Genomic DNA, 72,089 nt, shown 5'->3' with positions numbered 1-72,089 from the left:
GAAGTTTCTGCCCCTCACAGGCTGAGGACTCGGAACCAGTCCCAATACTGGCCAATGGGATCGTCGTGTCGGCCGTGTCTCTGGACCTTCTGGAGGAGATCCGTAGATCCTCAGAACAAGTCCCGGACACGACGCCCCCCCAGAAATTGTTTGTTCCGGCCCCGTTGCGTCTACAAGTTATGAAAGAGTCGCATGACTCTGTCATGGCAGGCCATCCTGGTGTTAATAATACAGCCAGACTAGTGACCAGGAATTTTTGGTGGTTAAGGACTGCAAGGATTACGTACTGGCTTGCGAAACTTGTGCTCGTGCTAAGTCCCCCCATAATCGGCCTGCCGGCTGGCTCCAGTCCTTGCCTGCCCCAGAGAGTCCATGGACCCACATCTCCATGGACTTCATTACTGACCTGCCACCCTCAGAAGGGAAGACATGTATCTGGGTGGTGGTAGACAGGTTCAGTAAGCAGTGCCATTTTGTTCCCCTGTCTGGACTACCTAATGCAGAAACGCTGAGTAAATTGTTCGTTATTCATGTAATACGACTGCATGGCGCCCCGGTGAATATCGTGTCCGACCGAGGAACCCAGTTCGTTTCTAAATTCTGGAGGGCGTTCTGCAAACGGATTTGCGTTGAATTGTCCTTCTCCTCCGCTTAACACCCTGAGACCAATGGTCAAACTGAGCGCACTAACCAGGGCCTAGAGCAGTATCGCCGCTGTTATGTTTCGGAACATCAATCTGATTGGGTGGAACATTTCCCGTTAGCCGAATTCGCCCTAAATAACCAATACCAAGAATCCATCAAAACCACCCCCTTCTTCTGTAATCTTGGTTTACACCCACGTTTTGGTTCATTTTCGGCTAAGATGTCGGACCTCCCGGGGGTAGAGAAATCCATACATCACTTAAGGACCATCTGGTCAGAGGTGAACTCAAACTTGAAAGGCTCCCAAGTCAGACAGGCTTCGGCGGCAAATAAACGGCGGTCCAAGGGGCCGCACCTGGGAGTTGGGGACAAAGTTTGGCTGTCTACCAAGAACATTAAACTTAAGGTACCGTCTGCCAAACTGGGCCCCAGATTTATTGGTCCCTATGAGATTTTGGAGGTAATTAACCCGGTAGCCTTTCGCTTAAAGCTCCCTCAGTCCTTCAAAATACCCAACGTTTTCCACAAATCCCTCCTAAAAACGTACCGCTCCCCAATTCAACCTGTCCAGTCCCCTCCTCCTCCAGTTTTGGTCAAGGGTACCTTGGAGTACGAAGTCCAAGGTATCCTTGATTCCCGTTTAGTGAGAGGGTCCGTGCAATACTTAGTGCATTGGAAGGGCTACGGCCCAGAGGAGAGGTCCTGGGTCCCCGCTGGTGACATCCATGCCAAGGGGTTAATTAGAAGATTTCACCTCCTTCACCCGGACAAACCGGGTTTTGAGGGTCCGGAGGCCCCTCTTAGAAGAGGGGGTACTGTAACGTCGCAGCCAGACTCAGGGCCTACTGTTCCGGCGTCGGCCACTAGGAGGCGCCGGACGTCACTGCGAGACTCAGGGCCTGCAGTTCCGGTCTCGGCCACTCGGGGGCGCCGGACCGTCACGTCGCCGTCGGACTCAGGGCCTGCTGTTCCGGCGTCGGCCACTAGGAGGCGCCGGACGTCACTGCCAGACTCAGGGCCTGCAGTTCCGGTCTCGGCCACTCGGGGGCGCCGGACCGTCACATCGCCGTCGGACTCAGGGACGGCTATTCCTGCCTCAGCCACTGGGAGGCGCCGTGGTTCGCTCCAGGGTGAGGGTGGTGGCAGAGAGGGGGCTCCTGCACAGGCATCTGGTGGGCGCAGGCTCCGCCCCTCTGTCAGTCATGTAGGGCTTACTGCATGTCCATCTGGCCTGGTCCGGGGGCGGTCCTGGTTACATCATCGGGCCGGGAACCTGTGAGGGAGGACCTGATCCCTCAAATACCTGGGGACTGGTCTTGCAAGCCGCCGGATATATTCTTGGTTCCCCTGCGTGTTACTGTGTGAATTTCTATAGTGTATACTCTGACCTCAGCCTGGATTCTTGACCATTCTATTGCCTGCCGTTTTTGTACCTCCGCCTCTCTTCCGACTTTTTGACGCTGACCTTTGCTTGGATTCCTGACTCTCCTTCTGCCTGCTGATTCTGTACCTCGCTGCCCTCCTGGTTTTACTGACCCTGGCCTGGACTTTTGACTCTCCTTCTGTCTGCTAATTTTGTGCCTCTGCGGCGCCCTGGTCTCAGACTCCTGCATCCTGACCTTGATTACGGGTTTTAGTTTTGACCCCTTGGTGGCCGTCCTGCTCTGGTCCACTGCTAATCTAGACAGCTACCTCCTGGGCCTTGCTACAATTCCAGATCCCTGTATAGGGGTTAAGGGTCTTGGGGTTACTCGGGGTGCTGTCCCCACTGCAGCCCAGATTTGCAGACGGCCGTCACACAGGCATATCAGAGATAAAAATCCATTGAAATATGGGTCCATGGCCTCCTGGGCACCGGCAAAGGCATCAGCAACCCACTAGAGCGAGAACAAGGTTTAGACCGGGAGCAAGTCCCACAGGACTGCACAAAACTCCTGACATCACGAGACAAGGAGGGCCACCAAAAAACCGACTCACCAAATCTCTAGTACCAAAAATACCTGGATGACCAGCCAATGCAGAGCAATGAACTTCAGACATCACTCTCTTCCTCCACTGGTCAGGAACATACAATTTTCCAATGGGACAACGCTCAGGTGTGTCCTCCTGAAACTCTTCCAGAGCACGTCTCAAATCGGGCGAGATGGCAGAAAGAACTACCCCCTCACCTAAGATGGTAGCAGGCTTGGTCACAACAGGAGAATCAGCAAGAGAAGAGGGCGTCTGCCTTGACTTTCTTAGTGCCCGGAAGAAAAGAGACCACAAAATCAAAACGTGTGAAAAACAAGGCCCACCTAGCCTGTCTAGGATTCAAGCGTTTGGCCGACTCCATGTAAATCAAATTCTTGTGGTCAGTAAGGACCACGACTTGATGTTTAGCTCCCTCCAACCAATGTCTCCACTCCTCAAATGCCCATTTCATGGCTAACAGTTCCCGATTAACCACATCATAGTTACGTTCGGAAGGGGAGAACTTTCGGGAAAAGAAAGCACAGGGATTCATCTTAGATGTTACCGGATCTTTTTGGGACAAAACAGCTCCTGCACCAATCTCAGAAGCGTCCACCTCTACCTGAAACGGGAGTGAGACATCAGGTTGCCGCAAAACCGGAGCAGAAGTGAACCTTCGCTTCAGCTCCTGAAAGGAAGAAACAGCCTCTGGAGACCAATTCAGCACATCAGCACCCTTCCTAGTCAAATCAGTCAATGGTTTGGCAATACCAGAAAAATTAGCTATAAATTTACGATAAAAATTAGCAAAACCCAAAAACTTCTGGAGGGCCTTCAAAGAAGTGGGCTGAACCCAATCATAAATGGCCTGTACCTTGGCCGGGTCCATTTCAATAGTTGACGGAGACAAAATAAATCCTAAAAATGAAATCCTCTGTACCCCAAAAAGGCATTTCGATCCTTTGACATACAGGGAATTCTCCCTCAAAATCCGGAACACAGTCCGAACATGTTCCACATGAGAGTCCCAATCCTTGGAGAAGATCAAAATATCATCCAGATAGATGATCAAAAATGTATCCACAAAGTCTCGGAAAATGTCTTTCATGAAGCACTGGAAGACAGAAGGGGCATTAGTGAGCCCAAAAGGCATCACCAGGTACTCAAAATGTCCCTCCGGAGTATTAAACGCCGTCTTCCATTCAACCCCATGCTTAATGCGAATAAGATTATACGCCCCCCTGAGGTCAAGCTTGGTAAACCAGCAAGCACCTTTAACTCTAGAGAATAGATCAGAAATCAGGGGTAACGGATACTGATATTTAACCCCTTCCTGACATCCGACGTACTATCCCGTCCATCGGACCCGGGCCCCTATGCCCATGGACGGGATAGTACGTCTACCGCGAACAGCGGCGCCCACGTGGTGAGCGCCGCTGATCGCGGCCGGGTGTCAGCTGATTATCACAGCTGACACCCAGCACAATGTGTCAGGGGCGGTCACGGACCGCCCCCGACACGTTAACCCCTTGCACACCGCGATCAAACATGAGTTAAAGGGAAGCATCGGCAGGGAGGGGGCTCCCTCCGTGCTTCCCTGAGCCCCCCACGGCAGCGCAATGTGCAGCGCTGCTGCGGGGGGCTCCTTTCCTCCAGGCCCCCGAATCCAAGATGGCGACGGGGGCCTTCGGGGGCCTGGAGGAAGCTGGCTTTCTCAGTGCCTGCAAAGCGCAGGCAAGAGGAAGTCTTCTTCAATGCCTGTGACAGATTGCTGATCTGTCACAGTGATCTGTGATGTGACAGATCAGCGATCTGTCACAGGACAGTGATGTCCCACCTGGGACTATGTAATAAAGTAAAAAAAAAATAAAAAAAAAGTGTAAAAATAATTTTAAAAAAATTGCCAAGTAAATTAGTAAAAAAAAAAAAAAAAAAATATTCCCCAATAAATTCATTTTTTGAAAATAAAAAAAACCCAAAACAATAAAATTACACATATTAGGTATCGCCGCGTCCGTAACGACCCACCATATAAAACTGTCCCATTAGTTAACCCCTTTAGCGAACCCCTTAAAAAATAAAAATAAAAAACGAAGCAAAAAATAATGATTTATTATCATACCGCCAAACAAAAAGTGCAATAACGCGCGATCAAAAAGACGCATATAAATATCCATGGCACCGCTGAAAACATCATTTTGTCCCGCAAAAAACGAGCCACCACACAGCATCATCCGCGAAAAAATAAAAAAGTTATAGCTCGCAGAATAAAGCGATGCAAAAATAATTATTTTTTATATAAAATAGTTTTCATTGCATAAAACCGACAAAACATAAAAAAAGACCTAAATGAGGTATCGCTGTAACCGTACCGACCCGAAGAATAAAACCGCTTTATCAATTTTACCGCACGCGGAACGGTGTAAACGCACTCCCCCAAAAGAAATTCATGAAACGCTGGTTTTTGTTCATTCTGCGTCCCAAAAATCGGAATAAAAAGCGATCAAAAAATGTCACGTGCCCGAAAATGGTACCAATAAAAACGTCAACTCGTCCCGCAAAAAATAAGACCTCACATGACTCGGTGGGTCAAAATACGGAAAAATTATAGCTCTCAATATGTGGTGATGCAAAAACTATTTTTACAATAAAAAGCGTCTTTTAGCGTGCGACAGCCGCCAAACATAAAAACCGCCATAAATAGTAAATCAAACCCCCCGTTATCACCCCCTTAGTTAGGGAAAATAATAAAATTAAAAAAATGTATTTATTTCCATTTTTCCATTAGGGTTCGGGCTAGGGTTAGGGCTAGGGTTAGGGTTAGGGCTAGGGTTAGGGCTAGGGTTAGGGCTGAGATTAGGGTTAGGGGTGTGTTGGGGTTTGGGTTGGAGTTAGAATTGGGGAGTTTCCACTGTTTGGGCACATCAGGGGCTCTCCAAATGCAATATTGCGTCTGATCTCAATTCCAGCCAATTCTGAGTTGAAAAAGTCATATGGTGCTCCTTCCCTTCCAAGCTCTGCCATGCGCCCAAACTGTTTTACCCCCACATGTAGGGTATCAGCCTACTCAGGACAAATTGCAAAACAATTTTTGGGGTCCAATTTCTCCTGTTACCCTTAGGAAAATAAAAAATTGGGGGCAAAAATATCATTTTTGTGGAAAAAAATGATTTTTTTATTTTCACGTCCAAGCGTTATAAACTTCTGTGAAGCATTTGGGGGTTCAAAGTGCTCACCACACATCTAGATAAGTTCTGTGGGGGGGTCTAGTGTCCAAAATGGGGTCACTTGTTGGGAGTTTCAATAGTTTAGGTACATCAGGGGCTCTCCAAACGCACATGACACCCGCAGACCATTCCATCAAAGTCTGCATTCCAAAATGGCACTGCTTCCCTTCCGAGCCCCTACGTGTGTCCATACAGTAGTTTTCTCCCACATATGGGGTGTCAGCGTACTCATGACAAATTGGACAACAACTTTTGCGGTCCAATTTCTCCTGTTACCCTTGGGAAAATGAAAAAATTGGGGACTAATTGATCATGTTTGTGGAAAAAATACAATTTTTTTATTTTCATGCCCTGGCATTATAAACTTCTGTGAAGCCCTTGGGGGTTCAAAGTGCTCACCTCACATCTAGATAAGTTCCTTAGGGGGTCTAGTTTTCAAAATGGTGTCATTTGTGGGGGGTTTCCACTGTTTAGGTACATTAGGGGCTCTCCAAAGGCAACATGACACCCGTAGACCATTCCATCAATGTCTGCATTCCAAAACGTCACTGCTTCCCTTCCGAGCCCCGACGTGTGCCCATACAGTAGTTTTCTCCCACATATAGGGTGTCAGCTTACTCAGGACAAATTGGACAACAACTTTTGGGGTCCAATTTCTCCTGTTACCCTTGGGAAAATAAAAAAAAATGGTGACTAAAAGATCATGTTTGTGGAAAAAATACAAATTTTTTATTTTCATGCCCGGGCGTTATAAACTTCTGTGAAGCACTGGGGGGTTCAAAGTGCTCACCACACATCTAGATAAGTTCCTTGGGGGGTCTAGTTTACAAAATGGTGTCATTTGTGGGGGATTTCCACTGTTTAGGTACATCAGGGGTTTTCCAATCGCGACATGGTGTCCGATCTCAATTCCAGCCAAAAACGTCAAATGGCGCTGCTTCCCTTCCGAGCTCTGCCATGCGCCCAAATAGTGGTTTACCCCCACATGTGGGGTATCAGCGTACTCAGGACAAATTGCACAATAACTTCTAGGGTGCTGTTACCCTTGGAAAAATAAGAATTGAGGGTGAAAAGATCATTTTTGTGGAAAAAATATGATTTTTTAATTGTACGGCTTTATGTTATAAACTTCTGTGAAGCCCTTGGGGGTTCAAAGTTCTCACCACATATCTAGATAAGTTCCTTAGGGGATCTAATTTCCAAAATGGTGTCATTTGTGGGGGGTTTCCACTGTTTTGGTACATCAGGGGTTTTCCAATCGTGACATGATGTCCGATCTCAATTCCAGCCAAAAGTCAAATGGCCCTGCTTCCCTTCCGAGCTCTGCCATGCGCCCAAATAGTGGTTTACCCCCACATGTGGGGTATCAGCATACTCAGGACAAATTGCACAATAACTTTTAGGGTCCTGTTACCCTTGGGAAAATAAAAATTGGGGTGAAAAGATCATTTTTGTGGAAAAAATATGATTTTTTAATTGTACCGCTGTACGTTATAAACGTCTGTAAAGCCCTTGTGGGTTCAAAGTTCTCACCACATATCTAGATAAGTTCCTTGGGGGGTCTAGTTTCCAAAATGGGGTCACTTGTAGGGGGTTTCCACTGTTTAGGTACATCAGGGACTCTCGAAACGTGACATGGCGTCCGATCTGAATTCCAGCCAATTTTGCATTGAAAAAGTCAAACGGCGCTCCTTCCATTCTGAGCTCTGCCATGCGCCGAAACAGTCGTTCCCCCCCACAAATCAGGTATCAGCGTACTCAGGACAAATTGCACAATAACTTTTGCAGTCCAATTTCTCCTGTTACCCTTGGTAAAATAAAAAAAATTGAACCTGAAGTATTTTTTTTGTGAAAAAAAGTTAATGTTCATTTTTTTTTTAAATATTCAAAAAAATTCCTGTGACGCACCTAAAGGGTTAATAAACTTCTTGAATGTGGTTTTGAGCACCTTGAGGGGTGCAGTTTTAAGAATGGTGTCACTTTTGGGTATTTTCTATCATATAGACCCCTCAAAGTGACCTCAAATGTGATGTGGTCCTAAAAATAAAATGGTGTTGTAAAAATGAGAAATCGCTGGTCAACTTTTAACTTCCTAACAAAAAAAAAATTTTGGTTCCAAAATTGTGCTGATGTAAAGTAAACATGTGGGAAATGTTAGTTATCAAGTTTTTGGTGTGCCGTATCTCTGTGATTTAAAGGCATAAAAATTCAAAGTTGGAAAATTGCGAAATTTTCAAAATTTTTGCCAAATTTCCGTTTTTTTCACAAATAAACGCAAGTTATTTGAATTAAATTTTACCACTAACATGAAGTACAATATGTCACGAGAAAACATTGTCAGAATCACCGGGATCCATAGAAGCGTTCCAGAGTTATGACCTCATAAAGGGACAGTGGTCAGAATTGTAAAAATTGGCCCGGTCATGAACGTGCAAACCACCCTTGGGGGTGAAGGGGTTAACAGTAATTTTGTTGAGGGAACGATAGTCAATACAAGGCCTTAATGAACCATCCTTCTTGGCCAGGAAAAAAAACCAGCACCTAAGGGTGAAGAGGATGGTCTAATATGACCCTTCTCCAACGACTCCTTAATATAGGATCACATAGCCTCGTGCTCGGGTAGATAAATTGAAAAGCCGACCCTTGGGAAATTTACACCCCGGGCTCAGCTCAATTGCACAGTCATAACTCCTATGAGGAGGCAGAGACGCAGACTCATTCTCACTAAATACATCATAAAAATCAGCCAAATAATCAGGAACATCATGCGACTGAGGAGAGGTGGAGAAAACAGGAGTGTCACTAAGGGCACACCGACAACCCCAACTCACCACAGACACAGATTTCCAATACAAAACTGGATTATGGATTTGTAACCAGGGAAACCCCAGAACAATGGTATCATGCAGATTATGCAACACCAAAAATCTGCAATTTTCTTGATGATCTGGGGCGACCCGCATTACCACCTGGGTCCAAAACAGAGGTTTATTCTTCGCCAAAGGAGTAGCATCAATACCCCTCAAAGGGATAGGCATCCGCAGAGGTGTCATAGGAAATCCACAACGTTTAGCAAAATCCAAGTCCATCAGGTTCAGAGCTGCTCCCGAATCCACGAAAGCCTTAGCGGAAAATGTGGACAAGGAGCAGATCAGAGTAATTGCCAGAAGAAACTTAGGTTGAACACCGCCCACAGCAAATGTGTGTGCAAAACATTTCTCTCGTTTAAGGCAGACAGAAATAATATGCGAGGCATCTCCACAGAAAAAACACCGCTTATTACGCCTTCTGAACTCCTGACGTTGCGCCCTAGACAAAACTCTATCACATTGCATAGGTTCAGACATTTGTTCAACAGGTGGCAACACCTCTCGTGCAGTTTTGCGTTCACGCAAACGCCGATCAACCTGAATGGCTAATGACATAGAATCGTCAAGACCAGAGGGAACAGGAAATCCCACCATAGTATCTTTTACGGTTTCTGACAAACCCTTCCGAAAGAGAGCTGCCAAGGCACCATCATTGTAAGTAGTAAGGACCGCCCACTTTCGGAATTTTTGACAGTACAACTCTGCAGAATGCCGACCCTGGCTCAATGCCAACAGGGCCTTTTCAGCCTGATCAATAGCATTAGGTTCATCATACAACAACCCCAAGGCTTGAAAAAATGCATTCACATTAGCTAGCATAGGATCATCAGGTTTCAAAGAAAACGCCCAATCCTGAGGATCGCCGCGCAGCAAAGAGATGACAATTTTAACCTGCTGCGTGGAGCTCCCTGATGAGTTAGGCTTCAAGGCAAAAAATAATTTACAATTATTCTTAAAGTTCAAAAATTTAGACCGATCCCCAAAAAACACATCAGGAGTAGGGATCTTTGGTTCAGCAACATGTGAATGAGCAAGGTAGGCGGAAATTCCCCACAACTTCAGCAGTGAGCTGCTCCACACGATCAGACAATTGCTTCATCTCCATTGAGAAGAAAAAAAAATTCCCCCTACGGCCTCAAAGACATAGAGGAAAAAATATACAAAAAAAAAAAAAATTCTGACACTTTTTTTTACAATTCTTTCCTGCTATTGAGTACCCTAGAATCTGCGGTATGGCTGGTGATTCTGTTATGAATGAGTCACCGAAGGAGAAACAAACAAAAATACAAGCTAAGTCCAGAAAACCGGAGAGGTTGGTAGCTATCGGACTGCAGACCCCTGATCCTAATCACACAACTAACAGCAGCCGTTGGGGTGTTCCTACAGTGCCCTAGACCCCTCGTTCACAGCCGGAGAACTAAATAAGCCTAAAGAAAGAAAGGGGAAATCTAAACTGCCCCAGAGCAGACCCCAAAGCAATAGACAGCCCCCAACATGTATTGTCGGTGAAAAGCAGATGAAAACACAAACACAGACAGAAAGACAGGTTGAGCAAACGATGGGGCCCAACTAACTAAATAGGAAAGGACAGAAAAGATGCTGGCTGCAATCCGCAAAAATTCTGCCAAAATAATGTCCAACATGTCTGATAAGAAAAAGGCCCTGAAGTCACTAGACTTCAAAAATCACTATATCAGCACTCAGGTATATTCTGAAGACTGAGCAAAAGATCAACTTGACCAGAGACAAAAATGGAGCTCAGCCTGTACCAACAAGGGCGGGCAGAACCAAACACTAAGTAAACAGACAATATCTCATGGAAAAATAAGAGAGCAAATACTTAGCTTTCAGAAGACAGGTACTGAACTGGTTTGCAAGAGCTCAGAGCAGAAAGGATCACCAGCACCCCTGTAGGGCGTCGGCTGCCTTATATCCACTCAGTGATTCCGGGTGTCCAATCAGGCTCCACCTGTTCAGATGACAGGTTCTTCCCAACCCAATCAATTTCACTACCTCTCTTCACCAGCAGAGGGAGTTCATCAGACATCAACGGTGAAGGGGAAAATGAACTCACAACAGCTGCCCCATGATCCTGCCCCATCTGTCTTCATCCCGCACCATGTCTCCAATCATGCCCCTTGTGTCTCCAATCATGACCCACATCTCCAATCATGCCACTTGTGCCTCCAATCATGCCCACTGTGTCTCCAATCATGCCCCTTGAGTCTGCAATCCTGCCCCCATGTCTTTCATACTGCTCCCCATGTCTCTAATCCTGCCCCAAGTGTCTCCAATCCTCCCCCATGTCTCCTGTCATGCCCCTGTGTCTTTCATCCTGCCCCGTGTCTCCAATCATGCTCCCTGTGTCTCCAATCAAGCCCCGTGTCTCCAATCATGGCCCTTGTGCCTCCAATCATGCCCCCAGTGTCTCTAATCATGCCCCCAGTGTCTCCAATCATGCCCCCAGTGTCTCAAATCATGCGTCCTGTGCCTCCAATCATGCCCCCTGTGTGTCCATCCCGCACCATGTCTCCAAGTCTTCCCCAGTGTCTCCAATCCTGCCCCCGGTGTCACCAATCATGCCACCTGTGTCTCCAGTCATGCCCCCTGTATCTCCGATCCTGCCCCTGTGTTTCCAAATATGCCCTGTCTCCATTTTGCCCCGTGTGTCTAATCCTGCCCCTTGTGTCTGCAATCCTACCCCCATGTCTTTCATTCTGTCCCGTGTCTCCAATCATGCCCCTTGTGCCTCCAACCATGCCCCCTGTGTCTCCAATCATACCCCAGTGTCTCCAATCATACCCCCAGTGTCTCCAATCATACCCCCAGTATCTCCAATCCTGCCCCCTGTGTCTCCAATCATGCCCCCTGTGTCTCCAATCATGCCCCCTGTGTCTCCAATCATACCCCCAGTGTCTCCAATCATGCCCCCAGTATCTCCAATCCTGCCACCCGTGTCTCCAATCATGCCTCCAGTGTCTCCAATCATGCCCCCAGTATCTCCAATCCTGCCCCCTGTGTCTCCAATCATGTCTCCAGTGTCTCCAATCATGCCCCCAGTGTCTCCAATCATGCCCCTGCATTTCCAATCATGCCCCGTCTCCATCCTGCCCCCAGTGTCTCCAATCCTGACTGTCTCCATCCTGCCACCAGTGTCTCCATCCTGCCCACAATCCTGCCACATTTCCACATCCTGCCCCGTCTCCATCCTGCCGTGCCCGGCTTGCCGCTTTCAATACTAATTTAAAAAAAAAAAATTTCCTCTTACCTTGCCGCGCTCCAGTGGCGAGCGATCTTCACCCACGGCAATAGAGTAACTGAACCTGCATCCTGGACACAGGTTCAGTTACTTGATTGGCAGAATCCTGCCGCTGGGGACAGGGCAGTAGGCCCGATGGATAGAGGTGACGGGGCCTGATACGGGCCCCCTCTGCTGACTGGGCCCCATACGCCAGTCAGGGCAGTAATGTCCTGATGGCGGCCCTGCCAGGCTCCCTGTCTGATTCCTGCAGCCCTGCGGCCTGCTCGGTGCTGCGTCCAGTGTCCTCCTCGGTCATGCAGCTCTGCCGGCTCCCAACTAGCGCTGTCCTGCAGTGCTGGACAGTGCCGGCCCGGTTGTGTGGTGGTGGTGTTATGTGCTCTCTGCCGGACTCCCTGTTTGACTCCTGCAGCCCTGAGGCCTGCCCAATGCCGCGTCCAGTGGCCTCCTCCTCGGTCATGCAGCTCTGCCGGCTCCCGACTAGCGCTGTCCTGCAGTGCTGGACAGTGCCGGCCCGGTTGTGTGGTGGTGGTGTTATGTGCTCTCTGCCGGACTCCCTGTTTGACTCCTGCAGCCCTGTGGCCTGCCCAGTGCCGCGTCCAGTGTCCTCCTCCTCGGTCATGCAGCTCTTCCGGCTCCCGACTACCGCTGTCCTGCAGTGCCGGACCGGTTGTGTGGTGGTGGTGTTGTGTGCTCTCTGCCGGACTCCCTGTCTTACTCCTGCAGCCCTGCGGCCTGCTCAGTGTATCCTGTGTCCTCCTCCTCGGTCATGCAGCTCTGCCGGCTCCCAACTACCGCTGTCCTGCAGTGCTGGACAGTGCCGGCCCGGCTTTGTGGTGGTGGTGGTGTTGTGTGCTCTCTGCCGGGCTCCCTGTCTTACTCCTGCAGCCCTGCGGCCTGCTCAGTGCGTCCAGTGTCCTCCTCCTCGGTCATGCAGCTCTGACGGCTCCCAACTACCGCTGTCCTGCAGTGCTGGACAATGCCGGCCTGGCTGTGTGGTGGTGGTGTTGTGTGCTGCCGGGCTCCCTGTCTGACTCCTGCAGCCCTACAGCCTGCCCAGTGCGTCCAGTGTCCTCCTCCTCGGAGTCATGCAGCTCTGCCGGCTCTCGACTACCGCTGTCCTACAGTGCTGGCCCGGCTGTGTGTGCTCTCCGCCGGGCTCCCTGTCTGACTCCCTCCCTGATAGGGCCCCAATGAGAGGAAAAATAGGTTTCTGGGGCCCCATCAGGTAGCCGTCACTGCTTCCAGGGAGGGTGGTGAAATATACTTGTCACGCTCACGCCTTGGCTGAATGGCGTGAGCCAGGGGGTTGTGGCCCCACTGTGCCACAAACCAGGCTACCCTGGAAGGGGCGTGACTGCGACAGCTACCTCGGTCTTCACTGGAGCCTCTGATGGTGAGGTCAGGCTTGTGCGGCAGATAGCTGTCGGGTGTCACTCCAGGGTGGTGTCTGGCTGTGGCTGCTGGTCCCACTCGGGGACAAGTCACTTGGACAGGTGTGACTAACAGGCAGGTTGAGACACTGGGCAAGCAGGCACGGGTTGGTACATTGGCAGGCAGGCACGGCTTGGAGACACGGCTTGGAGACACTGGGCAAGCGGGCACGGCTTGGAGACACTGGGCAAGCAGGAGTGGTATATGAGGGAACAGGTTTGGACCTGTTCACACAGGAGGTGCAGGTATGGATACAGGCAGGAAGGAGTGGAATATGAAGGAACAGGTTTGGACCTGTTCACACAGGAGGTGCAGGTAGGCGGAGCAGCAGGAGTGCGGAGTAGGCAGAGCCGCAGGAGTGCGGAGTAGGCAGAGCCGCAGGAGTGCGGAGTAGGCAGAGCCGCAGGAGTGCGGAGTAGGCAGAGCCGCAGGAGTGCGGAGTAGGCAGAGCCGCAGGAGTGCGGAGTAGGCAGAGCCGCAGGAGTGCGGAGTAGGCAGAGCCACAGGAGTGCGGAGTAGGCAGAGCCACAGGAGTGCGGAGAAGGCTGGGCTCCAAGGGAGCCGAGCAGACAGAGTGGCTAGGGAGCCGAGCAGGCAGAGCGGCTAGGGAGCCGTGCAGATAGAGCTGCAAGGGTGCAGATTCACAGACAGAGCTGCAAGGGTGCAGATGAACAGATAGAGGTGCAAGGGTGCAGTTTCACAGACAGAGCTGCAAGGGTGCAGATGAACAGATAGAGCTGCAAGGGTGCAGATTCACAGACAGAGCTGCAAGGGTGCAGATTCACAGACAGAGCTGCAAGGGTGCAGATTCACAGACAGAGCTGCAAGGGTGCAGATTCACAGACAGAGCTGCAAGGGTGCAGATTCACAGACAGAACTGCAATGGTGCAGATGAACAGATAGAGCTGCAAGGGTTCAGATGAACAGACAGAGCTGCAAGGGTTAAGATGAACAGACAGAGCTGCAAGGGTGCAGATGAACAGATAGAGCTGCAAGGGTGCAGATTCACAGACAGAGCTGCAAGGGTGCAGATTCACAGACAGAGCTGCAAGGGTGCAGATTCACAGACAGAACTGCAATGGTGCAGATGAACAGATAGAGCTGCAAGGGTTCAGATGAACAGACAGAGCTGCAAGGGTTCAGATGAACAGACAGAGCTGCAAGGGTTCAGATGAACAGACAGAGCTGCAAGGGTGCAGATGAACAGATAGAGCTGCAAGGGTGCAGATGAACAGATAGAGCTGCAAGGGTGCAGATGAACAGATAGAGCTGCAAGGGTGCAGATTCACAGACAGAGCTGCAAGGGTGCAGATGAACAGATAGAGCTGCAAGGGTGCAGATGAACAGATAGAGCTGCAAGGGTGCAGATTCACAGACAGAGCTGCAAGGGTGCAGATGAACAGATAGAGCTGCAAGGGTGCAGATTCACAGACAGAGCTGCAAGTGAGCAGATGCACAGACAGGGAGGACACAAGGAAAGATACAGCAAGGAAGGAAGCCAAGGACAAGGAGAAAGGGAGACTAAGGTAGGACAGAGTACAGACAGGGTTCTGGAACCAAGACTCAAGGGCCAGGATATTCAGCCTCCTGGCAGGCAGACAAGGTACAAGGCAAGACAAGAAGTATTCCTCCAGAGAAGGAGGAAATACACAGAACAGGGCCTGGCTTCCTCAGCAGCAAGATACTAACTGAGATTAGACATTGCTCAGGCAATGTTCCAGTGGGTGTGGCGAAACTAAATAGTCAAGGGCTCAAGGTGATTGGTAAGGGACATATTACACAGGTGCACCCTGACTGCATGAGAACCAGAGAGTTCTGGCGCCGCCCCCCTATACACACAGTCAGGAAACATGGAGAGCAGAGGCACAGAGCTGGCAACAGACAGAATTCACAGCATGGCTTGAAGCAGAAAGTAAGTTGGTTGCTGGGGATGGGAGGCCATGCAGTGATGCCAGCAGGGTTGTTACAATACTATTACACTGCGTAGGTGACCACTGTGGGGGCCCACAGTCTGGGGGCCCCCACAGTGGTCACCTACGCAGTGTGTAATAGTATATATAATCTCAGCACCCTCCCTGGAAGCTGTGCCGCCTACCTGATGGGGCCCCAATTAGAGGAAAAATAGGTTTCTGGGGTTGTCGCCTATGCAGTTTAATAGTATATCATTCTCGTCACCATGCTCCCTGGAAGCTGTGCCGGAGCAGAGAAGGCCATAGTATGCTGCATGGAGGAGCAGGGGGGCCATAATGTGCTGCATGGAGGAGCAGGGGGGCCATAATGTGCTGCATGGAGGAGCAGGGGGGCCATAATGTGCTGCATGGAGGAGCAGGGGGGCCATAATGTGCTGCATGGAGGAGCAGGGGGGCCATAATGTGCTGCATGGAGGAGCAGGGGGGCCATAATGTGCTGCATGGAGGAGCAGGGGGGCCATAATGTGCTGCAGGGAGGAGCAGGGGAGGCCATAATGTGCTGCAATGAGGAGCAGGGGGGCCATAATGTGCTGCATGGAGGAGCAGGTGCCCCATAATACTGTATGGAGGAGCATTATATGGGGCCCATAATACTGTATGGCGGACTATGAGGTGCCCATAATACTGAATGGCAGACTATGTGGTTACCCTTAATACTGTATGGCAGACTATGTGGTTGCCCTTAATACTGTATGGCGGACTATGTGGCTGCCCATAATACTGTATGGCGGACTATATGGTGCCCATAATACTGTATGGCGGACTATGAGGTGCCCATAATACTGTATGGTGGACTATGAGGTGCCCATAATACTGTATGGCATACTATGTTGGTGCTCATAATACTGTATGGAAGACTATGTGGTTTCCCATAATACTGTATGGAGGATTATGTGGTGCCCATAATACTGTATGGCGTACTATGTGGGTGCTCATAATACTGTATGGAGGACTATGTGGGTGATCATAATACTGTATGGAAGACTATGTGGTTTCCCATAATACTGTATGGTGGACTATGAGGTGCCCATAATACTGTATGGCGTACTATGTGGGTGCTCATAATACTGTGGCCCACACGATAGCTATAGCGATGTGGTGCAAGGACTCTGGACCCGCTGTGACCAGTGGATCCTTGGGCTGTCAGTTGCTTCCTTTGAGCTGCTGCGGGACCTGATGATCAAAGACCAGTTCCTGCATCTCTGCCCAGCTGAGGTCCGACAGTTCATCCTGGACCGCGAACCAACGAATGCGGACAAAGCGGAGCAGATCGCCGACAACTATGAGGCCAACCGGAAGCCAAAGACTCGGAGGCCAGTCACCACCAGCTGGAGAGGGGGTAAGCCTGCAACCAAGCCCAGTGCCCCAGCTAGCCATCACTCTGGAGGCCCTGTCCCTGTTGCCAACACCAGGCCTACTACTGACAGTCGCAAGTGTTACAACTGCGATCGGACTGGTCACCTTCGTTTCACCTGTCCGGAAAAGCCGATGAACCCCCCAGCCAAGACATCTGGGCCCAACGCCTCTGGTCTTTTGGTGGGAGGTGTGGTTGGGAGGATTAACGACAACATTCAACCCGTCCAGGTGGGGGCCCGTCTTGCTACAGGCCTCAAGGACACCGGGGCTGAACGAACCCTCATCCATTCTGGACTGGCGGCCCCTGAAGAGTTTGTTGAGGGGAAAACCCTGTCACCGGGATCGAGGGTACCCGCTGTCGCTTGCCAGTGGCCCGGGTATTCCTTGATTGGGGTGCTGGGAGCGGGGTGAGGGAAGTGGGAGTGTCTGAAAACCTGCCCACTGATGTTTTATTGGGGACTGACTTGGGGAGGATGGTTGCATACTATGTCCCTGACACCCCTCCCCAATCTGATAATAAGGGTAACGTTGACCCTGATGATGATGATGATGATGATGATGATGATGACGGGAAACTGAATGTGTTACCTGCTAATGACTTGATGAGTAATGATGCAACTAACAACCATTCTTTCCCCAGGAATGATGGTGATGTAAATATACCAAAGAAACCTGATAACCATTCTTTTCCTAGGAATGATGATGATGATGATGATGTTGTATCTGTGCCGACTGAACCTGTTAACCATTTCTTCGAAATGGTAGATGTGTCCACAGGTACCGAAGTGCTCAGTCCCATCACTCTGCGGAGTGAGACGGCTGAGGAACCCCTGGCAGGAGCAAGCAACAGTGCTCAAGGAAATGGGGAGGTGCATGGGGACCATGAGGAAGGTAATGCCATGCAGCTGACCAGTGCCACCGAGGAAGGTAACTGGCCCATAAGTAGCACTGCTCCTGAAGTGTTGGGGGTGGATGGGGAGGTAGAGCCCAGGGCAGCACCAGCTGGTGGGTCTGTAGAAATCCACAGGGAGACAGCATACGTAGCAGCTGTCACACGCAGTCAGAGTGCCCAGATCGCAGGTAGCGCCCTGTCTTCTGGACCCTCTTCTGCTACAGGAGAGACTGAACCAGAGGTGAACCCAGAGCAGGTTCCAGAGGGTCTCAGTGAGGAAGGGACCCTGACATCACTTCTGGCTGCCTCCAGCAAGGAGTTCCAGGCTGTTCTGCACTCAGATGCCAGCCTGGATAAATTGAGACATCTTGCCGAAACGCCCACCTCCGAGTCTGATAAGGAGAGGGTGTTCTGGGAACGAGGAAGGTTGTACCGGGAGACAGTACCCGGAGATCCCCAAAAGGAGTGGTTGAGGGTAAGACAGCTGGTCGTCCCCCATCAGTTCAGAACTGAGTTGTTGCGGATTGCTCATGAGATTCCACTCGCTGGACACTTGGGGATCAGCAAAACAAAGGCACGGCTGTCTCAACACTTCTATTGGCCCAAGATGGGGACAGATGTAACACAATACTGCCGCTCTTGTGCCACCTGTCAAAAAGTGGGTAAGGCGGGGCCTGCTCTTAAGGCTCCCCTTATTCCTTTGCCGGTGATAGAGGAGCCTTTCTAGAGAATCATGGTGGACATTGTGGGCCCGCTGGCCGTCCCCAGCAGCTCCGGAAAGCAATACATCCTCACCGTGGTAGACGACGCTACTCGGTACCCAGAGGCAGTAGCTCTGTCTTCAACCAGGGTGGATAAGGTGGCTGACGCACTGGTGACCATCTTTTCAAGGGTAGGATTACCCAGGGAGATGCTTACCGATCAAGGGACCCAATTCATGTCTCGCCTAATGGAGTCTCTATGTAAGAAAATTCAGGTGAAGCACCTGGTATCGAGTACGTATCACCCACAGACCAGTGGTTTGTGTGAACGCTTCAACGGTACCCTCAAACAGATGCTCCGCATGCTGGTTGAGACCCAAGGGCGCGACTGGGAGCGGTACTTCCCACACCTGCTGTTCGCTTACAGAGAAGTTCCGCAGGCCTCGACGGGGCTCTCCCCCTTTAAGCTCCTGTATGGCAGGCGAGTCCGGGGACCCCTTGGGTTGATAAGAGAATCCTGGGAAGACGAGCCAAACCCCACAGAAGTGTCCATCCTGGATTATGTCATGCGCTTCCGTGACAAGATGCAGACATTGACGCAGTTGGTGCATGACAACATGACGCAGACTCAGGCTGACCAGAAGCATTGGTACGACCAGAACGCCCAGGAGCGGACCTACCAGGTGGGTCAAAAGGTGTGGGTGCTGGTCCCTGTACCATCGGATAAGCTTCAGTCAGCCTGGGAAGGCCCATACGTCGTCCACCAACAGTTCAACCCGGTCACCTACGTGGTCACGCTTGACCATGCTCGGGGTAGGCGCAAAGCCTTTCACATCAACATGCTGAAGGCTCACCACGAACACGAAGCTTGCGTCCTACTGGTCTGCAACCTGCCCGAGGATGGGGAGGAAGGTCCCCTCCTGGACATGCTGGCCCAAGCCAAGGCCAATGGGTCCATTCAGGACATGGCGATAAGTGATTTGTTAACCGTAACCCAGCGGTCGCAGTTGTTGGCCACCCTGGAACCCTTCCGGGCCGTGTTCACCAACCGACCTGGGAGGATTGAGTTAGTGGTTCATGAGGTGGACACCGGGAAACACGCCCCACTATGGCGAACACCTTATCGGATCTCTGAGGAGGTGCAACAGGTCATGCGCCAAGAGAGCGATGAGATTTTAAGGCTGGGGGTGATTCGACGGTCAAAAAGCGCGTGGGCCTCGCCTGTAGTTCTCGTACCTAAAAAGGATAGGACCTCCCGGTTCTGCGTGGACTACAGGGGGCTCAACGCCATCACAACCTCTGATGCACACCCGATGCCGCGCATCGAGGATCTGCTTGAGCGGTTGGCGAAAGCAAAGTACATATCCATCATGGATTTGAGTCGGGGATACTGGCAGATCCCCCTGAGCCCTGAGGCGCAGGAGATATCCGCCTTTATCACCCCCTTTGGACTGTACGAGTCCACAGTCATGCCCTTCGGCATGAAAAATGCCCCTGCCACTTGCCAGCGGATGGTCAACCACCTGCTCCGGGGACTGGAGGAATCTTTAGTTCCACCTGGGAGGAACACCTTCAGCATCTCCAGGAGGTGCTCAAGTGTCTTCACCAGGCAGGCCTGACTATCAAGCCGGGAAAGTGCCAGATGGGCATGAGCGAGGTCCACTACCTGGGGCACCGGGTAGGCGGGGGTTCCATGAGTCTGGAGCCAGAAAAGGTGGATGCAATCGTGTCCTGGCCCACCCCCAGGACCAAGAAACAGGTGAAGTCCTTCTTTGGCACTGCAGGATACTATAGGCGGTTCGTGCTGGACTATAGCGCCCTTGCAAAACCCTTGACCGACCTCACCAAGCAGAGGCTACCCCAGACAGTCAACTGGACAGATGACTGTGAGGCGGCCTTCCAAGCATTGAAAACAGCCCTGTGCAACTCTCCAGTGTTGAAAGCAGTCGACAGCAGTCACCCGTTTTTGGTACAGACCGACGCCAGCGAGTTTAGCCTCGGTGCTGTGCTCAGCCAGGTCGACTTGGGGAACTAGGAGCACCCCATGTTGTACCTGAGCCGGAAACTTTTGCCGAGGGAAGTGGCCTACTCCACCATCGAGAAGGAGTGCCTGGCCATGGTGTGGGCACTGCAACATTTGCAGCCCTACCTGTACGGGTGCACCTTCACGGTGGTAACCAATCACAACCCTCTGAGCTGGTTGCACACAGGGTCCAGAACCAATGGAAGGTTGCTCTGCTGGAGCCTTGCCCTTAAACAGTACAACTTTACTGTACAACACAAAAAGGGCAGCGAACATGGTAATGCCAACGGGTTGTCCCGCCAGGGCGAGCCCGCTGAGGTGCGCATGGTGGATTACCGTCAGGTAATGCCTCTGTAGCGCCCTCTAAAAGGGGGAGGTGTAATGTTAAGTAACATTTGATTTTGATGCAACCTTCCAGAATCCTCCATTCTATGAGAAAATCTCCTTGTCACATAGCTGCAGCATCCCCCTTGCCTTCCCTCCTCTGCCTGCTAGTAATAGGACATTTCCTGTTACAAGCATTTGGCCCCTCTCCACAGAAAGGAATGTTGATTAGTTAAGGGAAAGCATTTCTGTGTTTGAGACATGCGGCTGAAATAACACAATGAAAGATATTAAAGAAGCTCTAGCGGGCACCTCCCTCACGGCAGAGATATAATTATTACATTTCTGCAAAGGGCACGAAACCAGCTTTCTAACCCCTAATTTTCACGGTTCTAACCCCTCCAAAAACTGAGATATGGATTGCTCCCAAATGGAGTGTCTTAATTATGGCATGCTTGGTTTTGTTTTATTGTAATCGATAAACTGAGAAACATGATACCATCGGCGTGTTTATACGAGCTTCCCTCGTTAAGATATAGTTGTTATAAGTTTTACAGTGAAATTGCAACTTGGAGAAATGGGGGCTGAACTTCCCCAGACTGCCCCTTTCATGATGTAACCGACCCTAGGCTATAAGCAGCGTCGGACTGGCCCACCGGGGAACCGGAGGATTCTCCGGTGGGCCCTGGCATCTGGTGGGCCCTGGCACCTGCTGGCATACAGGGCCAGCAGTTGCCTAGGGCCCCCGCTGCTCCAGGGGCCCCCAGCCAGTGGTGTGTCGCACACCATGCAGCTGCTATGGGGGCCCCTGCCAGCGGAGTAGCAGCGGGTGTCAGGAGGCAGGAGCCCCTGTCCCCGCTGCTAAAGAGAAATGAATATTCACTGCGAAGCAGTGAATATCATTTCAGGTCTCCACCCCCAGAGGCCCCGCCCCCAGAGGCCCCGCCCCCAGCCCAGTAAGCTGCTCTGCATCAGGGCCGGCGCCGCCCTCAGTCCTCTCTGCTCCTGGCTCACAGCCAGTGGGCGATGACGTCACTACATCGCGCACCCGCTGTGTGTCTGGCAGAGGGGGCAGCTCCTGACACTGAAGCCGGGATCAGCGTGGGAGCGAGGAGAGGTGAGTATTGTGTTTTGTTTTTTTTTTTAATATCTCTCTCACTCTCTCTATCTGTCTCTATCTATCTCTCTCTCTATCTCTCTTATATCTATCTATCTCTATCTATTATCTATATCTATCTCTATCTATCGCTCTATCTTTATATCTATCTTTCTATCTCTACATCTATCTCTATATCTATTATCTCTATATTTATTATCTATCTAGCTACCATCTATATCTATCTATCTTTATCTATATATATCTCTATCTAATATCTATATCTATCTATCTCTATACCTATCTATCTATTTATCTATCCGTTATCTATCTCTATATCTTTTCTCTGTATCTATCTATCTCTATATCTATATCTCTCGCTATCTATCGCTCTATCTCTATATCTCTCTATAGCTATCTATCTATATATCTATCTCTCTGTATATCTATCTATCGCTCTATCTCTATATCTTTCTATCTCTATATCTATATATCTATCTATCTTTATCTATTTATCTCTATATCTTTTCTCTGTATCTCTCTCTCTCTATATCTATCTATCTCTATATATATCTATTATCTCTATATCTATATCTATTTCTCTCTATATCTATCTATCTCTATATCTATCTCTCTGTATATCTATCTTTCTATCTCTATATCTATCTCTATATCTATCTTTCTCTATCTATTTATCTCTATCTATTATCTATCTCTATCTATCTATCGCTCTCTCTATATCTATCTTTCTATCTCTACATCTATCTCTATATCTATCTTGCTATCTATCTCTATATCTATCTATATCTATCTATTATGTCTATCTATCTAGCTATCTCTATTATCTATATCTACCTATCTCTATATCTTTCTATCTTACTCTATCTGTTATCTCTATATTTATTATCTATCTTTATCTATCTCTATCTATTATCTATATCTATCTCTCTATCTATTTATCGATCTCTGTATCTATCTCTCTCTCTATCTACCGCTCTCTCTATCTCTATCTATCTTTATATCTATATCTATCTATCTCTATATCTATCTATTATCTCTATATCTATCTACCTATCTATCTCTATATCTATCTCTATATCTCTCTCTATAGCTATCTATATATTATCTCTATATCTATCTATCTATCTATATATTATCTCTATATCTATCTATCTCTATATCTATCTATCTATCTCTATATCCATATCTATCTCTATATCTATCTATCTCTATATCTATCTTTCTATCTAACACTATATCTCTGTATCTATCTCTATATCTCATTATCTATCTATCTCTATCTCTCTCTCTTTATCTATCTATCTATTGATCTATCCATCTATCTCTATATCTATCTATTATCTATATCTATCTATCCATCTATCTATCTAGCTATCTCTATCTATCTCTATATATCTCTCTATATCTGTCTATCTTTCTAACTCTATATCTATCTATCTCTATACATATCTCTATATCTAGCTATTATCTCTATCTATCTTTCTATATCTATCTGTCTCTATATCTATCTCTATATCTATATCTATTATCTCTATATCTATCTATCTCTATATATATATCTCTATATCTATTTTTATTTATAGCCATCTATCTATATATATTTATCTCTATATCTATCTATATATGTCTATAATATTATTATTATTATTATTATATCTGTATATCTCTATCTATTATCTATCTCTATCTATATATCTATCTCTATATCTTTCTATCTATAGCTATCTATCTCTATATCTATCTATCCATTATCTATTTTCTATCTATCTCTATATCTATCTACCTATCGATCTATCTATATTTCTTTCTATATCTATCTTTATATCTATCTCTATCTATCTCTATCTATCTCTATGAATCTTTCTATCTATATCTATCCATTATCTACTTTCTATCCATTATCTACTATCTATCTCTATATCTATCTATTTCTACATCTATCTTTCTATCTATATCTATCTAACTCTATATCTATATATCTATATAGCATTATACCCTATGAGGGGGTGCATTATTCCCTATGAGGGGGGCAGCATTATACCCTATGAGGGGGAAGCATTATACCCTATGAGGAGGCAGCATTATACCCTATGAGGAGGCAGTATTATACCCTATGAGGAGGCAGCATTATTCCCTATGAGGAGGGCAGCATTATTCCCTATGAGGGGGGCAGTATTATACCCTATGAGGGGGGCAGTATTATACCCTATGAGGGGGGCAGTATTATACCCTATGAGGGGGTGCATTATTCCCTATGAGGGGGGCAGTATTATACCCTATGAGGGGGGCAGTATTATACCCTATGAGGGGGGCAGTATTATATTCTATGAGATGGCTGCATTATATTCTATGAGATGGCTGCATTATACTATGTGAGGGGGCTGCTTTATATTCTATGAGGGGGCTACCCCAACTCCTGCTACATAATTAAGACATGTACAACCTTATATTATACCCGGATATTAGCGTGTTTTACCTCATAATTGGTGGTCTGGTATTTAACTCTATGCAGCTACATAGTGGGCCCCAAGAATGATTTTCTCTGGTGGGCCCAAGGTGTTCCAGTCCGACGCTGGCTATAAGATATCCCTCCCTTGAAATTCCTCAGTTGGAGCTGCAGAGTCTGTGCTGACAAGAACACCAGATGAGTAGAGACGTGGGGCTCCACCTTTTCCCCACATGGCTTGCCTAAAGAACATTAAGCAACTGTAAGTGTTGATCTATGTTAATCCCATTTATTTTGATATTTGCAATGTACATATTTACTGTCTCAACTTTGTAACAACTTTTATCTATGTAATCAATGCCCACCTTTTGGGAATAAATGATAAAATTATCAGTCTGTCTTCATGCTCTAAGAAACGAACTATGCGCCTTTTTTAGATAATCGCTACTAATTTGGGGGTTTGCCACGGACCCTCTTAATTAACTCTTTGATTAAGTGAATCGTGGCTGGTGGCAGCGTGGTGTGTTTGGTTGGTTGGGCTAGTTGGCAGGACGGAAGGGTCTTACATGCTGAATGAGTGGCTGTGGCCAAAGCATTGATAATTCCCTTACTGCAGTAGTCTAATTGCCCGTGCACAACAAGCAGCCCTTCCAGTGACTAATTATCCTAGGTGTAGTTCCCTGACTGACCTGAGGATAAGGGGGTCGCCGGAGAGCTGCGAGTTCCAAAGTGGAACTGAGAAAGTGGGATAATCATAAATCCCCGCAGTTCTAGGAAGGTTGTTAGCAGTGGTGAGGCATCCAAAATACCCCCCTTCGATAAATTGTTAGAGCAAGATTAGCTTGCTGTATATTTTTGTCACATGGTACCAGTGGTGGGATAACTAAGATAAGCCCCCACTGTGCCTGTGATAGCCGTGTGCCGGGAGTGCGTCGCATCCCTCCGTCCGTTGACATACCCGTGTCAGTGGTGGGACCGTGACATATTGGTGGCGCTTTCGTCACAGATGGCGGAGGTGGCCTTTCAAGATCTGGATGACCCTGACTTTAAGAAGGAATATGTACTCCAAACAAACAGCTCAGAAGTTGGATTAGGAGCGCTCCTTTCTCAGAAGATACATAGGAAGGAGCATCCTGTTCTCTACCTGAGTAGGAAACTGTTGGCATGTGAGAAAAATTATTCCATGGTATAAAAGGAATGTTTGGCCATAAAGTGGGCACATTGCAATACTACCTCTTAAGGTGAAAAATTAAATTAGTATCAGACCATGCCTTACTCGAATGAATCAGGAAGAAAAATGGGGAAAATGCCCGTGTTACCCGTAGGTTTCTAGTCTTGAAGGATTTCTGCTTCCATGTAGAACACAGAGTCGGGAGTTACATGGAAATGCCAATAATTTCCCGCGAACCCCCTGTATAGTGGTAGAAGGTGCCAAGACCACGGCTTTAGGCAGAAGGGGGAGGTATGTAAGCTGGCTGTCGGACACAGAGTCGTTGGGAGATGAACTTGAAGTAATGCTTTAGTACATATAGAAAAATGTTCCAGATTGATTGTGATCATCTGATGAGTTGGGAGATACCGCTGCTCATCATATCGCCACCCCTGGGCGTGGTTCACTTTGTAAATTGAGAGCCGTTTCTCTCACACAAGCCTGAGTGTGTGTGTGGACGTCGCAGATCTAACCAGCACTATTGTATGGACTTGTTACTTTTGGTTTTACCTTGTGCCTGACAAAGGCTGGATTTACAATTTCTGGTGATGTGGTTTATGACTATTGCAATAAACTAGTCAGACTTTAAATAGAAAGGTTCCTGTATCTACCTCTTTAATAAGCTGAGTGAGTCGACCTGCCACAATGCTTAGGTACTACGCATTCCTGCAGCATGAGAGTATATGTGCGTGTATATGTACCTAGGGATTTATGTATACGTGTGTGTATATCACACTGTCACGATTCGACTGGTGAGTGACCTGAAACCAGGGGCACCTTTCCTGGCCCTAATACTAGGGGGTGCCCTAGCTCGCCCTGCTCCCCAGGATACTTCAGATGGCGTAGACGCCGGGGGATCCGGCCTTGCCCTATCTCCTAGGTTAGCCCTTCGTCTGCCCCCTTTCCCCACCCACGGAAGAGGGGGCACTACTGTGCACCTCAGTACACCAACCTGCCAGACAGGGTAACAGAGACAAGGGTAAACTGAAAACTCCACACATAAAATATACACTCACATATAACAGGTATTCACCAGGGTGTGTAGGTAGGGGGAAGAAAGCAAAACGGGGAAGGATAAGGAATTTCCAAGCGTACAAACCAGGCAACAGTCGCTAATAATCCAACTCCTCTCTTCACACAGGTATGCTGCTGATCCACACAACTTTCCTGTCTTATGTGTCTATATGAATTGCATATAATCCTACCCTGGTACAATCTCTGCTACAATCCCCGCTGTCTGTCATCTAGTACACTTCCTTTAATGGTATATAACAGTGCCTGCTGAATGTTTGCTAAATTCATCTGTTGCGTTGTACTTAATACTTACTGCTGTATATCCATGTTGGGGCCATTAGAGATGTTATCAGGTGAAAGGTGTTACTAGCATATGGATGTAGCCAGGCCCTGTGCCTTTGATTGTCTAACCTCCCCTGGTGTGCTAGGCAATTGGTATTTTATTTTTTATTTATTTTTTACTTTTTAATTCAGGATATTTGTGTTTTTTGCTGTTTTCTCTGGATAATGGTCATGTGTTAATATGCAATTACATTGTGCTTACACATTAACTTACTTTTCTCAGTTCAGATTCGTTTTTTATTCATTTCATTGTGCATTCAGTGCATATAGGGGTGTGACCGCCCTCTTTCTGAGCTGGGAAAGCCATCCTGTCTGGCCTAAGCTGTTACTAGTGGTTCAGCCGCTCGATCCTTGTTCACATTCACGTCACTTGGCAAGTGAAAAGGTTTTAAATACTAGAGTAGGGACTGTCCCACAAGGGTTGCCGTGACGTGGCGGGATGGCTTGTACATTATTTTGATAAAAATTATGTTTACTAAATACCCTTATTATTACCTTTATGCATTATTTGCAGTTTATTTTTTACTTTTTAGTTCAGGATATTTGTGTTTTTTTGCTGTTTTCTCTGGTTAATGGTCATGTGTTAATATGCACTTACATTGTGCATACACATTAACTTACTTTTCTCAGTTCAGATTCATTTTTTATTAATTGGTAATTTATCCCAAATCAGTTCCCACAATCCCTCTCACCTGATCCTCTACTCAGTCCTATATATTCAGATGCCTCCTAAGGGGGCACGTGTGCGGGTCAGGCAAGTGTCTCCCTGCAGCATAAGTATCACTGCAGCAAAAGTATCGTGAAGATGCAGTTATTACTACGGCAGTTAGTCAGGGCAGGAGTCAGGACCCCATACTATCTACCTATCTCTTTTGGGTATGTCTGCTAAGTAAGCACTTCTTATTACTTGTATCTTGCTTTTCTATTCACCCTCCTACTCCTTCACCATGTTTACATATGCCCTCACAGTGTTTGCTCCTTTAATCCTCACTCTCCTTCACTATCCCCAAACCCCAGCACCCTCTACCCAAATAATCATCTTCCCTTCCCTCTTTCCTCCCCACCTGACCTCCTCTGCTGAACTGCTCAACCTCAAAGCTGTCCGAATGAAACCTAAAACAAGCTGCCCACTCTCCTTCTCCCATCTGCTCTCCCTTTCTCTGCTTCTTCTCACTGCTGGCGACATATCTCCCAATCCTGGACCCCCACAGCTCATAACTCCCATTACTACCCCTTCCTACCGCTCCCTATCTAATAAAAACTACCGCAATTCTTCCAACTTAAAACCTGTGCCATTGACACCCAACCCCCTGCTACCTCTCTCTGGAACCCTTTGGAATGCCCGCTCCATCTGCAATAAGCTTCATGTGATTCATGACCTCTTTTACTCTCGCAATCTTGCCTTTCTCAGCCTCACAGAAAACTGGCTGACACCGCCTCCCCTGCCGTGCTGTGTTACGGCGACCTCCACTTCACCCACACTCCTCGCCCTGGCAACAGACATGGTGGAGTGGGCCTTCTCCTTTCTTCCAACTGCACCTTCAACCCAATCCCACCTCTTCCCTCCCTAATCCTCCCCTCTTTTGAAGTCCACATCTACTCTCCCTCCAACCTCCAAGTGGCTGTCATATACCGACCTCCAAGCCCGACTACTGCCTTCATTGACCAATTCTCTACCTGGCTTCTACACTTTCTTTCAACTGACATCCCCACTATCATCATGGGTGACTTCAACATCCCACTGATACCCTCCAGTCAGCAACCTCCAAACTCCTGCCCCTTACTTCATCCTTTGGACTTACTCAGTGGTCCTCCTCAGCCACCCACACAGATGGACACACATTAGACCTGGTCTTCACCCGCCTCTGCTCTCTTTCTAACTTCACCACCTCCCCTCTCCCTCTATCTGACCACCATCTAGTCACTTTCTCATCCCTGTCCTCCTCTCCTGGCACCCATGTCCAGCAACATGTGCACCCCCGCAGAAACCTTGCACACCTAGACACCCACGCGCTCTCTGACTCTATTCTACCACTGGCATCCATATCCTCACTCCAGACACAGACAGTGCCACTGCTTTCTTCAATGCCACTCTCGCATCAGCTCTTGACACGGTCGCCCCTCTCGTTCATAGCAGAATGCGACGTACCAACAGACAACCCTGGCACAATAACACCACTAAAAAGCTCCGGCAAGTGTCCTGGGCTGCAGAGCGGCGTTGGAAGGAAACAGATTCGCAAGATGACTTAACTGCATTCAAACAGGCAACACTCGCTTTCAAATCTGCCCTCACCTCTGCTAAACAGGCCTACTTCACAACCCTCGTATCTTCCCTATCCTACAATCCCAAACAGTTATTCAAAACTTTCAACTCCCTCCTCCGCCCACCACTGCCCCCTCCAACCTCCCTCATCTCTGCCGAGGACTTTGCCACACACTTCAAAAATAAGATCAACCAAACAAGGCAAGTCTTCATCGCTCAACCACCACAACCCCTTTGTACACCAGACCAATGCCCAAACCCCACAACCTCCCTCTCCTACATCACTGAAGGGGAGCTTAATCGCCTCTTCTCCAAATCGCACCTCACAACCTGTGCACTTGACCCCATCCCATCTCCTCCCCAACCTCACCACCACACTTATCCCATCCCTAACCCACCTCTTCAACCTATCGCTAACGTCCAGTACCTTCCCTTCTGCTTTTAAACATGTCACAATCACGCCTATCCTTAAAATGTCAACCGTCGACCCAACCGCTATGTCCAGCTATCGCCCAATATCACTGCTCCGATTCGCTTCCAAACTCCTGGAGCTGCACGTCCACGCTGAACTTTCCTCCCACCTCTCATCTAACTTGCTCTTTGACAATCTTCAATCTGGTTTCTGCCCCCATCACTCCACTGAGACAGCCCTGACCAAAATTACTAACGACCTACTTACAGCCAAATCAAATGGACAATACTCTATACTCCTGCTTCTAGACCTGTCCTCTGCATTCGACACAGTTGACCACTGCCTCCTCCTACAGATCCTCTCTTCCTTTGGCATCAAAGACCTTGCCCTATCCTGGATCTCCTCATACCTCTCAAACCGCACATTTAGCATCTCCCACTCTCACACTACCTCCTCATCCCACCCTCTCTCTGTTGGAGTCCCCCAAGGCTCTATTCTAGGACCCTTACTCTTCTCAAATTATACCCTTGGCCTGGGTCAACTCAAAGTCCCATGGATTCCAGTACCACCTTTATGCTGATGACACTCAGATCTACCTCTCTGGCTCAGACATCACCTCTCTGCTGTCCAGAATTCCAGAGTGTCTATCAGCCATATCTTCCTTCTTCTCCTCTCGCTTCCTCTAACTCAATGTGGACAAATCTGAACTCATCATCTTTCCTCCATCTCGGAGGACCTATCTTTCACAATTAATGACATCACGCTTTCCCCAGTACCGGAAGTCCACTGCCTCGGAGTAACCCTTGACTCTGCCCTGTCCTTCAAACCACACATCCAAGCTCTTTCTACCTCCTGTCGCCTCCAGCTCAAAAATATTTCCAGAATCCGTCCTTTCCTCAACCTTCAATCTACTAAAATGCTTGTGCACACCCTCATCATCTCCCGCCTCGACTACGGCAACATCCTTTTCTGTGGTCTCCCTGCTAACACCCTCGCACCTCTCCAGTCCATCCTTAACTCTGCTGCCTGACTAATCCATCTCTCTACTCGCTACTCTTCCGCTTCTCCCCTCTGCAAATCTCTTCATGCCTTCCATTCCCTCAGCGTATCCTGTTGAAATTACTAATACTGACCTACAAGGCCATCTATAACCTGTCTCCCCCATATGTCTCTGAACTAATCTCCCGATACCTTCCCTCACGTAATCTCCGGCCCTCCCAAGACCTCCTTCTTTACTCCACACTTATTCGCTCCTCACCCAACCGCCTCCATGACTTCTCCCGAATAGCCCCCATCCTCTGGAATTCTTTGCCCCAACATGTCCGACTATCAACCACACTCGGATCCTTCCGTAGGAACCTGAAAACCCATCTCTTCAAAAAAGCCTACAGCCTTCAATGACCCTGCTGCCTCCTCACCACTACTGGAGCTTTCGCCTCACCAACACCGGAGCTGCTGCAACCCCCCAACCTACTGTCTCCTTCCCCACCATCCTGTAGAATGTAAGCCTGAAAGGGCAGGGTCCTCGCTCTCCTCTGTACCAGGCTGTCATTGTTAGTTTGTTTACTGTAAGTGATATCTGTAATTTGTATGTAATCCCTTCTCATGTACAGCACCATGGAATCACTGGGGCAACATGCTGCATTCGGCGCACACGGCCACACCTTCAAAAGTGCGCATCGCATGGCAAAATCCTGCTAGCGCACGGCCAGCGCATGATCTGCGCACCCTATGCTAAAGATAGGGTGCGCAGATCGCAAGCGTCCATGTGCGCTAGTAGGCAGCGATGACCGGAAGGGGCGGGCAGGGAGCCGGCAGGGGGCGGGGCTTAGCGGCGGCCGTGCGCAGGGATCCGTGTTGCGGCACTGATGCTGGGAAGTGAGGGATGTGCTGTATGGGAAAGTGATGACACTGTATGGGAACATTATGCAGACATAATATAGACTATGTCCGCATGCTGCTCTGTCATACAGTGATCTGCCTCACTAGAAGGGCTTGTGCCCTGTGTTACAGTGTGGTAATGATAATAAGATGTATTGGGAGCACGTATATGACATGGGGGCACCTGGATAGGGGCTGCACGAGTGAGGCTGGGGGAATAGACGTCCCGCTGGGCTACTGCTGGGTCATTATCAGATCACCAGGGCCGATAGGAAACTATTCTTACCGCACATAACTTTATTACACTGCAGGAATAGAGGAGTCAGGAGGAAGGGGCCAGTGAGGGACAGAAAGGATCTTTTCAGTGTAATATGGAAACAAAACTGTCCCCAGTCCAAATCATTGTGCAGGCTTCAAATAAGTGCACCTGCGAGGCTGTCCATGACTGTAATGCTGGCTGACCTTAGAATAGGTCAGCAATGTCTGATCAGTGAGGGGGCGACACCGAGCCCCCCGGCCAGGCAGCTGCTCTTAGTGTCTGATTTTACCATTCAGTAGGCTTTACTAACATATTTTGGAGTGTGTGTGTGTTGGCGCAGTGCTTCCAACATACGGATTATACTCTTAGGCTGGAGTCACACTAACCTGCGCAAAATACGGTCAGTAGTTTACAGGCGTAATACGGATGAATGGCCCCTAAACGGTGCTCCGTATGTCATCCGTAAGCAAGGTGCGGTCACGTATTTTGCGCATGTCAGCATCCGTATGTAATCCGTATGGCGAGATTTTCTCACAGGCTTGCAAAATGGACATATAATGGAGCCCTATGACAGGGTTTATAACAGAAACCAAAGAATAGATATAGACACATAGAATGCATATATATATGTATATGTTTGTCACAATGACATGTGTATATATATATATATGTGTTCTATGTGTCTATATCTATTCTTTCATTTCTTTATTAAACCTGTCAGTGTGAGTTTACTGTATCGTGCACTGAATTGTCGGCTTTGCTAAAAGACACCGGGTGCGTATTTCTTGCAAGTCACATGTGTGGTCCGTGTGTAACCCGCATTTTTTGCGCACCCATAGACTTGCATTGGCGTATTATGGGCGTAGTACGCTGACAATCGCAGCCTGCTGCGAGTGGCACGGAGCGTAGGATACTGAGGAGAAATATACGGCTGGTGCGAGGGACCCCATAGAGAATCATTGGTCCGTGTCTAATGCGTGCTTTTAGCGCCTCTCGGCCGTATTCCTCGCCAGTGTGACCCCGGCCTTATACAGCACCAACACAGATTGCAGCACTTACTAATCCAGACAGGACATGTACAAAAAACGCCACAGATTAGAAAGGAATACATGGTAAGACTGTCTGCAACCGAGGAGCAGGGGCCTGATCACAAGAGCTGACAATCTGAGGAGACAGCAATGCGGAATAACAGTCTACACTGCGTCACTAGATCCTTATACAGGGGTATAATGAGGCCTCACTGTACAGGAGAGACCGGAGCGAGGAGCAGGGGCCTGATCACAAGAGCTGACAATCTGAGGACACAGCAATGCGGAATAACAGTCTACACTGCGTCACTAGATCCTTATACAGGGGTATAATGAGGCCTCACTGTACAGGAGAGACCGGAGCGAGGAGCAGGGGCCTGATCACAAGAGCTGACAATCTGAGGACACAGCAATGCTGAATAACAGTCTACACTGCGTCACTAGATCCTTATACAGGGGTATAATGAGGCCTCACTGTACAGGAGAGACCGGAGCGAGGAGCAGGGGCCTGATCACAAGAGCTGACAATCTGAGGAGACAGCAATGCTGAATAACAGTCTACACTGCGTCACTAGATCCTTATACAGGGGTATAATGAGGCCTCACTGTACAGGAGAGACCGGAGCGAGGAGCAGGGGCCTGATCACAAGAGCTGACAATCTGAGGAGACAGCAATGCTGAATAACAGTCTAAACTGCGTCACTAGATCCTTATACAGGGGTATAATGAGGCCTCACTGTACAGGAGAGACCGGAGCGAGGAGCAGGGGCCTGATCACAAGAGCTGACAATCTGAGGAGACAGCAATGCTGAATAACAGTCTAAACTGCGTCACTAGATCCTTATACAGGGGTATAATGAGGCCTCACTGTACAGGAGAGACCGGAGCGAGAAGCAGAGGCCTGATCACAAGAGCTGACAATCTGAGGACACAGCAATGCGGAATAACAGTCTACACTGCGTCACTAGATCCTTATACAGGGGTATAATGAGGCCTCACTGTACAGGAGAGACCGGAGCGAGGAGCAGGGGCCTGATCACAAGAGCTGACAATCTGAGGACACAGCAATGCTGAATAACAGTCTACACTGCGTCACTAGATCCTTATACAGGGGTATAATGAGGCCTCACTGTACAGGAGAGACCGGAGCGAGGAGCAGGGGCCTGATCACAAGAGCGGACAATCTGAGGAGACAGCAATGCTGAATAACAGTCTAAACTGCGTCACTAGATCCTTATACAGGGGTATAATGAGGCCTCACTGTACAGGAGAGACCGGAGCGAGGAGCAGGGGCCTGATCACAAGAGCTGACAATCTGAGGACACAGCAATGCTGAATAACAGTCTACACTGCGTCACTAGATCCTTATACAGGGGTATAATGAGGCCTCACTGTACAGGAGAGACCGGAGCGAGGAGCAGGGGCCTGATCACAAGAGCGGACAATCTGAGGAGACAGCAATGCTGAATAACAGTCTACACTGCGTCACTAGATCCTTATACAGGGGTATAATGAGGCCTCACTGTACAGGAGAGACCGGAGCGAGGAGCAGGGGCCTGATCACAAGAGCTGACAATCTGAGGACACAGCAATGCTGAATAACAGTCTACACTGCGTCACTAGATCCTTATACAGGGGTATAATGAGGCCTCACTGTACAGGAGAGACCGGAGCGAGGAGCAGGGGCCTGATCACAAGAGCTGACAATCTGAGGACACAGCAATGCTGAATAACAGTCTACACTGCGTCACTAGATCCTTATACAGGGGTATAATGGGGCCTCACTGTACAGGAGAGACCGGAGCGAGGAGCAGGGGCCTGATCACAAGAGCTGACAATCTGAGGAGACAGCAATGCTGAATAACAGTCTACACTGCGTCACTAGATCCTTATACAGGGGTATAATGAGGCCTCACTGTACAGGAGAGACCGGAGCGAGGAGCGGGGGCCTGATCACAAGAGCTGACAATCTGAGGACACAGCAATGCTGAATAACAGTCTACACTGCGTCACTAGATCCTTATACAGGGGTATAATGAGGCCTCACTGTACAGGAGAGACCGGAGCGAGGAGCAGGGGCCTGATGACAAGAGCTGACAATCTGAGGAGACAGCAATGCTGAATAACAGTCTAAACTGCGTCACTAGATCCTTATACAGGGGTATAATGAGGCCTCACTGTACAGGAGAGACCGGAGCGAGGAGCAGGGGCCTGATCACAAGAGCTGACAATCTGAGGAGACAGCAATGCTGAATAACAGTCTACACTGCGTCACTAGATCCTTATACAGGGGTATAATGAGGCCCTCACTGTACAGGAGAGACCGGAGCGAGGAGCAGGGGCCTGATCACAAGAGCTGACAATCTGAGGAGACAGCAATGCTGAATAACAGTCTACACTGCGTCACTAGATCCTTATACAGGGGTATAATGAGGCCTCACTGTACAGGAGAGACCGGAGCGAGGAGCAGGGGCCTGATCACAAGAGCTGACAATCTGAGGAGACAGCAATGCTGAATAACAGTCTACACTGCGTCACTAGATCCTTATACAGGGGTATAATGAGGCCCTCACTGTACAGGAGAGACCGGAGCGAGGAGCAGGGGCCTGATCACAAGAGCTGACAATCTGAGGAGACAGCAATGCTGAATAACAGTCTACACTGCGTCACTAGATCCTTATACAGGGGTATAATGAGGCCTCACTGTACAGGAGAGACCGGAGCGAGGAGCAGGGGCCTGATCACAAGAGCTGACAATCTGAGGAGACAGCAATGCTGAATAACAGTCTACACTGCGTCACTAGATCCTTATACAGGGGTATAATGAGGCCTCACTGTACAGGAGAGACCGGAGCGAGGAGCAGGGGCCTGATCACAAGAGCTGACAATCTGAGGAGACAGCAATGCTGAATAACAGTCTACACTGCGTCACTAGATCCTTATACAGGGGTATAATGAGGCCTCACTGTCCAGGAGAGACCGGAGCGAGGAGCAGGGGCCTGATCACAAGAGCTGACAATCTGAGGAGACAGCAATGCTGAATAACAGTCTAAACTGCGTCACTAGATCCTTATACAGGGGTATAATGAGGCCTCACTGTACAGGAGAGACCGGAGCGAGGAGCAGGGGCCTGATCACAAGAGCTGACAATCTGAGGAGACAGCAATGCTGAATAACAGTCTACACTGCGTCACTAGATCCTTATACAGGGGTATAATGAGGCCTCACTGTACAGGAGAGACCGGAGCGAGGAGCAGGGGCCTGATCACAAGAGCTGACAATCTGAGGACACAGCAATGCTGAATAACAGTCTACACTGCGTCACTAGATCCTTATACAGGGGTATAATGAGGCCCTCACTGTACAGGAGAGACCGGAGCGAGGAGCAGGGGCCTGATCACAAGAGCTGACAATCTGAGGAGACAGCAATGCTGAATAACAGTCTACACTGCGTCACTAGATCCTTATACAGGGGTATAATGAGGCCTCACTGTACAGGAGAGACCGGAGCGAGGAGCAGGGGCCTGATCACAAGAGCTGACAATCTGAGGAGACAGCAATGCTGAATAACAGTCTACACTGCGTCACTAGATCCTTATACAGGGGTATAATGAGGCCTCACTGTACAGGAGAGACCGGAGCGAGGAGCAGGGGCCTGATCACAAGAGCTGACAATCTGAGGAGACAGCAATGCTGAATAACAGTCTACACTGCGTCACTAGATCCTTATACAGGGGTATAATGAGGCCTCACTGTACAGGAGAGACCGGAGCGAGGAGCAGGGGCCTGATCACAAGAGCTGACAATCTGAGGAGACAGCAATGCTGAATAACAGTCTACACTGCGTCACTAGATCCTTATACAGGGGTATAATGAGGCCTCACTGTACAGGAGAGACCGGAGCGAGGAGCAGGGGCCTGATCACAAGAGCTGACAATCTGAGGACACAGCAATGCTGAATAACAGTCTACACTGCGTCACTAGATCCTTATACAGGAGTATAATGAGGCCTCACTGTACAGGAGAGACCGGAGCGAGGAGCAGGGGCCTGATCACAAGAGCTGACAATCTGAGGAGACAGCAATGCTGAATAACAGTCTACACTGCGTCACTAGATCCTTATACAGGAGTATAATGAGGCCTCACTGTACAGGAGAGACCGGAGCGAGGAGCAGGGGCCTGATCACAAGAGCTGACAATCTGAGGAGACAGCAATGCTGAATAACAGTCTACACTGCGTCACTAGATCCTTATACAGGGGTATAATGAGGCCTCACTGTACAGGAGAGACCGGAGCGAGGAGCAGGGGCCTGATCACAAGAGCTGACAATCTGAGGAGACAGCAATGCTGAATAACAGTCTACACTGCGTCACTAGATCCTTATACAGGGGTATAATGAGGTCTCACTGTCCAGGAGAGACCGGAGCGAGAAGCAGAGGCCTGATCACAAGAGCTGACAATCTGAGGAGACAGCAATGCTAAATAACAGTCTACACTGCGTCACTAGATCCTTATACAGGGGTATAATGAGGCCTCACTGTACAGGAGAGACCGGAGCGAGGAGCAGAGGCCTGTTCACAAGAGCTGACAATCTGAGGACACAGCAATGCTGAATAACAGTCTACACTGCGTCACTAGATCCTTATACAGGGGTATAATGAGGCCTCACTGTACAGGAGAGACCGGAGTGAGGAGCAGGGGCCTGATCACAAGAGCTGACAATCTGAGGACACAGCAATGCTGAATAACAGTCTACACTGCGTCACTAGATCCTTATACAGGGGTATAATGAGGCCTCACTGTACAGGAGACCGGAGCGAGGAGCAGGGGCCTGATCACAAGAGCTGACAATCTGAGGAGACAGCAATGCTGAATAACAGTCTACACTGCGTCACTAGATCCTTATACAGGGGTGTAATGAGGCCTCACTGTACAGGAGACCGGAGCGAGGAGCAGGGGCCTGATCACAAGAGCTGACAATCTGAGGAGACAGCAATGCTGAATAACAGTCTACACTGCGTCACTAGATCCTTATACAGGGGTGTAATGAGGCCTCACTGTACAGGAGAGACCGGAGCGAGGAGCAGGGGCCTGATCACAAGAGCTGACAATCTGAGGAGACAGCAATGCTGAATAACAGTCTACACTGCGTCACTAGATCCTTATACAGGGGTATAATGAGGCCTCACTGTACAGGAGAGACCGGAGCGAGGAGCAGGGGCCTGATCACAAGAGCTGACAATCTGAGGAGACAGCAATGCTGAATAACAGTCTACACTGCGTCACTAGATCCTTATACAGGGGTATAATGAGGCCTCACTGTACAGGAGAGACCGGAGCGAGGAGCAGGGGCCTGATCACAAGAGCTGACAATCTGAGGAGACAGCAATGCTGAATAACAGTCTACACTGCGTCACTAGATCCTTATACAGGGGTATAATGAGACCCTCACTGTACAGGAGAGACCGAAGCGATGAGCAGGGGCCTGATCACAAGAGCTGACAATCTGAGGAGACAGCAATGCTGAATAACAGTCTACACTGCGTCACTAGATACTTATACAGGAGTATAATGAGGCCTCACTGTACAGGAGAGACCGGAGCGAGGAGCAGGGGCCTGATCACAAGAGCTGACAATCTGAGGAGACAGCAATGCTGAATAACAGTCTACACTGCGTCACTAGATCCTTATACATGGGTATAATGAGGCCTCACTGTACAGGAGAGACCGGAGCGAGGAGCAGGGGCCTGATCACAAGAGCTGACAATCTGAGGAGACAGCAATGCTGAATAACAGTCTACACTGCATCACTAGATCCTTATACAGGGGTATAATGAGACCTCACTGTACAGGAGAGACCGGAGCGAGGAGCAGGGGCCTGATCACAAGAGCTGACAATCTGAGGAGACAGCAATGCTGAATAACAGTCTACACTGCGTCACTAGATCCTTATACAGGGGTATAATGAGGCCTCACTGTACAGGAGAGACCGGAGCGAGGAGCAGGGGCCTGATCACAAGAGCTGACAATCTGAGGAGACAGCAATGCTGAATAACAGTCTACACTGCGTCACTAGATCCTTATACAGGGGTATAATGAGGCCTCACTGTACAGGAGAGACCGGAGCGAGGAGCAGAGGCCTGATCACAAGAGCTGACAATCTGAGGAGACAGCAATGCTGAATAACAGTCTACACTGCGTCACTAGATCATTATACAGGGGTATAATGAGGCCTCACTGTACAGGAGAGACCGGAGCGAGGAGCAGGGGCTTGATCACAAGAGCTGACAATCTGAGGAGACAGCAATGCTGAATAACAGTCTACACTGCATCACTAGATCCTTATACAGGGGTATAATGAGGCCTCAATGTACAGGAGAGACCGGAGCGAGGAGCAGGGGCCTGATCACAAGAGCTGACAATCTGAGGAGACAGCAATGCTGAATAACAGTCTACACTGCGTCACTAGATCCTTATACAGGAGTATAATGAGGCCTCACTGTACAGGAGAGACCGGAGCGAGGAGCAGGGGCCTGATCACAAGAGCTGACAATCTGAGGAGACAGCAATGCTGAATAACAGTCTACACTGCGTCACTAGATCCTTATACAGGGGTATAATGAGGCCTCACTGTACAGGAGAGACCGGAGCGAGGAGCAGAGGCCTGATCACAAGAGCTGACAATCTGAGGAGACAGCAATGCTGAATAACAGTCTACACTGCGTCACTAGATCCTTATACAGGGGTATAATGAGTCCTCACTGTACAGGAGAGACCGGAGCGAGGAGCAGGGGCCTGATCACAAGAGCTGAGAATCTGAGGAGACAGCAATGCTGAATAACAGTCTACACTGCGTCACTAGACCCTTATACAGGGGTATAATGAGGCCTCACTGTACAGGAGAGACCGGAGCGAGGAGCCGGGGCCTGATCACAAGAGCTGACAATCTGAGGAGACAGTAATGCTGAATAACAGTCTACACTGCGTCACTAGACCCTTATACAGGGGTATAATGAGACCTCACTGTACAGGAGAGACCGGAGAGAGGAGTAGAGGCCTGATCACAAGAGCTGACAATCTGAGGAGACAGCAATGCTGAATAACAGTCTACACTGCGTCACTAGATCCTTATACAGGGGTATAATGAGGCCTCACTGTACAGGAGAGACCGGAGCGAGGAGCAGGGGCCTGATCACAAGAGCTGACAATCTGAGGAGACAGTAATGCTGAATAACAGTCTACACTGCGTCACTAGACCCTTATACAGGGGTATAATGAGACCTCACTGTACAGGAGAGACCGGAGAGAGGAGCAGAGGCCTGATCACAAGAGCTGACAATCTGAGGAGACAGCAATGCTGAATAACAGTCTACACTGCGTCACTAGATCCTTATACAGGGGTATAATGAGGCCTCACTGTACAGGAGAGACCGGAGCGAGGAGCAGGGGCCTGATCACAAGAGCTGACAATCTGAGGACACAGCAATGCTGAATAACAGTCTACACTGCGTCACTAGATCCTTATACAGGGGTATAATGAGGCCTCACTGTACAGGAGAGACCGGAGCGAGGAGCAGAGGCCTGATCACAAGAGCTGACAATCTGAGGAGACAGCAATGCTGAATAACAGTCTACACTGCGTCACTAGATCCTTATACAGGGGTATAATGAGGCCTCACTGTACAGGAGAGACCGGAGCGAGGAGCAGGGGCCTGATCACAAGAGCTGACAATCTGAGGAGACAGCAATGCTGAATAACAGTCTACACTGCGTCACTAGATCCTTATACAGGGGTATAATGAGGCCTCACTGTACAGGAGAGATCGGAGCGAGGAGCAGGGGCCTGATCACAAGAGCTGACAATCTGAGGACACAGCAATGCTGAATAACAGTCTACACTGCGTCACTAGATCCTTATACAGGGGTATAATGAGGCCTCAATGTACAGGAGAGACCGGAGCGAGGAGCAGGGGCCTGATCACAAGAGCTGACAATCTGAGGAGACAGCAATGCTGAATAACAGTCTACACTGCGTCACTAGATCCTTATACAGGGGTATAATGAGACCTCACTGTACAGGAGAGACCGGAGCGAGGAGCAGAGGCCTGATCACAAGAGCTGACAATCTGAGGACACAGCAATGCTGAATAACAGTCTACACTGCGTCACTAGATCCTTATACAGGGGTATAATGAGGCCTCACTGTACAGGAGAGACTGGAGCGAGGAGCAGAGGCCTGATCACAAGAGCTGACAATCTGAGGAGACAGCAATGCTGAATAACAGTCTACACTGCGTCACTAGATCCTTATACAGGGGTATAATGAGGCCTCACTGTACAGGAGAGACCGGAGCGAGGAGCAGGTGCCTGATCACAAGAGCTGACAATCTGAGGAAACAGCAATGCTGAATAACAGTCTACACTGCGTCACTAGATCCTTATACAGGGGTATAATGAGGCCTCACTGTACAGGAGAGACCGGAGCGAGGAGCAGGGGCCTGATCACAAGAGCTGACAATCTGAGGAGACAGCAATGCTGAATAACAGTCTACACTGCGTCACTAGATCCTTATACAGGGGTATAATGAGGCCTCACTGTACAGGAGAGACCGGAGCGAGGAGCAGGGGCCTGATCACAAGAGCTGACAATCTGAGGAGACAGCAATGCTGAATAACAGTCTACACTGCGTCACTAGATCCTTATACAGGGGTATAATGAGGCCTCACTGTACAGGAGAGACCGGAGCGAGGAGCAGGGGCCTGATCACAAGAGCTGACAATCTGAGGAGACAGCAATGCTGAATAACAGTCTACACTGCGTCACTAGATCCTTATACAGGGGTATAATGAGGCCTCACTGTACAGGAGAGACCGGAGCGAGGAGCAGGGGCCTGATCACAAGAGCTGACAATCTGAGGACACAGCAATGCTGAATAACAGTCTACACTGCTTCACTAGATCCTTATACAGGGGTATAATGAGACCCTCACTGTACAGGAGAGACCGGAGCGAGGAGCAGGGGCCTGATCACAAGAGCTGACAATCTGAGGAGACAGCAATGCTGAATAACAGTCTACACTGCGTCACTAGATCCTTATACAGGGGTGTAATGAGGCCTCACTGTACAGGAGAGACCGGAGCGAGGAGCAGGGGCCTGATCACAAGAGCTGACAATCTGAGGAGACAGCAATGCTGAATAACAGTCTACACTGCGTCACTAGATCCTTATACAGGGGTATAATGAGGCCTCACTGTACAGGAGAGACCGGAGCGAGGAGCAGGGGCCTGATCACAAGAGCTGACAATCTGAGGACACAGCAATGCTGAATAACAGTCTACACTGCGTCACTAGATCCTTATACAGGGGTATAATGAGGCCTCACTGTACAGGAGAGACCGGAGCGATGAGCAGGGGCCTGATCACAAGAGCTGACAATCTGAGGAGACAGCAATGCTGAATAACAGTCTAAACTGCGTCACTAGATCCTTATACAGGGGTATAATGAGGCCTCACTGTACAGGAGAGACCGGAGCGAGGAGCAGAGGCCTGATCACAAGAGCTGACAATCTGAGGACACAGCAATGCTGATAACAGTCTACACTGCGTCACTAGATTCTTATACAGGGGTATAATGAGGCCTCACTGTGCAGGAGAGACCGGAGCGAGGAGCAGGGGCCTGATCACAAGAGCTGACAATCTGAGGACACAGCAATGCTGAATAACAGTCTACACTGCGTCACTAGATCCTTATACAGGGGTATAATGAGGCCTCACTGTACAGGAGAGACCGGAGCGATGAGCAGAGGCCTGATCACAAGAGCTGACAATCTGAGGAGACAGCAATGCTGAATAACAGTCTAAACTGCGTCACTAGATCCTTATACAGGAGTATAATGAGGCCTCACTGTACAGGAGAGACCGGAGCGAGGAGCAGGGGCCTGATCACAAGAGCTGACAATCTGAGGACACAGCAATGCTGTATAACAGTCTACACTGCGTCACTAGATCCTTATACAGGGGTATAATGAGGCCTCACTGTACAGGAGAGACCGGAGCGATGAGCAGAGGCCTGATCACAAGAGCTGACAATCTGAGGAGACAGCAATGCTGAATAACAGTCTACACTGCGTCACTAGATCCTTATACAGGGGTATAATGAGGCCTCACTGTACAGGAGAGACCGGAGTGAGGAGCAGAGGCCTGATCACAAGAGCTGACAATCTGAGGAGACAGCAATGCTGAATAACAGTCTACACTGCGTCACTAGATCCTTATACAGGGGTATAATGAGACCCTCACTATACAGGAGAGACCGGAGCGAGGAGCAGGGGCCTGATCACAAGAGCTGACAATCTGAGGAGACAGCAATGCTGAATAACAGTCTACACTGCATCACTAGATCCTTATACAGGAGTATAATGAGGCCTCACTGTACAGGAGAGACCGGAGCGAGGAGCAGGGGCCTGATCACAAGAGCTGACAGTCTGAGGAGACAGCAATGCTGAATAACAGTCTACACTGCGTCACTAGATCCTTATACAGGGGTATAATGAGGCCTCACTGTACAGGAGAGACCGGAGTGAGGAGCAGAGGCCTGATCACAAGAGCTGACAATCTGAGGAGACAGCAATGCTGAATAACAGTCTACACTGCGTCACTAGATCCTTATACAGGGGTATAATGAGACCCTCACTGTACAGGAGAGACCGGAGCGAGGAGCAGGGGCCTGATCACAAGAGCTGACAATCTGAGGAGACAGCAATGCTGAATAACAGTCTACACTGCGTCACTAGATCCTTATACAGGAGTATAATGAGGCCTCACTGTACAGAAGAGACCGGAGCGAGGAGCAGGGGCCTGATCACAAGAGCTGACAATCTGAGGAATCAGCAATGCTGAATAACAGTCTACACTGCGTCACTAGATCCTTATACAGGGGTATTATGAGGCCTCACTGTACAGGAGAGACCGGAGCGAGGAGCAGGGGCCTGATCACAAGAGCTGACAATCTGAGGAGACAGCAATGCTGAATAACAGTCTACACTGCGTCACTAGATCCTTATACAGGGGTATTATGAGGCCTCACTGTACAGGAGAGACCGGAGCGAGGAGCAGGGGCCTGATCACAAGAGCTGACAATCTGAGGACACAGCAATGCTGAATAACAGTCTACACTGCGTCACTAGATCCTTATACAGGGGTATAATGAGACCTCACTGTACAGGAGAGACCGGAGCGAGGAGCAGGGGCCTGATCACAAGAGCTGACAATCTGAGGAGACAACAATGCTGAATAACAGTCTACACTGCGTCACTAGATCCTTATACAGGGGTATAATGAGGCCTCACTGTACAGGAGAGACCGGAGCGAGGAGCAGGGGCCTGATCACAAGAGCTGACAATCTGAGGACACAGCAATGCTGAATAACTGTCTACACTGCGTCACTAGATCCTTATACAGGAGTATAATGAGGCCTCACTGTACAGGAGAGACCGGAGCGAGGAGCAGGGGCCTGATCACAAGAGCTGACAATCTGAGGCGACAACAATGCTGAATAACAGTCTACACTGCGTCACTAGATCCTTATACAGGGGTATAATGAGGCCTCACTGTACAGGAGAGACCGGAGCGAGGAGCAGGGGCCTGATCACAAGAGCTGACAATCTGAGGACACAGCAATGCTGAATAACTGTCTACACTGCGTCACTAGATCCTTATACAGGGGTATAATGAGGCCTCACTGTACAGGAGAGACCGGAGCGAGGAGCAGGGGCCTGATCACAAGAGCTGACAATCTGAGGAGACAGCAATGCTGAATAACAGTCTACACTGCGTCACTAGATCCTTATACAGGGGTATAATGAGGCCTCACTGTACAGGAGAGACCGGAGCGAGGAGCAGGGGCCTGATCACAAGAGCTGACAATCTGAGGACACAGCAATGCTGAATAACTGTCTACACTGCGTCACTAGATCCTTATACAGGAGTATAATGAGGCCTCACTGTACAGGAGAGACCGGAGCGAGGAGCAGGGGCCTGATCACAAGAGCTGACAATCTGAGACAGCAATGCTGAATAACAGTCTACACTGCATCACTAGACCCTTATACAGGGGTATAATGAGGCCTCACTGTACAGGAGAGACCGGAGAGAGGAGCAGGGGCCTGATCACAAGAGCTGACAATCTGAGGAAACAGCAATGCTGAATAACAGTCTACACTGCGTCACTAGATCCTTATACAGGGGTATAATGAGGCCTCACTGTACAGGAGAGACCGGAGCGAGGAGCAGGGGCCTGATCACAAGAGCTGACAATCTGAGGAGACAGCAATGCTGAATAACAGTCTACACTGCGTCACTAGATCCTTATACAGGAGTATAATGAGGCCTCACTGTACAGGAGAGACCGGAGCGAGGAGCAGAGGCCTGATCACAAGAGCTGACAATCTGAGGAGACAGCAATGCTGAATAACAGTCTACACTGCGTCACTAGATCCTTATACAGGGGTATAATGAGGCCTCACTGTACAGGAGAGACCGGAGCGAGGAGCAGAGGCCTGATCACAAGAGCTGACAATCTGAGGACACAGCAATGCTGAATAACAGTCTACACTGCGTCACTAGATCCTTATACAGGAGTATAATGAGGCCTCACTGTACAGGAGAGACCGGAGCGAGGAGCAGAGGCCTGATCACAAGAGCTGACAATCTGAGGAGACAGCAATGCTGAATAACAGTCTACACTGCGTCACTAGATCCTTATACAGGGGTATAATGAGGCCTCACTGTACAGGAGAGACCGGAGCGAGGAGCAGAGGCCTGATCACAAGATCTGACAATCTGAGGAGACAGCAATGCTGAATAACAGTCTACACTGCGTCACTAGATCCTTATACAGGGGTATAATGAGGCCTCACTGTACAGGAGAGACCGGAGCGAGGAGCAGTGGCCTGATCACAAGAGCTGACAATCTGAGGAAACAGCAATGCTGAATAACAGTCTACACTGCGTCACTAGATCCTTATACAGGGGTATAATGAGGCCTCACTGTACAGGAGAGACCGGAGCGAGGAGCAGAGGCCTGATCACAAGAGCTGACAATCTGAGGAGACAGCAATGCTGAATAACAGTCTACACTGCGTCACTAGATCCTTATACAGGAGTATAATGAGGCCTCACTGTACAGGAGAGACCGGAGCGAGGAGCAGAGGCCTGATCACAAGATCTGACAATCTGAGGAGACAGCAATGCTGAATAACAGTCTACACTGCGTCACTAGATCCTTATACAGGGGTATAATGAGGCCTCACTGTACAGGAGAGACCGGAGCGAGGAGCAGTGGCCTGATCACAAGAGCTGACAATCTGAGGAAACAGCAATGCTGAATAACAGTCTACACTGCGTCACTAGATCCTTATACAGGGGTATAATGAGGCCTCACTGTACAGGAGAGACCGGAGCGAGGAGCAGAGGCCTGATCACAAGAGCTGACAATCTGAGGACACAGCAATGCTGAATAACAGTCTACACTGCGTCACTAGATCCTTATACAGGAGTATAATGAGGCCTCACTGTACAGGAGAGACCGGAGCGAGGAGCAGAGGCCTGATCACAAGATCTGACAATCTGAGGAGACAGCAATGCTGAATAACAGTCTACACTGCGTCACTAGATCCTTATACAGGGGTATAATGAGGCCTCACTGTACAGGAGAGACCGGAGCGAGGAGCAGAGGCCTGATCACAAGATCTGACAATCTGAGGAGACAGCAATGCTGAATAACAGTCTACACTGCGTCACTAGATCCTTATACAGGGGTATAATGAGGCCTCACTGTACAGGAGAGACCGGAGCGAGGAGCAGTGGCCTGATCACAAGAGCTGACAATCTGAGGAAACAGCAATGCTGAATAACAGTCTACACTGCGTCACTAGATCCTTATACAGGGGTATAATGAGGCCTCACTGTACAGGAGAGACCGGAGCGAGGAGCAGAGGCCTGATCACAAGAGCTGACAATCTGAGGAAACAGCAATGCTGAATAACAGTCTACACTGCGTCACTAGATCCTTATACAGGGGTATAATGAGGCCTCACTGTACAGGAGAGACCGGAGCGAGGAGCAGAGGCCTGATCACAAGATCTGACAATCTGAGGAGACAGCAATGCTGAATAACAGTCTACACTGCGTCACTAGATCCTTATACAGGGGTATAATGAGGCCTCACTGTACAGGAGAGACCGGAGCGAGGAGCAGAGGCCTGATCACAAGAGCTGACAATCTGAGGAGACAGCAATGCTGAATAACAGTCTACACTGCGTCACTAGATCCTTATACAGGGGTATAATGAGGCCTCACTGTACAGGAGAGACCGGAGCGAGGAGCAGTGGCCTGATCACAAGAGCTGACAATCTGAGGAGACAGCAATGCTGAATAACAGTCTACACTGCGTCACTAGATCCTTATACAGGGGTATAATGAGGCCTCACTGTACAGGAGAGACCGGAGCGAGGAGCAGAGGCCTGATCACAAGAGCTGACAATCTGAGGACACAGCAATGCTGAATAACAGTCTACACTGCGTCACTAGATCCTTATACAGGGGTATAATGAGGCCTCACTGTACAGGAGAGACCGGAGCGAGGAGCAGGGGCCTGATCACAAGAGCTGACAATCTGAGGAGACAGCAATGCTGAATAACAGTCTACACTGCGTCACTAGATCATTATACAGGGGTATAATGAGGCCTCACTGTACAGGAGAGACCGGAGCGAGGAGCAGGGGCCTGATCACAAGAGCTAACAATCTGAGGAGACAGCAATGCTGAATAACAGTCTACACTGCGTCACTAGATCCTTATACAGGGGTATAATGAGGCCTCCCTGTACAGGAGAGACCGGAGCGAGGAGCAGGGGCCTGATCACAAGAGCTGACAATCTGAGGAGACAGCAATGCTGAATAACAGTCTACACTGCGTCACTAGATCCTTATACAGGGGTATAATGAGGCCTCACTGTACAGGAGAGACCGGAGCGAGGAGCAGGGGCCTGATCACAAGAGCTGACAATCTGAGGAGACAGCAATGCTGAATAACAGTCTACACTGCGTCACTAGATCCTTATACAGGGGTATAATGAGAACTCACTGTACAGGAGAGACCGGAGCGAGGAGCAGGAGCCTGATCACAAGAGCTGACAATCTGAGGACACAGCAATGCTGAATAACAGTCTACACTGCGTCACTAGATACTTATTCAGGGGTATAATGAGGCCTCACTGTACAGGAGAGACCGGAGCGAGGAGCAGAGGCCTGATCACAAGAGCTGACAATCTGAGGAGACAGCAATGCTGAATAACAGTCTACACTGCGTCACTAGATCCTTATACAGGGGTATAATGAGACCTCACTGTACAGGAGAGACCGGAGCGAGGAGCAGGGGCCTGATCACAAGAGCTGACAATCTGAGGACACAGCAATGCTGAATAACAGTCTACACTGCGTCACTAGATCCTTATACAGGGGTATAATGAGACCTCACTGTACAGGAGAGACCGGAGCGAGGAGCAGGGGCCTGATCACAGGAGCTGACAATCTGAGGACACAGCAATGCTGAATAACAGTCTACACTGCGTCACTAGATCCTTATACAGGGGTATAATGAGGCCTCACTGTACAGGAGAGACCGGAGCGAGGAGCAGAGGCCTGATCACAAGAGCTGACAATCTGAGGACACAGCAATGCTGAATAACAGTCTACACTGCGTCACTAGATCCTTATACAGGGGTATAATGAGGCCTCACTGTACAGGAGAGACCGGAGCGAGGAGCAGGGGCCTGATCACAAGAGCTGACAATCTGAGGAGACAGCAATGCTGAATAACAGTCTACACTGCGTCACTAGATCATTATACAGGGGTATAATGAGACCTCACTGTACAGGAGAGACCGGAGCGAGGAGCAGGGGCCTGATCACAAGAGCTGACAATCTGAGGAGACAGCAATGCTGAATAACAGTCTACACTGCGTCACTAGATCCTTATACAGGGGTATAATGAGGCCTCACTGTACAGGAGAGACCGGAGCGAGGAGCAGGGGCCTGATCACAAGAGCTGACAATCTGAGGAGACAGCAATGCTGAATAACAGTCTACACTGCGTCACTAGATCCTTATACAGGGGTATAATGAGAACTCACTGTACAGGAGAGACCGGAGCGAGGAGCAGGAGCCTGATCACAAGAGCTGACAATCTGAGGACACAGCAATGCTGAATAACAGTCTACACTGCGTCACTAGATACTTATTCAGGGGTATAATGAGGCCTCACTGTACAGGAGAGACCGGAGCGAGGAGCAGAGGCCTGATCACAAGAGCTGACAATCTGAGGAGACAGCAATGCTGAATAACAGTCTACACTGCGTCACTAGATCCTTATACAGGGGTATAATGAGACCTCACTGTACAGGAGAGACCGGAGCGAGGAGCAGGGGCCTGATCACAAGAGCTGACAATCTGAGGACACAGCAATGCTGAATAACAGTCTACACTGCGTCACTAGATCCTTATACAGGGGTATAATGAGACCTCACTGTACAGGAGAGACCGGAGCGAGGAGCAGGGGCCTGATCACAGGAGCTGACAATCTGAGGACACAGCAATGCTGAATAACAGTCTACACTGCGTCACTAGATCCTTATACAGGGGTATAATGAGGCCTCACTGTACAGGAGAGACCGGAGCGAGGAGCCGGGGCCTGATCACAAGAGCTGACAATCTGAGGACACAGCAGTGCTGAATAACAGTCTACACTGCGTCACTAGATCCTTATACAGGGGTATAATGAGGCCTCACTGTACAGGAGAGACCGGAGCGAGGAGCAGGGGCCTGATCACAAGAGCTGACAATCTGAGGACACAGCAATGCTGAATAACAGTCTACACTGCGTCACTAGATCCTTATACAGGGGTATAATGAGACCTCACTGTACAGGAGAGACCGGAGCGAGGAGCAGGGGCCTGATCACAAGAGCTGACAATCTGAGGACACAGCAATGCTGAATAACAGTCTACACTGCGTCACTAGATCCTTATACAGGGGTATAATGAGACCTCACTGTACAGGAGAGACCGGAGCGAGGAGCCGGGGCCTGATCACAAGAGCTGACAATCTGAGGACACAGCAGTGCTGAATAACAGTCTACACTGCGTCACTAGATCCTTATACAGGGGTATAATGAGGCCTCACTGTACAGGAGAGACCGGAGCGAGGAGCCGGGGCCTGATCACAAGAGCTGACAATCTGAGGACACAGCTATGCTGAATAACAGTCTACACTGCGTCACTAGATCCTTATACAGGGGTATAATGAGGCCTCACTGTACAGGAGAGACCGGAGCGAGGAGCCGGGGCCTGATCACAAGAGCTGACAATCTGAGGACACAGCAATGCTGAATAACAGTCTACACTGCGTCACTAGATCCTTATACAGGGGTATAATGAGACCCTCACTGTACAGGAGAGACCGGAGCGAGGAGCAGGGGCCTGATCACAAGAGCTGACAATCTGAGGAGACAGCAATGCTGAATAACAGTCTACACTGCGTCACTAGATCCTTATACAGGGGTATAATGAGGCCTCACTGTACAGGAGAGACCGGAGCGAGGAGCAGGGGCCTGATCACAAGAGCTGACAATCTGAGGACACAGCAATGCTGAATAACAGTCTACACTGCGTCACTAGATCCTTATACAGGGGTATAATGAGGCCTCACTGTACAGGAGAGACCGGAGCGAGGAGCCGGGGCCTGATCACAAGAGCTGACAATCTGAGGACACAGCAATGCTGAATAACAGTCTACACTGCGTCACTAGATCCTTATACAGGGGTATAATGAGGCCTCACTGTACAGGAGAGACCGGAGCGAGGAGCAGGGGCCTGATCACAAGAGCTGACAATCTGAGGACACAGCAATGCTGAATAACAGTCTACACTGCGTCACTAGATCCTTATACAGGGGTATAATGAGGCCTCACTGTACAGGAGAGACCGGAGCGAGGAGCAGGGGCCTGATCACAAGAGCTGACAAACTGAGGAGACAGCAATGCTGAATAACAGTCTACACTGCGTCACTAGATCCTTATACAGGGTATAATGAGACCTCACTGTACAGGAGAGACCGGAGCGAGGAGCAGGGGCCTGAACACAAGAGCTGACAATCTGAGGACACAGCAATGCTGAATAACAGTCTACACTGCGTCACTAGATCCTTATACAGGGGTATAATGAGACCTCACTGTACAGGAGAGACCGGAGCGAGGAGCAGGGGCCTGATCACAAGAGCTGACAATCTGAGGACACAGCAATGCTGAATAACAGTGTACACTGCGTCACTAGATCCTTATACAGGGGTATAATGAGGCCTCACTGTACAGGAGAGACCGGAGCGAGGAGCCGGGGCCTGATCACAAGAGCTGACAATCTGAGGACACAGCAATGCTGAATAACAGTCTACACTGCATCACTAGATCCTTATACAGGGGTATAATGAGGCCTCACTGTACAGGAGAGACCGGAGCGAGGAGCAGGGGCCTGATCACAAGAGCTGACAATCTGAGGAGACAGCAATGCTGAATAACAGTCTACACTGCGTCACTAGATCCTTATACAGGGGTATAATGAGGCCTCACTGTACATGAGAGACCGGAGCGAGGAGCAGGGGCCTGATCACAAGAGCTGACAACCTGAGGACACAGCAATGCTGAATAACAGTCTACACTGCGTCACTAGATCCTTATACAGGGGTATAATGAGGCCTCACTGTACAGGAGAGACCGGAGCGAGGATCAGAGGCCTGATCACAAGAGCTGACAATCTGAGGACACAGCAATGCTGAATAACAGTGTACACTGCGTCACTAGATCCTTATACAGGGGTATAATGAGGCCTCACTGTACAGGAGAGACCGGAGCGAGGAGCAGGGGCCTGATCACAAGAGCTGACAATCTGAGGAAACAGCAATGCTGAATAACAGTCTACACTGCGTCACTAGACCCTTATACAGGGGTATAATGAGACCTCACTGTACAGGAGAGACCGGAGCGAGGAGCAGGGGCCTGATCACAAGAGCTGACAATCTGAGGAGACAGCAATGCTGAATAACAGTCTACACTGCGTCACTAGATCCTTATACAGGGGTATAATGAGGCCTCACTGTACAGGAGAGACCGGAGCGAGGAGCAGGGGCCTGATCACAAGAGCTGACAATCTGAGGAGACAGCAATGCTGAATAACAGTCTACACTGCGTCACTAGATCCTTATACAGGGGTATAATGAGGCCTCACTGTACAGGAGAGACCGGAGAGAGGAGCAGAGGCCTGATCACAAGAGCTGACAATCTGAGGAGACAGCAATGCTGAATAACAGTCTACACTGCGTCACTAGATCCTTATACAGGGGTATAATGAGGCCTCACTGTACAGGAGAGACCGGAGAGAGGAGCAGGGGCCTGATCACAAGAGCTGACAATCTGAGGAGACAGCAATGCTGATAACAGTCTACACTGCATCACTAGATCCTTATACAGGGGTATAATGAGGCCTCACTGTACAGGAGAGACCGGAGCGAGGAGCAGAGGCCTGATCACAAGAGCTGACAATCTGAGGAGACAGCAATGCTGAATAACAGTCTACACTGCGTCACTAGACCCTTATACAGGGGTATAATGAGGCCTCACTGTACAGGAGAGACCGGAGCGAGGAGCAGGGGTCTGATCACAAGAGCTGACAATCTGAGGAGACAGCAATGCTGAATAACAGTCTACACTGCGTCACTAGATCCTTATACAGGGGTATAATGAGGCCTCACTGTACAGGAGAGACCGGAGCGAGGAGCAGGGGCCTGATCACAAGAGCTGACAATCTGAGGACACAGCAATGCTGATAACAGTCTACACTGCATCACTAGATCCTTATACAGGGGTATAATGAGACCTCACTGTACAGGAGAGACCGGAGCGAGGAGCAGGGGCCTGATCACAAGAGCTGACAATCTGAGGAGACAGCAATGCTGATAACAGTCTACACTGCATCACTAGATCCTTATACAGGGGTATAATGAGGCCTCACTGTACAGGAGAGACCGGAGCGAGGAGCAGAGGCCTGATCACAAGAGCTGACAATCTGAGGAGACAGCAATGCTGAATAACAGTCTACACTGCGTCACTAGATCCTTATACAGGGGTATAATGAGACCTCACTGTACAGGAGAGACCGGAGCGAGGAGCAGAGGCCTGATCACAAGAGCTGACAATCTGAGGAGACAGCAATGCTGAATAACAGTCTACACTGCGTCACTAGACCCTTATACAGGGGTATAATGAGGCGTCACTGTACAGGAGAGACCGGAGCGAGGAGCAGGGGCCTGATCACAAGAGCTGACAATCTGAGGAGACAGCAATGCTGAATAACAGTCTACACTGCGTCACTAGACCCTTATACAGGGGTATAATGAGGCCTCACTGTACAGGAGAGACCGGAGCGAGGAGCAGAGGCCTGATCACAAGAGCTGACAATCTGAGGAGACAGCAATGCTGAATAACAGTCTACACTGCGTCACTAGACCCTTATACAGGGGTATAATGAGGCCTCACTGTACAGGAGAGACCGGAGCGAGGAGCAGAGGCCTGATCACAAGAGCTGACAATCTGAGGAGACAGCAATGCTGAATAACAGTCTACACTGCGTCACTAGACCCTTATACAGGGGTATAATGAGGCGTCACTGTACAGGAGAGACCGGAGCGAGGAGCAGGGGCCTGATCACAAGAGCTGACAATCTGAGGAGACAGCAATGCTGAATAACAGTCTACACTGCGTCACTAGATCCTTATACAGGAGTATAATGAGACCTCACTGTACAGGAGAGACCGGAGCGAGGAGCAGGGGCCTGATCACAAGAGCTGACAATCTGAGGAGACAGCAATGCTGAATAACAGTCTACACTGCGTCACTAGATCCTTATACAGGAGTATAATGAGGCCTCACTGTACAGGAGAGACCGGAGCGAGGAGCAGGGGCCTGATCACAAGAGCTGACAATCTGAGGAGACAGTAATGCTGAATAACAGTCTACACTGCATCACTAGATCCTTATACAGGGGTATAACGAGGCCTCACTGTACAGGAGAGACCGGAGCGAGGAGCCGGGGCCTGATCACAAGAGCTGACAATCTGAGGAGACAGCAATGCTGAATAACAGTCTACACTGCATCACTAGATCCTTATACAGGGGTATAATGAGGCCTCACTGTACAGGAGACCGGAGCGAGGAGCAGGGGCCTGATCACAAGAGCTGACAATCTGAGGAGACAGCAATGCTGAATAACAGTCTACACTGCATCACTAGATCCTTATACAGGGGTATAATGAGGCCTCACTGTACAGGAGAGACCGGAGCGAGGAGCAGGGGCCTGATCACAAGAGCTGACAATCTGAGGAGACAGCAATGCTGAAAAACAGTCTACACTGCGTCACTAGATACTTATACAGGGGTATAATGAGACCTCACTGTACAGGAGAGACCGGAGCGAGGAGCAGAGGCCTGATCACAAGAGCTGACAATCTGAGGAGACAGCAATGCTGAATAACAGTCTACACTGCGTCACTAGATCCTTATACAGGGGTATAATGAGACCTCACTGTACAGGAGAGACCGGAGCGAGGAGCAGGGGCCTGATCACAAGAGCTGACAATCTGAGGAGACAGCAATGCTGAATAACAGTCTACACTGCGTCACTAGATCCTTATACAGGGGTATAATGAGGCCTCACTGTACAGGAGAGACCGGAGCGAGGAGCAGAGGCCTGATCACAAGAGCTGACAATCTGAGGAAACAGCAATGCTGAATAACAGTCTACACTGCGTCACTAGATCCTTATACAGGGGTATAATGAGGCCTCACTGTACAGGAGAGACCGGAGCGAGGAGCAGAGGCCTGATCACAAGAGCTGACAATCTGAGGAGACAGCAATGCTGAATAACAGTCTACACTGCGTCACTAGATCCTTATACAGGGGTATAATGAGGCCTCACTGTACAGGAGAGACCGGAGCGAGGAGCAGAGGCCTGATCACAAGAGCTGACAATCTGAGGAAACAGCAATGCTGAAAAACAGTCTACACTGCGTCACTAGATCCTTATACAGGGGTATAATGACACCTCACTGTACAGGAGAGACCGGAGCGAGGAGCAGAGGCCTGATCACAAGAGCTGACAATCTGAGGAGACAGCAATGCTGAATAACAGTCTACACTGCGTCACTAGATCCTTATACAGGGGTATAATGAGACCTCACTGTACAGGAGAGACCGGAGCGAGGAGCAGGGGCCTGATCACAAGAGCTGACAATCTGAGGAGACAGCAATGCTGAATAACAGTCTACACTGCGTCACTAGATCCTTATACAGGGGTATAATGAGGCCTCACTGTACAGGAGAGACCGGAGCGAGGAGCAGAGGCCTGATCACAAGAGCTGACAATCTGAGGAAACAGCAATGCTGAATAACAGTCTACACTGCGTCACTAGATCCTTATACAGGGGTATAATGAGGCCTCACTGTACAGGAGAGACCGGAGCGAGGATCAGAGGCCTGATCACAAGAGCTGACAATCTGAGGAGACAGCAATGCTGAATAACAGTCTACACTGCGTCACTAGATCCTTATACAGGAGTATAATGAGGCCTCACTGTACAGGAGAGACCGGAGCGAGGATCAGAGGCCTGATCACAAGAGCTGACAATCTGAGGAGACAGCAATGCTGAATAACAGTCTACACTGCGTCACTAGATCCTTATACAGGAGTATAATGAGGCCTCACTGTACAGGAGAGACCGGAGCGAGGAGCAGGGGCCTGATCACAAGAGCTGACAATGTGAGGAAACAGCAATGCTGAATAACAGTCTACACTGCGTCACTAGATCCTTATACAGGGGTATAATGAGGCCTCACTGTACAGGAGAGACCGGAGCGAGGAGCAGGGGCCTGATCACAAGAGCTGACAATCTGAGGACAGAGCAATGCTGAATAACAGTCTACACTGCGTCACTAGATCCTTATACAGGGGTATAATGAGGCCTCACTGTACAGGAGAGACCGGAGCGAGGAGCAGGGGCCTGATCACAAGAGCTGACAATCTGAGGAAACAGCAATGCTGAATAACAGTCTACACTGCGTCACTAGATCCTTATACAGGGGTATAATGAGACCTCACTGTACAGGAGAGACCGGAGCGAGGAGCAGGGGCCTGATCACAAGAGCTGACAATCTGAGGAGACAGCAATGCTGAATAACAGTCTACACTGCGTCACTAGTTCCTTATACAGGGGTATAATGAGGCCTCACTGTACAGGAGAGACCGGAGCGAGGATCAGAGGCCTGATCACAAGAGCTGACAATCTGAGGAGACAGCAATGCTGAATAACAGTCTACACTGCGTCACTAGATCCTTATACAGGGGTATAATGAGGCCTCACTGTACAGGAGAGACCGGAGCAAGGAGGGGGGGCCTGATCACAAGAGCTGACAATCTGAGGAAACAGCAATGCTGAATAACAGTCTACACTGCGACACTAGATCCTTATACAGGGGTATAATGAGACCCTCACTGTACAGGAGAGACCGGAGCGATGAGCGGGGGCCTGATCACAAGAGCTGACAATCTGAGGAGACAGCAATGCTGAATAACAGTCTACACTGCGTCACTAGATCCTTATACAGGGGTGTAATGAGACCCTCACTGTACAGGAGAGCCTGGAGCGAGGAGCAGGGGCCTGATCACAAGAGCTGACAATCTGAGGAGACAGAAATGCTGAATAACAGTCTACACTGCGTCACTAGATCCTTATACAGGGGTATAATGAGGCCTCACTGTACAGGAGAGACCGGAGCGAGGAGCAGGGGCCTGATCACAAGAGCTGACAATCTGAGGAGACAGCAATGCTGAATAACAGTCTACACTGCGTCACTAGATCCTTATACAGGGGTATAATGAGGCCTCACTGTACAGGAGAGACCGGAGCGAGGAGCAGAGGCCTGATCACAAGAGCTGACAATCTGAGGAGACAGCAATGCTGAATAACAGTCTACACTGCGTCACTAGATCCTTATACAGGAGTATAATGAGACCTCACTGTACAGGAGAGACCGGAGCGAGGAGCAGGGGCCTGATCACAAGAGCTGACAATCTGAGGAGACAGCAATGCTGAATAACAGTCTACACTGCGTCACTAGATCCGTATACAGGGGTATAATGAGGCCTCACTGTACAGGAGAGACCGGAGCGAGGAGCCGGGGCCTGATCACAAGAGCTGACAATCTGAGGAGACAGCAATGCTGAATAACAGTCTACACTGCGTCACTAGATCCGTATACAGGGGTATAATGAGGCCTCACTGTACAGGAGAGACCGGAGCGAGGAGCAGAGGCCTGATCACAAGAGCTGACAATCTGAGGAAACAGCAATGCTGAATAACAGTCTACACTGCGTCACTAGATCCTTATACAGGGGTATAATGAGGCCTCACTGTACAGGAGAGACCGGAGCGAGGAGCAGGGGCCTGATCACAAGAGCTGACAATCTGAGGAGACAGCAATGCTGAATAACAGTCTACACTGCGTCACTAGATCCTTATACAGGGGTATAATGAGGCCTCACTGTACAGGAGAGACTGGAGCGAGGAGCAGGGGCCTGATCACAAGAGCTGACAATCTGAGGAGACAGCAATGCTGAATAACAGTCTACACTGCGTCACTAGATCCTTATACAGGGGTATAATGAGGCCTCACTGTACAGGAGAGACCGGAGCGAGGAACAGGGGCCTGATCACAAGAGCTGACAATCTGAGGACACAGCAATGCTGAATAACAGTCTACACTGCGTCACTAGATTCTTATACAGGGGTATAATGAGACCTCACTGTACAAGAGAGACCGGAGCGAGGAGCAGGGGCCTGATCACAAGAGCTGACAATCTGAGGAGACAGCAATGCTGAATAACAGTCTACACTGCGTCACTAGATCCTTATACAGGAGTATAATGAGACCTCACTGTACAGGAGAGACCGGAGCGAGGAGCAGGGGCCTGATCACAAGAGCTGACAATCTGAGGAGACAGCAATGCTGAATAACAGTCTACACTGCGTCACTAGATACTTATACAGGGGTATAATGAGACCTCACTGTACAGGAGAGACCGGAGCGAGGAGCAGGGGCCTGATCACAAGAGCTGACAATCTGAGGACACAGCAATGCTGAATAACAGTCTACACTGCGTCACTAGATCCTTATACAGGGGTATAATGAGGCCTCACTGTACAGGAGAGACCGGAGCGAGGAGCAGGGGCCTGATCACAAGAGCTGACAATCTGAGGAGACAGCAATGCTGAATAACAGTCTACACTGCGTCACTAGATCCTTATACAGGGGTATAATGAGGCCTCACTGTACAGGAGAGACCGGAGCGAGGAGCAGGAGCTTGATCACAAGAGCTGACAATCTGAGGAGACAGCAATGCTGAATAACAGTCTACACTGCGTCACTAGATCCTTATACAGAGGTATAATGAGACCTCACTGTACAGGAGAGACCGGAGCGAGGAGCCGGGGCCTGATCACAAGAGCTGACAATCTGAGGAGACAGCAATGCTGAATAACAGTCTACACTGCGTCACTAGATACTTATACAGGGGTATAATGAGACCTCACTGTACAGGAGAGACCGGAGCGAGGAGCAGGGGCCTGATCACAAGAGCTGACAATCTGAGGACACAGCAATGCTGAATAACAGTCTACACTGCGTCACTAGATCCTTATACAGGGGTATAATGAGGCCTCACTGTACAGGAGAGACCGGAGCGAGGAGCAGAGGCCTGATCACAAGAGCTGACAATCTGAGGAGACAGCAATGCTGAATAACAGTCTACACTGCGTCACTAGATTCTTATACAGGGGTATAATGAGACCTCACTGTACAGGAGAGACCGGAGCGAGGAGCCGGGGCCTGATCACAAGAGCTGACAATCTGAGGAGACAGCAATGCTGAATAACAGTCTACACTGCGTCACTAGATTCTTATACAGGGGTATAATGAGACCTCACTGTACAGGAGAGACCGGAGCGAGGAGCCGGGGCCTGATCACAAGAGCTGACAATCTGAGGAGACAGCAATGCTGAATAACAGTCTACACTGCGTCACTAGATCCTTATACAGGGGTATAATGAGGCCTCACTGTACAAGAGAGACCGGAGCGAGGAGCAGAGGCCTGATCACAAGAGCTGACAATCTGAGGAGACAGCAATGCTGAATAACAGTCTACACTGCGTCACTAGATCCTTATACAGGGGTATAATGAGGCCTCACTGTACAGGAGAGACCGGAGCGAGGAGCAGGGGCCTGATCACAAGAGCTGACAATCTGAGGAGACAGCAATGCTGAATAACAGTCTACACTGCGTCACTAGATCCTTATACAGGGGTATAATGAGGCCTCACTGTACAGGAGAGACCGGAGCGAGGAGCAGGGGCCTGATCACAAGAGCTGACAATCTGAGGAGACAGCAATGCTGAATAACAGTCTACACTGCGTCACTAGATCCTTATACAGGGGTATAATGAGGCCTCACTGTACAGGAGAGACCGGAGCGAGGAGCAGGGGCCTGATCACAAGAGCTGACAATCTGAGGAGACAGCAATGCTGAATAACAGTCTACACTGCGTCACTAGATCCTTATACAGGGGTATAATGAGGCCTCACTGTACAAGAGAGACCGGAGCGAGGAGCCGGGGCCTGATCACAAGAGCTGACAATCTGAGGAGACAGCAATGCTGAATAACAGTCTACACTGCGTCACTAGATCCTTATACAGGGGTATAATGAGGCCTCACTGTACAGGAGAGACCGGAGCGAGGAGCAGGGGCCTGATCACAAGAGCTGACAATCTGAGGAGACAGCAATGCTGAATAACAGTCTACACTGCGTCACTAGATCCTTATACAGGGGTATAATGAGGCCTCACTGTACAAGAGAGACCGGAGCGAGGAGCAGAGGCCTGATCACAAGAGCTGACAATCTGAGGAGACAGCAATGCTGAATAACAGTCTACACTGCGTCACTAGATTCTTATACAGGGGTATAATGAGACCTCACTGTACAAGAGAGACCGGAGCGAGGAGCAGGGGCCTGATCACAAGAGCTGACAATCTGAGGAGACAGCAATGCTGAATAACAGTCTACACTGCGTCACTAGATCCTTATACAGGGGTATAATGAGGCCTCACTGTACAAGAGAGACCGGAGCGAGGAGCAGGGGCCTGATCACAAGAGCTGACAATCTGAGGAGACAGCAATGCTGAATAACAGTCTACACTGCGTCACTAGATCCTTATACAGGGGTATAATGAGGCCTCACTGTACAGGAGAGACTGGAGCGAGGAGCAGGGGCCTGATCACAAGAGCTGACAATCTGAGGAAACAGCAATGCTGAATAACAGTCTACACTGCGTCACTAGATCCTTATACAGGGGTATAATGAGGCCTCACTGTACAAGAGAGACCGGAGCGAGGAGCAGGGGCCTGATCACAAGAGCTGACAATCTGAGGAAATAGCAATGCTGAATAACAGTCTACACTGCATCACTAGATCCTTATACAGGGGTATAATGAGACCTCACTGTACAGGAGAGACCGGAGCGAGAAGCAGGGGCCTGATCACAAGAGCTGACAATCTGAGGAGACAGCAATGCTGAATAACAGTCTACACTGCGTCACTAGATCCTTATACAGGGGTATAATGAGGCCTCACTGTACAGGAGAGACCGGAGCGAGGAGCAGAGGCCTGATCACAAGAGCTGACAATCTGAGGAGACAGCAATGCTGAATAACAGTCTACACTGCGTCACTAGATCCTTATACAGGGGTATAATGAGGCCTCACTGTACAGGAGAGACCGGAGCGAGGAGCAGGGGCCTGATCACAAGAGCTGACAATCTGAGGAAACAGCAATGCTGAATAACAGTCTACACTGTGTCACTAGATCCTTATACAGGGGTATAATGAGACCTCACTGTACAGGAGAGACCGGAGCGAGGAGCGGGGGCCTGATCACAAGAGCTGACAATCTGAGGACACAGCAATGCTGAATAACAGTCTACACTGCGTCACTAGATTCTTATACAGGGGTATAATGAGACCTCACTGTACAGGAGAGACCGGAGCGAGAAGCGGGGGCCTGATCACAAGAGCTGACAATCTGAGGAAACAGCAATGCTGAATAACAGTCTACACTGCGTCACTAGATCCTTATACAGGGGTATAATGAGGCCTCACTGTACAGGAGAGACCGGAGCGAGGAGCAGAGGCCTGATCACAAGAGCTGACAATCTGAGGAGACAGCAATGCTGAATAACAGTCTACACTGCGTCACTAGATTCTTATACAGGGGTATAATGAGACCTCACTGTACAGGAGAGACCGGAGCGAGAAGCGGGGGCCTGATCACAAGAGCTGACAATCTGAGGAAACAGCAATGCTGAATAACAGTCTACACTGCGTCACTAGATCCTTATACAGGGGTATAATGAGGCCTCACTGTACAGGAGAGACCGGAGCGAGGAGCAGAGGCCTGATCACAAGAGCTGACAATCTGAGGAAACAGCAATGCTGAATAACAGTCTACACTGCGTCACTAGATTCTTATACAGGGGTATAATGAGACCTCACTGTACAGGAGAGACCGGAGCGAGGAGCGGGGGCCTGATCACAAGAGCTGACAATCTGAGGAGACAGCAATGCTGAATAACAGTCTACACTGCGTCACTAGATTCTTATACAGGGGTATAATGAGGCCTCACTGTACAGGAGAGACCGGAGCGAGGAGCAGAGGCCTGATCACAAGAGCTGACAATCTGAGGAGACAGCAATGCTGAATAACAGTCTACACTGCGTCACTAGATTCTTATACAGGGGTATAATGAGACCTCACTGTACAGGAGAGACCGGAGCGATGAGCGGGGGCCTGATCACAAGAGCTGACAATCTGAGGAAACAGCAATGCTGAATAACAGTCTACACTGCGTCACTAGATCCTTATACAGGGGTATAATGAGGCCTCACTGTACAGGAGAGACCGGAGCGATGAGCGGGGGCCTGATCACAAGAGCTGACAATCTGAGGAGACAGCAATGCTGAATAACAGTGTACACTGCGTCACTAGATACTTATACAGGGGTATAATGAGACCTCACTGTACAGGAGAGACCGGAGCGAGGAGCAGGGGCCTGATCACAAGAGCTGACAATCTGAGGAGACAGCAATGCTCAATAACAGTCTACACTGCGTCACTAGATTCTTATACAGGGGTATAATGAGACCTCACTGTACAGGAGAGACCGGAGCGAGGAGCGGGGGCCTGATCACAAGAGCTGACAATCTGAGGACACAGCAATGCTGAATAACAGTCTACACTGCGTCACTAGATCCTTATACAGGGGTATAATGAGGCCTCACTGCACAGGAGAGACCGGAGAGAGGAGCAGGGGCCTGATCACAAGAGCTGACAATCTGAGGAGACAGCAATGCTGAATAACAGTCTACACTGCGTCACTAGATCCTTATACAGGGGTATAATGAGGCCTCACTGTACAGGAGAGACCGGAGCGAGGAGCAGAGGCCTGATCACAAGAGCTGACAATCTGAGGAGACAGCAATGCTGAATAACAGTCTACACTGCGTCACTAGATTCTTATACAGGGGTATAATGAGACCTCACTGTACAGGAGAGACCGGAGCGAGGAGCCGGGGCCTGATCACAAGAGCTGACAATCTGAGGAGACAGCAATGCTGAATAACAGTCTACACTGCGTCACTAGATTCTTATACAGGGGTATAATGAGACCTCACTGTACAGGAGAGACCGGAGCGAGGAGCCGGGGCCTGATCACAAGAGCTGACAATCTGAGGAGACAGCAATGCTGAATAACAGTCTACACTGCGTCACTAGATCCTTATACAGGGGTATAATGAGGCCTCACTGTACAAGAGAGACCGGAGCGAGGAGCAGAGGCCTGATCACAAGAGCTGACAATCTGAGGAGACAGCAATGCTGAATAACAGTCTACACTGCGTCACTAGATTCTTATACAGGGGTATAATGAGACCTCACTGTACAAGAGAGACCGGAGCGAGGAGCAGGGGCCTGATCACAAGAGCTGACAATCTGAGGAGACAGCAATGCTGAATAACAGTCTACACTGCGTCACTAGATCCTTATACAGGGGTATAATGAGGCCTCACTGTACAAGAGAGACCGGAGCGAGGAGCAGGGGCCTGATCACAAGAGCTGACAATCTGAGGAGACAGCAATGCTGAATAACAGTCTACACTGCGTCACTAGATCCTTATACAGGGGTATAATGAGGCCTCACTGTACAGGAGAGACTGGAGCGAGGAGCAGGGGCCTGATCACAAGCGCTGACAATCTGAGGAAACAGCAATGCTGAATAACAGTCTACACTGCGTCACTAGATCCTTATACAGGGGTATAATGAGGCCTCACTGTACAAAAGAGACCGGAGCGAGGAGCAGGGGCCTGATCACAAGAGCTGACAATCTGAGGAAACAGCAATGCTGAATAACAGTCTACACTGCGTCACTAGATTCTTATACAGGGGTATAATGAGACCTCACTGTACAGGAGAGACCGGAGCGAGGAGCGGGGGCCTGATCACAAGAGCTGACAATCTGAGGAGACAGCAATGCTGAATAACAGTCTACACTGCGTCACTAGATTCTTATACAGGGGTATAATGAGGCCTCACTGTACAGGAGAGACCGGAGCGAGGAGCAGAGGCCTGATCACAAGAGCTGACAATCTGAGGAGACAGCAATGCTGAATAACAGTCTACACTGCGTCACTAGATTCTTATACAGGGGTATAATGAGACCTCACTGTACAGGAGAGACCGGAGCGATGAGCGGGGGCCTGATCACAAGAGCTGACAATCTGAGGACACAGCAATGCTGAATAACAGTGTACACTGCGTCACTAGATACTTATACAGGGGTATAATGAGACCTCACTGTACAGGAGAGACCGGAGCGAGGAGCAGGGGCCTGATCACAAGAGCTGACAATCTGAGGAGACAGCAATGCTGAATAACAGTCTACACTGCGTCACTAGATTCTTATACAGGGGTATAATGAGACCTCACTGTACAGGAGAGACCGGAGCGAGGAGCGGGGGCCTGATCACAAGAGCTGACAATCTGAGGACACAGCAATGCTGAATAACAGTCTACACTGCATCACTAGATCCTTATACAGGGGTATAATGAGGCCTCACTGTACAGGAGAGACCGGAGCGAGGAGCAGGGGCCTGATCACAAGAGCTGACAATCTGAGGAGACAGCAATGCTGAATAACAGTCTACACTGCGTCACTAGATCCTTATACAGGGGTATAATGAGGCCTCACTGTACAGGAGAGACCGGAGCGAGGAGCAGGGGCCTGATCACAAGAGCTGACAATCTGAGGACACAGCAATGCTGAATAACAGTCTACACTGCGTCACTAGATCCTTATACAGGGGTATAATGAGGCCTCACTGTACAGGAGAGACCGGAGCGAGGAGCGGGGGCCTGATCACAAGAGCTGACAATCTGAGGACACAGCAATGCTGAATAACAGTCTACACTGCATCACTAGATCCTTATACAGGGGTATAATGAGACCTCACTGTACAGGAGAGACCGGAGCGAGGAGCAGGGGCCTGATCACAAGAGCTGACAATCTGAGGAGACAGCAATGCTGAATAACAGTCTACACTGCGTCACTAGATCCTTATACAGGGGTATAATGAGGCCTCACTGTACAGGAGAGACCGGAGCGAGGAGCGGGGGCCTGATCACAAGAGCTGACAATCTGAGGACACAGCAATGCTGAATAACAGTCTACACTGCGTCACTAGATCCTTATACAGGGGTATAATGAGGCCTCACTGCACAGGAGAGACCGGAGAGAGGAGCAGGGGCCTGATCACAAGAGCTGACAATCTGAGGAGACAGCAATGCTGAATAACAGTCTACACTGCGTCACTAGATCCTTATACAGGGGTATAATGAGGCCTCACTGTACAGGAGAGACCGGAGCGTGGAGCCGGGGCCTGATCACAAGAGCTGACAATCTGAGGACACAGCAATGCTGAATAACAGTCTACACTGCGTCACTAGATCCTTATACAGGGGTATAATGAGGCCTCACTGTACAGGAGAGACCGGAGCGAGGAGCAGGGGCCTGATCACAAGAGCTGACAATCTGAGGACACAGCAATGCTGAATAACAGTCTACACTGCATCACTAGATCCTTATACAGGGGTATAATTAGACCCTCACTGTACAGGAGAGACCGGAGCGAGGAGCAGAGGCCTGATCACAAGAGCTGACAATCTGAGGACACAGCAATGCTGAATAACAGTCTACACTGCATCACTAGATCCTTATACAGGGGTATAATTAGACCCTCACTGTACAGGAGAGACCGGAGCGAGGAGCAGGGGCCTGATCACAAGAGCTGACAATCTGAGGACACAGCAATGCTGAATAACAGTCTACACTGCGTCACTAGATCCTTATACAGGGGTATAATGAGGCCTCACTGTGCAGGAGAGACCGGAGCGAGGAGCAGGGGCCTGATCACAAGAGCTGACAATCTGAGGACACAGCAATGCTGAATAACAGTCTACACTGCGTCACTAGATCCTTATACAGGGGTATAATTAGACCCTCACTGTACAGGAGAGACCGGAGCGAGGAGCGGGGGCCTGATCACAAGAGCTGACAATCTGAGGACACAGCAATGCTGAATAACAGTCTACACTGCATCACTAGATCCTTATACAGGGGTATAATGAGGCCTCACTGTACAGGAGAGACCGGAGCGAGGAGCAGGGGCCTGATCACAAGAGCTGACAATCTGAGGACACAGCAATGCTGAATAACAGTCTACACTGCATCACTAGATCCTTATACAGGGGTATAATTAGACCCTCACTGTACAGGAGAGACCGGAGCGAGGAGCGGGGGCCTGATCACAAGAGCTGACAATCTGAGGACACAGCAATGCTGAATAACAGTCTACACTGCGTCACTAGATCCTTATACAGGGGTATAATTAGACCCTCACTGTACAGGAGAGACCGGAGCGAGGAGCAGGGGCCTGATCACAAGAGCTGACAATCTGAGGACACAGCAATGCTGAATAACAGTCTACACTGCGTCACTAGATCCTTATCCAGGGGTATAATGAGGCCTCATTGTACAGGAGAGACCGGAGCGAGGAGCAGGGGCCTGATCACAAGAGCTGACAATCTGAGGAGACAGCAATGCTGAATAACAGTCTACACTGCATCACTAGATCCTTATACAGGGGTATAATTAGACCCTCACTGTACAGGAGAGACCGGAGCGAGGAGCGGGGGCCTGATCACAAGAGCTGACAATCTGAGGAAACAGCAATGCTGAATAACAGTCTACACTGCGTCACTAGATCCTTATACAGGGGTATAATGAGGCCTCACTGTACAGGAGAGACCGGAGCGAGGAGCAGGGGCCTGATCACAAGAGCTGACAATCTGAGGAAACAGCAATGCTGAATAACAGTCTACACTGCGTCACTAGATCCTTATACAGGGGTATAATGAGGCCTCACTGTACAGGAGAGACCGGAGCGAGGAGCGGGGGCCTGATCACAAGAGCTGACAATCTGAGGAAACAGCAATGCTGAATAACAGTCTACACTGCGTCACTAGATCCTTATACAGGGGTATAATGAGGCCTCACTGTACAGGAGAGACCGGAGCGAGGAGCAGGGGCCTGATCACAAGAGCTGACAATCTGAGGAAACAGCAATGCTGAATAACAGTCTACACTGCGTCACTAGATCCTTATACAGGAGTATAATGAGTCCTCACTGTACAGGAGAGACCGGAGCGAGGAGCAGGGGCCTGATCACAAGAGCTGACAATCTGAGGAGACAGCAATGCTGAATAACAGTCTACACTGTGTCACTAGATCCTTATACAGGGGTATAATGAGGCCTCACTGTACAGGAGAGACCGGAGCGAGGAGCAGGTGCCTGATCACAAGAGCTGACAATCTGAGGAAACAGCAATGCTGAATAACAGTCTACACTGTGTCACTAGATCCTTATACAGGGGTATAATGAGACCCTCACTGTACAGGAGAGACCGGAGCGAGGAGCGGGGGCCTGATCACAAGAGCTGACAATCTGAGGACACAGCAATGCTGAATAACAGTCTACACTGCATCACTAGATCCTTATACAGGGGTATAATGAGGCCTCACTGTACAGGAGAGACTGGAGCGAGGAGCAGGGGCCTGATCACAAGAGCTGACAATCTGAGGAGACAGCAATGCTGAATAACAGTCTAAACTGCATCACTAGATCCTTATACAGGGGTATAATTAGACCCTCACTGTACAGGAGAGACCGGAGCGAGGAGCGGGGGCCTGATCACAAGAGCTGACAATCTGAGGAAACAGCAATGCTGAATAACAGTCTACACTGCGTCACTAGATCCTTATACAGGGGTATAATGAGGCCTCACTGTACAGGAGAGACCGGAGCGAGGAGCAGGGGCCTGATCACAAGAGCTGACAATCTGAGGAGACAGCAATGCTGAATAACAGTCTACACTGTGTCACTAGATCCTTATACAGGGGTATAATGAGGCCTCACTGTACAGGAGAGACCGGAGCGAGGAGCAGGGGCCTGATCACAAGAGCTGACAATCTGAGGAGACAGCAATGCTGAATAACAGTCTACACTGCGTCACTAGATCCTTATACAGGGGTATAATGAGGCCTCACTGTACAGGAGAGACCGGAGCGAGGAGCAGGGGCCTGATCACAAGAGCTGACAATCTGAGGAGTCAGCAATGCTGAATAACAGTCTACACTGCGTCACTAGATCCTTATACAGGGGTATAATGAGGCCTCACTGTACAGGAGAGACCGGAGCGAGGAGCAGGGGCCTGATCACAAGAGCTGACAATCTGAGGAGACAGCAATGCTGAATAACAGTCTACACTGTGTCACTAGATCCTTATACAGGGGTATAATGAGGCCTCACTGTACAGGAGAGACCGGAGCGAGGAGCGGGGGCCTGATCACAAGAGCTGACAATCTGAGGAGACAGCAATGCTGAATAACAGTCTACACTGCGTCACTAGATCCTTATACAGGGGTATAATGAGGCCTCACTGTACAGGAGAGACCGGAGCGAGGAGCAGGGGCCTGATCACAAGAGCTGACAATCTGAGGAAACAGCAATGCTGAATAACAGTCTACACTGCGTCACTAGATCCTTATACAGGGGTATAATGAGGCCTCACTGTACAGGAGAGACCGGAGCGATGAGCGGGGGCCTGATCACAAGAGCTGACAATCTGAGGAGACAGCAATGCTGAATAACAGTCTACACTGCGTCACTAGATCCTTATACAGGGGTATAATGAGACCTCACTGTACAGGAGAGACCGGAGCGAGGAGCAGGGGCTTGATCACAAGAGCTGACAATCTGAGGAGACCGCAATGCTGAATAACAGTCTACACTGCGTCACTAGATCCTTATACAGGGGTATAATGAGACCTCACTGTACAGGAGAGACCGGAGCGAGGAGCAGAGGCCTGATCACAAGAGCTGACAATCTGAGGAGACAGCAATGCTGAATAACAGTCTACACTGCGTCACTAGATCCTTATACAGGGGTATAATGAGGCCTCACTGTACAGGAGAGACCGGAGCGAGGAGCGGGGGCCTGATCACAAGAGCTGACAATCTGAGGAGACAGCAATGCTGAATAACAGTCTACACTGCGTCACTAGATCCTTATACAGGGGTATAATGAGACCTCACTGTACAGGAGAGACCGGAGCGAGGAGCAGGGGCCTGATCACAAGAGCTGACAATCTGAAGAGACAGCAATGCTGAATAACAGTCTACACTGCGTCACTAGATCCTTATACAGGGGTATAATGAGACCTCACTGTACAGGAGAGACCGGAGCGAGGAGCAGGGGCCTGATCACAAGAGCTGACAATCTGAGGAGACAGCAATGCTGAATAACAGTCTACACTGCGTCACTAGATCCTTATACAGGGGTATAATGAGGCCTCACTGTACAGGAGAGACCGGAGCGAGGAGCAGAGGCCTGATCACAAGAGCTGACAATCTAAGGACACAGCAATGCTGAATAACAGTCTACACTGCATCACTAGATCCTTATACAGGGGTATAATGAGGCCTCACTGTACAGGAGAGACCGGAGAGAGGAGCAGGGGCCTGATCACAAGAGCTGACAATCTGAGGAAACAGCAATGCTGAATAACAGTCTACACTGCGTCACTAGATCCTTATACAGGAGTATAATGAGGCCTCACTGTACAGGAGAGACCGGAGAGAGGAGCAGAGGACTGATCACAAGAGCTGACAATCTGAGGAGACAGCAATGCTGAATAACAGTCTACACTGCGTCACTAGATCCTTATACAGGGGTATAATGAGGCCTCACTGTACAGGAGAGACCGGAGCGAGGAGCAGAGGACTGATCACAAGAGCTGACAATCTGAGGAGACAGCAATGCTGAATAACAGTCTACACTGCGTCACTAGATCCTTATACAGGGGTATAATGAGGCCTCACTGTACAGGAGAGACCGGAGCGAGGAGCAGAGGCCTGATCACAAGAGCTGACAATCTAAGGACACAGCAATGCTGAATAACAGTCTACACTGCGTCACTAGATCCTTATACAGGGGTATAATGAGGCCTCACTGTACAGGAGAGACCGGAGCGAGGAGCAGAGGCCTGATCACAAGAGCTGACAATCTAAGGACACAGCAATGCTGAATAACAGTCTACACTGCGTCACTAGACCCTTATACAGGGGTATAATGAGGCCTCACTGTACAGGAGAGACCGGAGAGAGGAGCAGAGGACTGATCACAAGAGCTGACAATCTGAGGAGACAGCAATGCTGAATAACAGTCTACACTGCGTCACTAGATCCTTATACAGGGGTATAATGAGGCCTCACTGTACAGGAGAGACCGGAGCGAGGAGCAGAGGCCTGATCACAAGAGCTGACAATCTAAGGACACAGCAATGCTGAATAACAGTCTACACTGCGTCACTAGATCCTTATACAGGGGTATAATGAGGCCTCACTGTACAGGAGAGACCGGAGAGAGGAGCAGGGGCCTGATCACAAGAGCTGACAATCTGAGGACACAGCAATGCTGAATAACAGTCTACACTGCGTCACTAGATCCTTATACAGGGGTATAATGAGGCCTCACTGTACAGGAGAGACCGGAGCGAGGAGCAGGGGCCTGATCACAAGAGCTGACAATCTGAGGAGACAGCAATGCTGAATAACAGTCTACACTGCTTCACTAGATCCTTATACAGGGGTATAATGAGGCCTCACTGTACAGGAGAGACCGGAGCGAGGAGCAGGGGCCTGATCACAAGAGCTGACAATCTGAGGAGACAGCAATGCTGAATAACAGTCTACACTGTGTCACTAGATCCTTATACAGGGGTATAATGAGGCCTCACTGTACAGGAGAGACCGGAGCGAGGAGCGGGGGCCTGATCACAAGAGCTGACAATCTGAGGAGACAGCAATGCTGAATAACAGTCTACACTGCGTCACTAGATCCTTATACAGGGGTATAATGAGGCCTCACTGTACAGGAGAGACCGGAGCGAGGAGCAGGGGCCTGATCACAAGAGCTGACAATCTGAGGAAACAGCAATGCTGAATAACAGTCTACACTGCGTCACTAGATCCTTATACAGGGGTATAATGAGGCCTCACTGTACAGGAGAGACCGGAGCGATGAGCGGGGGCCTGATCACAAGAGCTGACAATCTGAGGAGACAGCAATGCTGAATAACAGTCTACACTGCGTCACTAGATCCTTATACAGGGGTATAATGAGACCTCACTGTACAGGAGAGACCGGAGCGAGGAGCAGGGGCTTGATCACAAGAGCTGACAATCTGAGGAGACAGCAATGCTGAATAACAGTCTACACTGCGTCACTAGATCCTTATACAGGGGTATAATGAGACCTCACTGTACAGGAGAGACCGGAGCGAGGAGCAGAGGCCTGATCACAAGAGCTGACAATCTGAGGAAACAGCAATGCTGAATAACAGTCTACACTGCGTCACTAGATCCTTATACAGGGGTATAATGAGACCTCACTGTACAGGAGAGACCGGAGCGAGGAGCAGGGGCCTGATCACAAGAGCTGACAATCTGAAGAGACAGCAATGCTGAATAACAGTCTACACTGCGTCACTAGATCCTTATACAGGGGTATAATGAGACCTCACTGTACAGGAGAGACCGGAGCGAGGAGCAGGGGCCTGATCACAAGAGCTGACAATCTGAGGAGACAGCAATGCTGAATAACAGTCTACACTGCGTCACTAGATCCTTATACAGGGGTATAATGAGGCCTCACTGTACAGGAGAGACCGGAGCGAGGAGCAGAGGCCTGATCACAAGAGCTGACAATCTGAGGAAACAGCAATGCTGAATAACAGTCTACATTGCGTCACTAGATCCTTATACGGGGTATAATGAGGCCTCACTGTACAGGAGAGACCGGAGCGAGGAGCAGAGGCCTGATCACAAGAGCTGACAATCTGAGGAAACAGCAATGCTGAATAACAGTCTACACTGCGTCACTAGATCCTTATACAGGGGTATAGTGAGGCCTCACTGTACAGGAGAGACCGGAGCGAGGAGCAGTGGCCTGATCACAAGAGCTGACAATCTGAGGAAACAGCAATGCTGAATAACAGTCTACACTGCGTCACTAGATCCTTATACAGGGGTATAATGAGGCCTCACTGTACAGGAGAGACCGGAGCGAGGAGCAGTGGCCTGATCACAAGAGCTGACAATCTGAGGAGACAGCAATGCTGAATAACAGTCTACACTGCGTCACTAGATCCTTATACAGGGGTATAATGAGGCCCCACTGTACAGGAGAGACCGGAGCGAGGAGCAGGGGCCTGATCACAAGAGCTGACAATCTGAGGAGACAGCAATGCTGAATAACAGTCTACACTGCGTCACTAGATCCTTATACAGGGGTATAATGAGGCCTCACTGTACAGGAGAGACCGGAGCGAGGAGCAGTGGCCTGATCACAAGAGCTGACAATCTGAGGAGACAGCAATGCTGAATAACAGTCTACACTGAGTCACTAGATCCTTATACAGGGGTATAATGAGACCTCACTGTACAGGAGAGACCGGAGCGAGGAGCAGAGGCCTGATCACAAGAGCTGACAATCTGAGGAGACAGCAATGCTGAATAACA

This window comes from Dendrobates tinctorius, unplaced genomic scaffold (assembly GCF_039654945.1).
Source record: "Dendrobates tinctorius isolate UK_male_01 unplaced genomic scaffold, ASM3965494v1 ptg000344l, whole genome shotgun sequence".
NCBI classification, from domain to species: Eukaryota; Metazoa; Chordata; class Amphibia; order Anura; family Dendrobatidae; genus Dendrobates; species Dendrobates tinctorius.
This window is presented reverse-complemented; position numbering follows the sequence as displayed.